This window comes from Phalangium opilio, unplaced genomic scaffold (assembly GCF_054372755.1).
Source record: "Phalangium opilio isolate 3A_F unplaced genomic scaffold, DU_Popi_V2 ptg000204l_1, whole genome shotgun sequence".
Lineage (NCBI taxonomy): Eukaryota > Metazoa > Arthropoda > Arachnida > Opiliones > Phalangiidae > Phalangium > Phalangium opilio.
The window spans coordinates 833,737-905,825 of NW_028324215.1; the positions used below are offsets into that span (position 1 = coordinate 833,737).

General features: G+C 36.5%; 5 protein-coding genes and 1 long non-coding RNA gene across 8 annotated transcripts; all 6 read left to right on the forward strand.

Moving 5' to 3' along the window:
- The first annotated feature begins 7,646 nt into the window (after positions 1-7,646).
- Positions 7,647-11,768, forward strand: LOC149621462 (uncharacterized). Of its 3 annotated transcripts, XM_089853684.1 has the most exons (5): positions 7,647-8,790; positions 8,902-8,978; positions 9,042-9,108; positions 9,599-9,763; positions 10,033-10,575. In XM_089853684.1, the coding sequence occupies exons 1-5, from the start codon at positions 8,761-8,763 to the stop codon at positions 10,087-10,089; spliced, it is 396 nt and encodes a 131-aa protein (XP_089709810.1). In that variant the 5' UTR covers positions 7,647-8,760; the 3' UTR covers positions 10,090-10,575. The 3 variants fall into 3 exon arrangements, with proteins under 3 accessions (XP_089709810.1, XP_089709808.1, XP_089709809.1); XM_089853682.1 differs by having other exon boundaries at positions 9,599-10,575; XM_089853683.1 differs by lacking the exons at positions 7,647-8,790; positions 8,902-8,978; positions 9,042-9,108 and adding an exon at positions 10,832-11,768 and having other exon boundaries at positions 9,411-9,763; positions 10,033-10,253; positions 10,492-10,772.
- Positions 11,769-14,103: 2,335 nt separating this feature from the next.
- On the forward strand, positions 14,104-14,834 carry LOC149621463 (uncharacterized). Its single transcript, XM_089853685.1, has 2 exons — positions 14,104-14,264; positions 14,335-14,834. Exons 1-2 carry the CDS (start codon positions 14,174-14,176, stop codon positions 14,619-14,621), a joined length of 378 nt encoding a protein of 125 aa, XP_089709811.1. The 5' UTR covers positions 14,104-14,173; the 3' UTR covers positions 14,622-14,834.
- On the forward strand, positions 14,783-15,550 carry LOC149621464 (uncharacterized). Its single transcript, XM_089853711.1, has 3 exons — positions 14,783-14,811; positions 14,885-15,247; positions 15,307-15,550. Exons 1-3 carry the CDS (start codon positions 14,783-14,785, stop codon positions 15,548-15,550), a joined length of 636 nt encoding a protein of 211 aa, XP_089709837.1.
- A 9,757-nt stretch (positions 15,551-25,307) lies between these two features.
- Positions 25,308-25,639, forward strand: LOC149621465 (uncharacterized). The gene is made up of 3 exons (XR_016375086.1): positions 25,308-25,345; positions 25,420-25,499; positions 25,593-25,639. It is a non-coding gene; the product is annotated as an uncharacterized LOC149621465 (long non-coding RNA).
- Positions 25,640-27,631: 1,992 nt separating this feature from the next.
- LOC149621466 (uncharacterized) lies at positions 27,632-33,945 on the forward strand. The gene is made up of 7 exons (XM_089853712.1): positions 27,632-30,076; positions 30,211-30,725; positions 31,559-33,228; positions 33,296-33,364; positions 33,431-33,541; positions 33,616-33,780; positions 33,860-33,945. Exons 3-7 carry the CDS (start codon positions 32,952-32,954, stop codon positions 33,943-33,945), a joined length of 708 nt encoding a protein of 235 aa, XP_089709838.1. The 5' UTR covers positions 27,632-30,076; positions 30,211-30,725; positions 31,559-32,951.
- Positions 33,946-57,937: 23,992 nt separating this feature from the next.
- Positions 57,938-59,216, forward strand: LOC149621467 (uncharacterized protein F54H12.2-like). The gene is made up of 2 exons (XM_089853713.1): positions 57,938-58,917; positions 59,042-59,216. The coding sequence occupies exons 1-2, from the start codon at positions 57,938-57,940 to the stop codon at positions 59,214-59,216; spliced, it is 1,155 nt and encodes a 384-aa protein (XP_089709839.1).
- Positions 59,217-72,089: the final 12,873 nt, after the last annotated feature.

A 72,089-nucleotide genomic window follows, 5' to 3' on the forward strand; every position in this document is an offset into this window, starting at 1 on the left:
ATTCTCCTTTGCCTTTAGCGGTTCGGCAGGATTATCCTTTGCCTTTAGCGGTTCGGCAGAATTCTCCTTAGCCTTTAGGGGTTTGGCAGAATTTTCCTTAGCCTTTAGGGGTTCGGCAGAATTCTCCTTAGCCTTTAGGGGTTCGGCAGAATTCTCCTTAGCCTTTAGGGGTTCGGCAGAATTCTCCTTAGCCTTTAAGGGTTCGGCAGAATTCTCCTTAGCCTTTAAGGGTTCGGCAGAATTCTCCTTAGCCTTTAAGGGTTCGGCAGAATTCTCCTTAGCCTTTAAGGGTTCGGCAGAATTCTCCTTAGCCTTTAAGGGTTCGGCAGAATTCTCCTTAGCTTTTAAGGGTTCGGCAGAATTCTCCTTAGCCTTTAAGGGTTCGGCAGAATTCTCCTTAGCCTTTAGGGGTTCGGCAGAGCTCTCCTTCGCCTTGGTGTTTTCATTTAGGTTAACTGTCAGATTGTCGGTTAACACAATTGGTTCATTCTCAAGAGGTTAAATCGATTGGTAATCATCTGATTGAACAGTTCTTTAACTCCTCTTAATGTTTGTTTTTCCAATTGCGATTGAACTCCAGCATGACGGTAAACCGATTGGTCAACGCAAGGATGAACCGTTGGACCTACAGGGATTGATTCATCCACAAGGGTGGTACCATCTTGGCTCATAATCAAGGCATTGAAATACGCTTTAAATCCTTTCAAATCTTTAGTGTACCTCATATAGAAGCAATTAGATGCATTCCGAAAACTCTTTGACTTCATGTCAATACTTCTAACGCAACCCAAAGTTTGCACCACATCGAGCCATACTTTTCCCAGTTTACGCTTAAACTCACCTACCCTCTTTAAATTGTGGCCAATTACTGCAAGCATTGCATTTCCTAGTTCTTCATTGGTCACATTTCTGTAACTTACGCTAAAACGACCCTTATCCCTTACTTGCCCCTTCTCAAAGGTTCGTCCTTCCATTGTAGTGTCAAAAGACTAGCGACAATTAAGATCTATAAAAAGTTACTAATAATAATTTTCGGCTTGCAAAATCGCTTAAAAACACAATTTACACTTTCCATAGAAAAAATTTTAAATGTACAACCTAACTATATGCATAGGGGAAAAAAATTTAAATATTTTTGTTTCATTCAAGGAATAAATAAAAATAGATATAATAATAAAAAGTTATCTTCAAGAGATAGTGGGGTCTTTGAGCAGCTTCGAACATACAAAATTTAAAATTTCAAAGAGTTACTTCTGGATTATTGTATCACCTAATTTCTCTTACTTATTCCATTACCGAATGAAAAATTTATATGGTAAGCCGACTCATAGGGGCAAAATTTAATATTAAGTTTCCGTAGAACGCCTGTAGAGATGTTTACCCTGCGGTACACCGGGGTTAACATTTTCCAAATTCCAAAAATTTTGTAATTTCCCTATTATTGAAAGGGCCACATTTCGTTAATGTTAAAAATAGTTATGAAAACCATAGTTTATATACTTCTGGTTGTAAAACCCTATTTTTTTTTCTTTATATAATTCTAAAGAAAGATTCACGCGGAGATGCTACGGGTGGTACGAGGTCAAGGGTTGTGTATAGAAATTCCCTTGACTCGCTCCTATCTCTCTATCATTCACGTGTTCATCAATGGATTAGTTAGCGAGTTAACATAAAATCTAAGGAAGGATTTGGCAGCGCTTTTATTTTTATTCTAAGCACGTAGTTTAATTGCAAAATTATTTTAAACGCGCGAAATTAAAAAGCTAAATAACTATCTGTCAGTTTCTCACTTCAATTTAAGGGGTCGTCCATAGGTAATAAAGACAAGGATCAGAATGCAGGAGGAGAGCTCGCTGAGCTTTAAACTGGGTAGGTTCTACTTCCGGAAATCTGTCTACTTCGTCCCGTGCATAAGCGGAAGTCAACTGCAGAAGTTTGGCGTGCGAAGTCCTACCTTCCGATCCTTCTCTTTATTATCTATGGGTCGTCCGTTAAACACCTAGAAATTAGCACTGTCAAGGGTAAAGTTCCCCTAATCTATAGGTGTAATCGCCAAGGAAAGCAGCAGCAGGTGGGTGAAATACGGCAGAGGCAGGTGACCTTTGTTCGTTTTACTTCTAAAATAAGCATTTTGGAGAATTGGCGCTACAATCTCGCGAAAACATGGACTAATTGTTCACTGTTCAGTCCTACTTCATACCGACTGCCGAGTTTTTGGATCTTGGCGTAATGTGGTGTCTGCGACGTATTTCAAATAATTTTACTCACCGGCCGCTGACTCCTCTAGAGTCCCTATAATTAACTAAAGTGAAAATTACACCGACTTTTAAGAGTGGCTGATCCCTCGGTAATGGCTCAGATTATTTCTAAACACGCTGCATATTGAACTATACCTCGACACAGGCATTTTAAATGCCGTGCTGAAATATATAGCCGTAAAATACTAATCATAACTCGGTGGATCTTTTGGCAAAATTTCATTTACATTTCCATAGAATGCAGCGTCCTTCGGTACTTAATTGGTATAGTACCCTTGGTTTAGAAATAACCTGCCTCCTTTTATCCCCTTAATATGCTCACTACTTTCCCCAAAATCAACAAAACGAAAGAAGAAGAAAAAAAAGAATTATAACGTAAAACGTACCTTAATTTTTAAGCTATTTCATGTGGGGAAACGGCTTACAGTCAAGCGATTGCTTGTTAACTTTTGACTTATTCTCTGTTCGAGATTTTAATTGAACTCCAAACCGACTATAACCAAATACCTATTTAAGATATTAACTAAACTCCAAAGCAACTAATAACAAAATATCTATTAAAGATATTAATTAAACTCCAAGCCTCCAAAGCAACTAAAAACAAAATATCTATTAACGATATTAATTAAACTCTAAGCCGACTAAAAATCAAGTAGCTTTTCAAGATATAAATTAAACTCCAAAACAAGAATCAATTATTTCTTCGAGATACAAAAAAACTCAAAAACGTATTGGTCGCAACTCGCAAATCACAGAGAAAAAAAAGTGGACTTATTGCCAAAACAAATTGTCACTTTATGGAAAAAGGGTCCAACATACATCACCCGATCATTTTAGAGGTAGGGCAAAAAAAGGTCAAACGACAACTGTCAATCTAAATTCTACCTATTGGGGAGCAGAGAAACAAGTACTGGAATAGAAGGTCCTTGTTACTTATTTTTCTTTATATATTTCTAAAGATAGATACACGTGGAGATGCTAGGGTTGGTACGAGGTCAAGGGTTGTGTATAGAAATTCCTTTGACTCGTTCCTATCTCTCTATCATCCACGTGTTCATCAATGGATTAGTCATGGGGCAGGGGAGTGGAGCGAGCTGATGACCTGTATTTGGATAAACCCAGCTCGTTTCCATTCCTTACAGTACATAATAGTGCGTTTTTAGGGAAATGGTTTAAATGAAACATAAGCCGCAAATTATTTATGCAAAAATATCACATAAAAATATATGTTTAACTCATGACTTCAAATATAATACTTCTGATAATTTGATTTTATGTAACCAGAATTGATAAAAATCAGTTGATTTTCCACTTCACCCTCCCTTTAAGGAACACTCTTATTATGACGGTTCATACGAAATTAGCAAAAAAAATCCAGGTTTTATAGAGTATGTCTCTTAAAGGGGCTGACCGACCCCCTCTCCTTTTCTACCCACCCGCTATGCTAAGCTCTATGTGGAAGATCGTCGTTTGTCCCATGGTCTGAACACCCCCTTTAAATTTAAAGTTGTATAATTTTACATTGAAGGGGTCTTTGTAATCTAAAACAGGTGTACTCTCAACTGATGGGATGTTTAAATTTATAGGCACGGCGTACCTCAATTCATCTGTAATAAAATTCGGCTATGGATCTAGATTTTTTTTTAAATATTTAGGAATTTCTCTCATATTTTCCTCTATGGATGGTCATTTATGAAAAACCAGGGTTTGAACGGTACCAGGACGCTACCTAGCAATCTAGGTAATTCCTCATGACTATGGAATTGTGAAGCTTTTAGTGTTGGGTACCTTCTACTCCAGAATTCTCTCTGATTACTATCGTCGTTTTTCATGGTAAAAAGGGGGTAGGCAACGGTATTGAAAAGGTCCTTAGAAAAGCCCTACTCCTGACACGAGCTTACAATCACTTACTCAAATTGCTTCAGCTAGAGAAGTTCTTTTTTTATCAAACTACGGCGTTACGTTTTCGAAAATGTAAGTTATTTTATATTTTGTATAAGTGTTGCTAAGTGTGGGTTTTTTATAGTCTCCTTTCGGAATGTGCTATAGGGATTTTGAATAAAATTCAAGGCGTTTTGTGACATTTTTAAGTAATTTAAAAATTTAAATGGCGTTCAACAATTTTTCATTGAAAATTGTTGGCTTTATTCAAAATTTTAATTGTAAATTCCAAATTTCAAAGTATAAGATTTCTCTCGAAATTCGGAAATGAGTAAATAAGTGCTATAATATTCCTGCGGAAAGCATATTGGGTTTTGGGCGATATTTGTGAAATTTTGGAATCTCTTAAAAATAAAATGCTAATGAAAATGACCACCATTTTAATTTGTTATTCATTATTTTTGTTAAGGGCTTTTCAAATCCAAGTCGGTATGTTCTGGACAAAAGCCAAAATAGGCACATATAACGAAGTGTCCCTGGGATTTTGGAAATCGCAAAAAATAAACGATTTGAAACATTTTCCGATATCTGAAGATATTACCCACATCGGAAATTCCGATTTTCCGGTGCTATATCCGGGTGGGAGTCACATTTGGGCCAATTTTATGGTAAACCATAATTTGGAAATGGAACCTTTAACCATAAGTACGTGAGACGCAATTTTTCTCCAGTTTGAACTGACGGGTTTTGCATACACATAATATTACTTTCATTAATTATAAAAATAATTCCAACAGCTGCGGAGTTATATGATGCCGCTAAAGGGTCTATTTTTGCGCCACCAATTATCCAGTCTGTGGAACACGTGTCCCGGGAAACTTACGACAATTACGAAAATCCCGGTAAACAAATTAGCCGAGGCAGCAGAAGCCAACGAAACAGAATAACACAACCGTACGCCAAATCAGAGTCATATCAACGAAAAGAAGGTAAAAATCATACAATTTTAGCAAGCAATAATTCCAGCTTTAAACCAAACATTCCTGAATAATTCTACCCTTACATTCCCTAATTTTTCAGTTCTCATTTTTGAAATCTATTTATTTTCTAACCAATTCTATGAGTAATTTAAAATTGTTTTAATATGTTGCAGAATATGATCCTCAAACCATTACTATGGGGAAAAATATCCTTGGCCGAGGTGCAACCGTTGAGTTTTACCCAGGTTTCCACCCAAACGTCAATTTTGAAAAACTCAGGCAGACATTGGAGCCACTGTTAGAAAAATAAAAAAAAATGAATAGGAAAGTCCTATATATTTGTACCAATGCAGATTTTGAAGAATACCATTACGGAAGAGGCGTGACTCACGAAGCGCTCAATGAGTGGCCAAGAGAGTTACTCGAAATGAAAGTAAAGGTGGAACAAGAAACGAAGTTCCAATTCAACGCGGCGGTGATAAATCTGTACAGAAATGGTAATGACTGTGTTGGGTGGCACTCTGACGATGAAAAGGGGGTTCATTCCGTCATAGCTTCTTTATCTTTTGGAGCAACTAGAAAGTTTCAGATGAAGCCAATTGGGGCAAAGCACGCAGTTAAGTCAGTTGACCTAAAAGATGGGTCCTTGCTTTTGATGAAAGGGACCTGCCAGCGTACTTGGTTGCACCGCATCCCAGTGCAAGCAGATCCCGATCATTCAGAAGCAAGGATCAATATCACCTTCCGTTATATGGGGGATATGGGTAATTTTAAAGTTAAAAACAATCCTCCTTGTTATTTCAAATGAAATTTTCTAGTCGCGAAAAAAGATAAAGAAGAGGTGACTGAATGAACACTTTTTTCATCTGATCTGCCATAAAATATTGTTATTATCATTTCTGTACAGATCTACGCTTGTATTTTGTTATTAATGCGAAAAAAATAAGCTTAAAACTAGTAAAGTTGAAATAAATTAATTCTAGTAAAACCCAAACAAAATTTAAAACTTGAAAAACCAAAATAAAAAAAAATTTAAAACTTGAAAAACCAAAATAAAAAAAATTTAAAACTTGAAAAAACCAAAAAAAAAAAAATTTAAAACTTGAAAAAACCAAAAAAAATTTAAAACTTGAAAAACCAAAACCAAAAAAAATTAAAACTTGAAAAACCAAAATAAAAATGTAAAACTTGTAAAACCAAAATGAATTTAAAACTTGTAAAACCAAAATGAATTTAAAACTTGTAAAACCAAAATGAATTTAAAACTTGTAAAACCAAAATGAATTTAAAACTTGTAAAACCAAAATGAATTTAAAACTTGTAAAACCAAAATGAATTTAAAACTTGTAAAACCAAAATGAATTTAAAACTTGTAAAACCAAAATGAATTTAAAACTTGTAAAACCAAAATGAATTTAAAACTTGTAAAACCAAAATGAATTTAAAACTTGTAAAACCAAAATGAATTTAAAACTTGTAAAACCAAAATGAATTTAAAACTTGTAAAACCAAAATGAATTTAAAACTTGTAAGTTCAATTAGAATCTGAATGCTTAATTTCATGAAAATTCACCGTTCGGGGGTGAAGATACAACGTTTTCCCCCCAAAAACTTCTGTTTTTCGTTAATTTCAATTAGAATGACCGAGTTGCAATTAACGAGACCGGGTGCATTCGATAGAGGAGTTCAATTAGAATGTGTATGCTTAATTTCATGAAAATTCACCGTTCGGGGGGAAGATACAACGTTTTCCCCCCGAAAACTTCCGTTTTTCGTTAATTTCAATTAGAATGACCGAGTTGCAATTAACGAGACCGGGTTTTTTCAATAGAGGAGTTCAATTAGAATGTGTATGCTTAGTTTCATGAAAATTCACCGTTCGGGGAGGAAGATACAACGTTTTACCCCCGAAAACTTCCGTTTTTCGTTAATTTCAATTAGAATGACCGAGTTGCAATTAACGAGACCGGGTTCTTTAAATAGAGGAGTTCAATTAGAATGTGTATGCTTAATTTCATGAAAATTCACCGTTCGGGGAGGAAGATACAACGTTTCCCCCCCGAAAACCTCCGTTTTTCGTTAATTTCAATTAGAATGACCGAGTTGCAATTAACGAGACCGGGTGCATTCGATAGAGGAGTTCAATTAGAATGTGTATGCTTAATTTCATGAAAATTCACCGTTCGGGGGGGAAGATACAACGTTTTTCCCCCGAAAACTTCCGTTTTTCGTTAATTTCAATTAGAATGACCGAGTTGCAATTAACGAGACCGGGTGCATTCGATAGAGGAGTTCAATTAGAATGTGTATGCTTAATTTCATGAGAATTCACCGTTCGTGGGGGAAGATACAACGTTTTCCCCCCAAAAACTTCTGTTTTTCGTTAATTTCAATTAGAATGACCGAGTTGCAATTAACGAGACCGGGTGCATTCGATAGAGGAGTTCAATTAGAATCTGTATGACTAGTTTCATGAAAATTCACCGTTCGTGGGGGAAGATACAAGTCTTTTTAATTTTAGTTTAAATTGGCCTGAAAATGGTTATAGGTATTTTTTGCTTTTTTGGTTTGGCAGAATTTCCGACACGTTCCCGACTTGATTCTGCCAGAACCATTCTGGCAAATTGACGGCGATTTCTTTTAAACCTAGTACGCCTTCTGAGTTAAGCCTTGGCGTTGTTTACAAATCAAGCCAAGCACGAAATGTTAACGTTGGAGGCAGAATTAAATTTAAAAACTTTGAAGAAAGCTTAGTCAAAGTTCCAACCGAAGGTAAGTAGGCCAGTACATTGCGATTTGGTGTGAAATGAAACTTAATTAACTAACTACAGTAAATAATTTTACTTCCATTGCAATACCGATCTCAGCTGTTTAGCAGACGATATAATTTCAAATTTGTAACAGGATCTATGATGGCCTATTATCCCGGAGCCTACCCCCGCCCCTAACGCTAGGTGTCGCTTTTCGCGCTTTAAATCACATTCCTATGGTAGTATTTGATTCTCCCACTAGAGAGCGTAAAGGTATCGCGGAAACGTCACGCGTCGGTAAATGCGCGCCACTATTAGAGCTCATTTCATCACTCCGGTATGAACTCCTGATGTTAATAATATTGTTTGAAATAAATGAAACAAACATGGAAATAAAATTGTGGATATAAATGCTTTACTTTAATTAAACTAAATTTTGAATATATATCTTTTTTTTTGCTTAAAAGTAGATCTCTTTGACATTGTTCTAACGATTTAGGAACATTTCGAAAACATTTTCTTATTCACTTCCTTATGGTGCAGTTTCAAATATTTACTTAACAAAGTTAACTCAGAACGGCAATGAGTAAGATAAAGTCAATATTATTCCTTAACGACAGAGAAAACCAAAGTCAACACTGAATTTGGAATGAAGGAAATAACCTGTTGCCTGTTGAAAGTATTGTAAACTGTTAATCCCTCTCGTTTCCCGAGAGTTCTTGATTTCCTTATCTGCCCACCAGTACTTTGTGCTAGCGCACTGACTTTGGTCATAAACAGAAATCGTCTCAGAATTTTCTTTTTTCAGCTGAATAGTCTAACTAAAATCCAAGGCAAAAATCCCTTTTGCACCACGCCGTTTTCAACAGTCTGAATTACGAGTCATTCAACATGGTTGATATTCGACTGGGAATAATAGAGGTAAGAATATTTAAGCAACATTAATCTCAGATTATCTTTCAACGCGATTCGATATCGAGAAACTGAGATTAATCACGAAAGTTTCATTGGGCAATTTTTTTTTTCTAATAGGAAACTCAGGGTTTTGGTATTGCCGACAATCTTTACGCTTCGATATCGGAGTTTTACAGTAAAAGGTTTAACATGAGGTAGAATTCTGTCACACTCGATCATATCGCGTTGTCTAATTAATATTTATTCTTTATTCCAAGCATCGGTTTTGTGCCCATTCCTTCGGATGAGCTTAACACTATTCGAAACAGGAGTGACTTACCACAGGTAATATTAAAAATAGCACAAGCGGGTTTTTCTGGGTCCCTCAGATAAGGCACAGCGAATCTAAATGACAATCGCTCTAAAAATAAGTCTCCGCACGCAAACTATAGGACACTGTACCAATAGAAAATAGACGAGAAAGTAAAACTTTACTTTACCTCCACCTTTTTTTGAGGGTTGTCCTGCTTTTAACCCCCCCCCCACCCCAAAACTTCAAAGTAGCCAATCAGGAGGCCTGCGGTTGGATATTGTGTTTTTAGAAAGTAGCGCTGCTCAAGGGATTCTGGGGGAGGGAGCAGCTCCCCGTCCGCAGCTTCTGAGCGCATAGTCTCTCTCTCTGAAAGCTGTAAGGAGGCTATCCTAGGAGAAGGGGTCGCGAACCTAGAGCACAGTACGCGGATACAGGAGTTTTACTCTCTTCTTTATTCTCCTACTACACTCGAAAAGGCATAATAAATATATTTCTTCATTTTTAAACGTATCCATTTTGCAGACGATGGACGTGATGTTTTTTAATATACAAGTCGAAAGTTTTTTTACACCTGAGATGAAATTTCGAATGACGAGCGTTTATGACTCAGTGTCGACCTTCATCATCTCTTCAGTCCCGAAAATGACCAAGACACCGTCTCTGTCTTTCCTCAACATGGAACGACAAGTAACGAGAACTTTTCCCATAGGTTCCCAAGGAATGCAAAAACAATTTCTTTCAACATTAACTGTAGTTCTCCATAACTTGGGTAGTGAGTCTGTTGGCAGTTTCGATCATTTTGTCTCTGACCACGCTCAAAAATGGCCGAGCATTCGTCATAACTTTTGTCGAAATGATCTGGAAGAATTTCCTAATTTTTTTTACGAACGTGAACGGATTTCGACAATAAATGGTGTAATAAAACCATACTCTAAATGCGAGCCGTTTCTTTACAGCGTACAGCCGTGTCGAGAAAGCGATCACGTGGCGTGTGGCGGCCATGTCCTGGTTGATCGCGACCACTTTCATTTACTTCGAAATATCAGGCAACCTTAAGTCGGATTTCGCAGAAAAGGTTTATGATACGGTGGACACCGTCGACCAACTCGTCAAACAGGGTTTTCACAATGTCTGGTTCTGGGATGACACTGACGAATTGGTATCTTTTCGCAAAAAGGTCAGTACAGAAATAGACCAACCTATCTGTAATTGAACACGAGCTACTAAACAGTTTTTTCTGATATGTTAGATAAAACCAATGTCGACCATTTTGGTACAGGCTTGACTTCAACAGAACTTTTACATAACATGATAATTAATTGCTTACACGCAAATTATGCGAATAAATTGGCCTTGCATTACTTGCTTCTATAATTACTGGATGAGTTAAACAGAAACGTAAATTTCAATTTTAGGTCAACGTGTCCATCCCAAAGACCTCAACACTTCCGGTTGTGAATGGGGTTTTCGGAGACGAGTTCGTCAACGTCGCGCAAAACGTCGGTGACAAGAGAAAGTTCATGGTCGTAGGGACATTGATAATTCAATTTCTATTGCTTGAAAATCTAAAAATGGAAAATAAAATAAAATACGAGAGCAAATACTACTTTTCACCGTCCATAGACGATCACCTTTTGGGTTTTGTCGTTTCCTATCATTTCTCGCAATCAGAACTCATGGAAAAAGTCAACCTGATGTAAGAATAAAGAAACCAAGCTGCTTCTGTAATTGCGTAATTCATTAATCTTCATTTAGGGTTCGAGTTAGTCGCAGAAAACGACCTTTTATTCCATCACTTCTACAAAGCGCGATACTCGATCGATCTCATCGAATGGAAACAACCAGAGGACGATTTTTCAACGATATCCGTGAAGGAAATCCAAAGCGTTCTCTCTCTGTATTACGTGGGAAACGTCATCGCTTTATTGACTTTAATTCTGGAAATTGTTGTTTCCCTTTGTCTGTATTTCAAGAAGTCGAGAACCTCAAAGCGGCTCCGTCGTAGAGTTAATCTTTATAATCTGTTTTATGGCCTTTAACGATAAGTTAAAAAAATACTACATTTGGAGTTAGTATGTTTTGAGTACACGTGTGTAAATGATATTGCTTGAAACGAAATCAAACAAAAGTGTGGATACAAATGCTTTGAATTGAATCAAGAAAAAAATTCTGAATATATTCAGAAATGATGTTTGGAGCTTAGCTAGAGAATAATTATAAATTTCATTTTGATGTGAGAGAAGTCCATTTCAGATTTCCGTCGTCAGTACACCAAATTATATTACTCAAAATAAGTGTCACTCTGATCTGTTCCACCCTATTTTGGTTAAGAGTTCTATTTAAGTTTAAAAGTACTTCAGCGTTGTGTAGCTTCACCGTTTTCTTGGCAAGAAATCGGGTCGATTCTCGCGGACGTTAGTTCAGGCGGAAGTTGAAGGAAGAAAAGTTTTAATTACCTTAAAAATGTTGGAAGTAAAATCTCGTGAAAAATACGGTAATTAAATAAGAAAACTGTCGAGAGTTGGGTATATTTCAATTTGCATTAATGACTTACCTCACGAATGTTTCTCTCAGCCGCAATGCGGCATAACTTTAAGTTATAACTACTTTAAGGACGCTCCAACAGTACGCCTCGAAAATTTTTATTTCAGATAAAGGTTTTTTTGTTTGGAAATTAAGATGTCGTACAAAGTTTTATTTACCTACAATAAAAATACACTGCTTCGAACGATTGAGCTCTTATTTGTTCAAAGATGGCACCACAAAAATAACCAGTTTTAAATGGATATGAAGAAACTGATTTCCTACAGAAATTTTACGTTTCATTGAATATTTACTTGTTAAAAGTATTTAAACATGTCGGACTGTTACCTCTTTTTGCATCGGACACTAAGACCGAATGGCACTATAGTAAACGAGTGATCAACTTCTTAACTTATTATTGTTTCACGCGGCTGCAGTCAACATTTCCTTAACATGTAAGAGCGAAAAACGGCTTAAAATTACGGTACTTTTAAAACTCTGGGACGCGGAAATAGAGTCATAATTCCTTTAATTATAATACAAAAGAACCCGAACAGTCCTTAAATATGAACTTTGCGAAAACAGACTTCAACTACTGGCCGTTCTCGAAAGAAATCATTCATTATAATAACACCACTTATTTCGATACGAAACCACCTTTCTATAGCTGAAGCGTCCACTTGGTGAACTCGAAGTGCAGCGAGCTGTAAGAAGCACACCACCCGTCTTTTTCTCTAATTTAACAAAAGTCGACATGAACACTATCCGGGTAGCAATAGTCGAGGTAAGAATGTTACTTTTTACTGTTCAATAATTTCAATCTGTCGTGCAACGCCATTCAACACTGAGACAAGTCACGTAAATAAAATTTACTAATTAGCTAGGTGTGGTTGGGGTGGGGAGGGCCTGTTAGTTTCGAATGTGCTAATGCAGTACAGTTTTCCCGTTTTCTAAATCGCAAAGGTAATATTCGAGATGACATAAAAGTTGGGGTACATTAAGTTCTTACCAAGCCTAGCAAAAAAGGTCATTTCGTCTATCCAACACCCACACAAAAACCACAAAAAAGGTCATAATCGAAAAGTCTTTCAAACTCGTAGCTAAAAAGTAAAAACCGATTACAATATGGGTCAGGAGAATTTTTCAACGACAACTATAATAATAATAATAATAATAATCTAGGCTTTGTCAATGAAGGGATTTCCACACTAAGCCTGTGGCTTATTTACAGGTTGGTCCCTTTACAGTGCATAGAGGGGTGATGGCTAGCCCCTATGCCACAGCTAACCTACAGCGCCCTATACTAACTATTACCGTTAACAAATAACCGTTAATAAATAACAGCAATCCAGCCTTTATAAATAGCGCCCTTCCGCCTGAAACTGAATCTTTTATTCTAGCTACCCGCCTGCAATTGCTTTCGCTAACCCCAAAAACCGGAGTTAAGAGAAAATATTTCAGTAATAAACGCTTTCAACAAATGGGCTCCGCTACAGTTGTCCATCAAATTAAACCTAAACTTGAGGGTTGCCGCAATATAACGGGATGAATTCTTTGACGATGCCAATATTGTTTCTTTCCCAATACTTCCAAGAGCCGAAAGAGGATCTTTTCTTAACAAGGGTCCCGATTAACTTGCTTTACGCCAGTCCGAAATCAGGAAAACTGCTGTAAACTCATACCATAGCGCAATGTGCATTCATTCTCTCACATTACGATCACCATTGTGGTAGCGGTTTTTGCCTTAATCTGTTTCTAGCCTCGCTTGTTCATGGTGTACCCCAGGCATCAAACAAGCACACACACACTCCCACATACAAAACATCAGAGCAATGCTAGGTCTAGTTACTTGACCACACCTAGCAAAACCCGAGATTCTTCATTAATTTCGCTTGCCTAAATTGTCTTTATTCTGAAAGGAAATGCAGGGTTTTGAGATCGTTGAAAGTCTCTTCAATTCTTTGTCGACGTTCATGAAAAAAAGGTTCAACATAAGGTAAAATTCCGTGACAATTCCTCTGAAACTGATGTCTGAATAGTATATACACTTAATTTTATTCGTAGCATCCATAACGTTCCCATACCTTTGGGAGAGATAAATGAAATGAGGAACAGGGGTGCTTTGTCAGAGGTACTTTTTAAATTGCATTTTCGCGCAGCACGTGAGACATTGCTTTCACATGCCAGTTGTTAATATTTGCCTCTCTTATGGCGTTAATGAAATGGGACTATACATCATATAAAGAACCGAGGTGTGGTTTTGTATCCTTATAGGAGATAATAGACTTGTTACTTTACCCTCTACAATTGGATAATTTGTATTTGCCCGAGATGAAATGGCGAATGACGAGCGTCTTAGATTCAGTGTCGACCATTATAGTTTCTTCAATCCCAAAAATGACCAAGAAACCATCTCTATCTTTCCTCAACATGGAAGGACAAGTAACATTAACTTAACCCGTAAATTCCAAAGCCAAAAAATAATTATTTCAAACGAACGGTTTCTATTAACATTAACTCTAGTTCACGATATTTTGGGTGGTGAGTCTCTCGACTGTGTCGATCCTCTTGGCTATGGCCACGCCCAAAAATCAAAATAGCAGACCATTCGTCCTAACTTTCTTTGATCTGATCTGGAAGAATTTCCTCATATTTTTCTACGAACGTAAGTGCTTTACATTTCAAACGGTTCAGCATTTCACGCTCTATAACCGACTGGTATTTGTGGTCCACAGCGTACAGCCGTGTGGAGAAAAGGATCACGTGGCGCGTGGCGGCCATGTCCTGGTTAATCGCGACCACTTTCATTTTCTTCGAAATATCAGGCAAACTTAAGTCAGATTTCACCGAGAAGGAATACGATACTGTGGACACAGTCGACGAACTCGTCAAAAAGAGTTTCAAAAATGTCTGGTTCTGGGACGGCACTGATGAATTAAAATCTTTTCACAGAAAGGTAAGAGATCATTCCCGTAATTCCATAGAAAAAGCGAACAGCACAGGGGCCCGTTCGCCATATTAGTCTGGTTCCCTCGCGCCAAGAAGAACCGCAAGCGGAAGTGTGCGTCGACTAGCCTCCTGCGTGTAGCGAACGTGAAGACTATCTGGCGTTTTCTCTTGGCGCGAGGGAACTAGCCTAATAAGACGACCCCCCCTGTGTGCTGGTTTCTCATCAAGTATTTAATGGAAAGGTCTAGTGCAGAAACCTACTGGTAAATTCCTTCTTTCTGTTGAACACGAGCATTATTTTTGACAACGTTAAGATAAAACCTACGTCGACCATAGCTTCTCTGGAAATAAGCTTACGAATAAAATTGCTTCTAAAATTGCTGGTGGATTTCAACAGGACTATAAATTTCTTTTCCAGGTCAAAGTGTCCATCCCGGAAAGCTCAATACTTCCGATTGCGAACGGAGTTATTGGAGACGAGTTTGTCAACGTCTCGCAACACGTCGGGGACAACAGAAAGTTCATGGTCGTAGGGACACTGATAATGCAATTCCTTCTGCTTGAAAATCAACAAATGGAAAATAAAATACAATACGCCAACAAATACTACTTTTCGCCGTCCATAGACAATCAGCTTTTGGGTGTGGTCGTTTCCTACAATTTCTCGCAATCAGACCTCATGGAGAAAGCCAACCTGATGTAAGACTAAAGAAACAACGTGGCTCGTGTCACTTTTGACACATTAATCTACATTTCAGGATGGAGTTGGCCGCAGAAAACGACCTCTTTTTCCTTCACTTCTACAAAGCGCGATACTCTCTCGATCTCATAAAATGGAAAGATCCAGTGGACGATTTTTCAACGATATCCGTGAAGGAAATTGAAAGCCTTCTTTCTTTGTACTTCGTGGGAAACGTCATCGCGTTATTGGCTTTAATTTTGGAATATGCTTTATTCCTTCTGCTGGCTTTAAAGAAGTCGAGAACCGCAGCAATTGTCTGAAGACGACGTTTACATCGAATTAACCGTCATAAAATATTGGCATGGAAATATATAAAAACTAACGTATAATGGATTTCCATCTCTTACCTCAATCAAGGAATTTCGCTTAGACACCCGCTGAGCAGAGAAAAAAATATAAATTGCAAACCCCCTCCCCAAATCATGTGAGTGAGAAATAAATTCGTAATAAAACATTTTTTGCGCATGGGCGAAATTTCAAACGCACCACTCAGGATTCTCTGGAGAGATATCCCTTTTCTCCTCGTGACCTAGCACCTTCCGTCTCGATTAACGGGCACGGTCGTGTAAGGCATAATTTGTGGCCGGCCATTGTTTTTGGGAATACCAGAAATATATGACTTTACTTTATGTATCATATATTTCTGGGAATACTTAATACGTTAGTATTTATACCAACGGACTATTTATGAAAAACGCTGTATTTACAGCCATGGTTTTTTTAATTTAGGTAAATGATATTGCTTCAAAAAAGTGAATGTAAATTGTATTAATGTTTAAGCTAAAAAAGAAATATAAATAACTGAAAATATATGCGTCTGCTTAGAAAGTTATATAATTTCTGAATAAAAACACTTCAAATTTCAAAACAAATATTTCTGCTTAAATTTATATAAAATGGATGTTCTTTATCTCATATCTAAATAGAGTAGATGTTCTTTATCTCATATCTAAATAGAGTAGATGTTCTTTATCTCATATCTAAATAGAGTAGATGTTCTTTATCTCATATCTAAATAGAGTAGATGTTCTTTATTTCATATCTAAATAGAGTAGATGTTCTTTATCTCATATCTAAATAGAGTAGATGTTCTTTATCTCATATCTAAATAAAGTAGCTGTTCTTTTTCTCATATCTAAATGAAGTAGCTGTTCTTTTTTCTTATATCTAAATAAAGTAGCTGTTATTTATCTCATATCTAAATAAAGTAGATGTTATTTATCTCATATCCAAATAAAGTGGATGTTCTTTATCTCGTATCTAAATAAAGTGGATGTTCTTTATCTCATATCTAAATAAAAATAGGTTTTTTAATTTAATTTCTGGCCGCCATTTAAAAAGATGGCAACAAAAAGAACCCGAAAGACCATTCAGCCCGTCTATAGGTTATAGGAAACCTGTACAAAATATTTGCGAAATCGGTTGAAACGCGCGGACTCTATTGCATAGAGAAGATTTTTTACATTTTTGGGCGCCATTTTTAAGATGGCGGCGGATTTAAACAATCTTTCTTAGTACGCGTCTACTACTTACGAGTAACGTTCCTGCAAATTTTCAGCCTTCTAGGGCAAGCGGTTTGGGCTGGGCGTTGATTATCAGTCTGTCAGTCAGTCAGGACTTTGATTTATATAGATATAGACAAAAACGGTATTATGGGATAAGAACGTCGGATCGTAGCTTTAGCCTCTAGTACCTTCCTCACATACTTTATTGAGAAACTTCGTCTGCTTATATTTTGACTCCACCCACAAATTCGATCTCTAGAAGTAGCTATATACAGAATTTGTGGGAGGAGTCAAAATATAAGCAGACGAAGTTTCTCAATAAAGTATGCGAGGATGGGGAGTGAATTCGCTAACTCCGACGTTCTTATCCCATAAATCCGTTTTTGATATAGATCTAAATAAAGTAGATGTTCTTTTTCTTAGGTCTGCTTATGGTTTTCTACTTTAGGTGTTTGGGTCCCATATTTATCGACGGATTTACTATATCCTCGCTAATCTTATATCTTCGCCTTTCTTCTAACGATGTACAAACATTTCGAAAACCCCTTTCTTAGCATGTAGTCGGATCGATTTACTTAACTCCGAACGACCTTGCGTGACATACAGTCAATATTTTTCCATGAATAAAAGAAACCAAAGTCAACACTAAACTTTTACCGTATGAAATATAACCTTCTGGATGAAGCAAACGTAAATAAATATTAACTTTGTGAAAACTGGTATAGTTTATTGATTAACTTTTATGCCTACCCGTACTTTATGCACGTGCACCGACGCCGGCCATAACGACCGAGTCGCAAAAATCGCCTGAAAGTTTTTTTAGGTCTGCTGAATGGTCAAAGAGAAAAAAATCGCTTCTGTGCCACGCCGTCTTCAACAGTCTGAATTATAAATACATTGAACATGGTTGATATTCGAATGGGAGTAATCGAGGTAATAATATTTATTTACGCAGCAATAATCTCAAATGTTTCTTTCAACGCGACTCGATATCGAAAAACTGATATATGCAACAATTATTGGCCAATTTCTAATGTCTAAATTGTCGTATTTTTTCAAATAGGAAATTCAGGATTTTGATATCGCCATAAATCTCCAAAATTCGACATCGGAGTTTTTCAGAAAAAGGTTTAACATTAGGTAAAATTCTGTCTCACATCTTCTTATCGTGTTGCCTGTATAACCTTTTTTTCTTTATTTAAGCCCTGGTTTTATGCCCGTACCTTTGGATGAAATTAAAGCTATTCGAAACCAGAGTGACTTATCACAAGTAAAATTAAAAATTTCACAAGCGGTTCCTCGGGATCCCAAAGATAAAGCACAGCTAATCTAAATAGAAATCGTTCTTAAAAGGAATGAGAAGCTTTTTTTTGAAGAACCTCTGATTTATATATAGCAAAAGATACAATTAATTTCTGTGAATTCAAAAATATCAAGCTTTTAATTCTCCCTCCGATTTCTGGTTATTTGGCAATATGCATTTTAAAATATTTCATATGAAATTGTTTGAAATCCCCTTTTTAAGAAAGGCTAAAACCTTTCCTGTAGTCCGACGTCATAGAAATATTTTTTAACGTGAGATGGTGCCTCTCTCTCCCTCTGTTATCAGAGTCAGACCCAGAGTTTAGACTGGCGAGAAGCTCGAGACGCCAATACTTCGCGCGTATAGGATTCCCGCGCATTTTTTCCTCACGTCATAGTGATGTCATAAAACAGGCAAACAAGCTTGACAAGACAAAATTGTTGTTATATCGAAACTTAGTTTTCGTGATTTTTCAATGGATTTCAAAAATAGAAACTTTGGTTCAATTATATTAAAAACTTGATGTTTTGAAAATAGAGACTTAAAAGTGTAACATAATACCATTTTCATGGTAAAATATGATAAGAAATTGTAAATTCTCATACCCTTTAATATTTCTCTGCGCCAAAACACTAGAACACAATAGAAAAAAAGCAATACTCGAACAGACTTAGTAATTATACTTAAATTGCTTCATTTTTCAAAATTTCTTTTGGCAGACAATGGACGTGCTATATTTTCCTGCAAAAGTTGATAGTTTCTTTACATCTGAGATGAAATGTCGAATGACGAGCGTTTATGACTCTGCGTCGACCTTCATCATCTCTCAAATTACCAAGACACCATCCATGTCTTTCCTCAACATGGAAGGACAAGTAACTTGAACCTTTTCCATACGTTCGAAGGAATATAATAACAATTTCTTTCAACATTAACTGTAGTTCTCGATATTTTGGATGGTGAGCATTTTGGCGGTGTCAATGCTCTTGGCGTTGGCCACGCCCAAAAATCAAAATGGCCGACCATTCGTTCATATTTTCGTCGAAATGATGTGGAAGAATTTCCTCATTTTTTTCTACGAACGTAAGCGCTTTCAATTTAAATGGTGTAATAAATCCATATTTGAAAACTGACTGGTATTTGTGGTCACAGCGTATATCCGTGTGGAGAAAGCGATCACGTGGCGCGTAGCGGCTGTGTCCTGGTTGTTCGCGATCATTTTCATTTTCTTCGAAATATCTGGCAACCTGAAGTCGGATTTCACCAAGAAGGAATACGATGCTGTGGACACCGTCGACCAACTCGTCAAACAAGGTTTTCAAAACGTCTGGTTCTGGGATAATAGTGAGGAATTAACTTCTTTTCGCAGAAAGGTAAGTGCAGATTCGATAGCTACACTCTTGCCTTTTCAAGTGAGTAAAACATTTCAGAGAAATATTAGATGACACCAGCGCCGAGTTGTTGGTGCTTAGTTGATCCGAACTTTTTTTTTATCTATTCTGGAACAATTATTCTTCCATATTGATTCTTTTTATAATAATTGGATGATTGTAACTAGGTCAAAGTGCCAATCCTCCACACTTCAATACTCCCAACTGAAGACGGGGTTTTTTGCCACCAGTTGGTCAACGTCGCGCAAAACGTCGGAGACAACAGGAAGTTCATGGTCGTGGGGACACTGATAATGCAACTTATTCTGCTTGAAAATCAACAAATGGAAAATAAAATAGAGTACGCGAATAAATTCTACTTTTCGCCGTCTATAGAAAATGCGCTTTTGGCTTTTGCCGTTTCCTACAACTTCTCGCAATCAGAGTTAATGGAGAAAGCCAACCTGTTGTAAGACCAACGTAACAACGTCGTTTGTGTCAATTTTAACACGTGATCTTTGTTTCAGGGTTGAATAATTAGCAGAAAATGATCTAGCATTCCCATACTTCTACAAAGCGCGATACTCGCTCGATCTCATCCAATGGAATCGGCCTGAGGACGATTTTTCTCCGATATCCGTGAAGGAAATCGACAGCCTTATTTCTCTGTACTACATGGGAAAGATCATCGCGGTATTGGCATTAATATTGGAATATGCTTTATTCCTTCTGCTGGCTTTGAAGAAGTCGAGATCCGCAGCAAAGGTCTCGAGACGACGTTTACATCGAGTTAACCGTCATAAAATATTATCATGAAAATATATGAATACTAACGTATTCCCACCTCTTACCATAAACAAGGGATTTCTCTTAGACGCTCGTTCAGCAGATGATAAAATATGACTCGCAACCCCTAACCCTCCCCCCGTTAAATTTTGTGAGTAAGAGGAAAAGGAGTATTCCGAGGGGTTAGCCACTTACGAAATATGTTGTACAAGCCTTAAGAAATATATTTCAATATTTCGAGAAATTTCGTAATATTGAGAAATTTCGGAAATTTCGGAAATATTGAGAAATATCGAGAAATTTCGGAAATATTGAGAAATATCGAGAAATTTCGGAAATATTGAGAAATATCGGGAAATTTCGAGAAATATCGGGAAATTTCGGAAATATCGGAAAATTTCGTAATATTGAGAAATTTTGGAAATTTTGGAAGAATTGAGAAATATCGAGAAATTTCGGAAATATTGAGAAATATTGGGAAATTTCGGAAATATTGAGAAATATCGAGAAATTTTGAAAATATTGAGAAATATCGGGAAATATTGAGAAATATTTGAAATCTGTGGAAATATCGGCAAATATCGGAAATATTGGGAAATAGTGCAAATCTGTGGAAATATTAGAAATATTCGGAAATAATACTAACCAATGGAAATCTCTATAAATAACTGAAATGACGTCAGTCAGAGAGCCGTTTCATCAGCCAATGAAATAAAATCGAAGGGGAAATGACGTCAGTCAGAGAGCCGTTTCATCAGCCAATGAAATAAAATCGAAGGGGAAATACTCGGATTGAGGCAACCGCTTATGCTCAGCTCAGCACCGCGCTGTAGTAGAGGGCGGTAAGGGTACAGACAAACTCAAACAAGAACTAAACTCGTGATATTTTCCGGTAAATTGTGGCGTGATTTCTCCTGTTTGGTTGTTAGCAAGGATAGCAGTGACAGCTTTGAGGAACAAGGGTCAAGATAGTATACACCTTTTTAGGCTTCGTTAAGGGATTTAATTCAATGGATCGAGATAGAGTTAACGATGATTCTAAAGGTCAAGGTATTCAGGACGATAAATTGGAAAAAGAAAAATATACTGTAAGTACAAATGTTTTTTGAGGAATATATGGAACCTGCCATCTTCAGGCCTATACATACGATCCACGTTTTTCGCAGATAAATATGTGTTAAAGATTTGGACACATATGAGTGTTCATAAATAAAATTTCGGCAACTTAGCCTACTTGATATGTTTAAGTGAGGAAAAAGTGTAATTTATGGAACACTTCGCTAAATTTTGGTGTTCAACTTACAATTTTTCTAAATACAAACAAAAATTAGAACTGTTGAACACTAAATCTTAACACTTTCACAATGAACGCGTTCAAAATTTAGGAACACGGAATGCGATCATTTGTTTTCTTGTTCTGTAGCCATGCAGTTGCAGGCATACATCGAGAAATGTTGTTAAATTTTAGGATTAGCATAGTTGTATTTCGCACATAGACACGGTTTTTCCATAAAGAATGCGCATGAGGAAATTTGGTTTCTTGCAATAGGATAGTCAACTCCCTATCTCCGACAGGAGCTTATTCAATATGTACTCTGTTCCAGCTTCGGTTGTCAGCACGCTCAAAGCTAGATCTCTATGTAACGTAGCTTTGTGCGTGCTGACGACCGGAGCTGGAACAGAGTATATATCGAATAAGATCCCTCCGGAGATATGAAATTGCCTATCCTTTAGCGTGAAAACAAATTACCTAGCGCGTTGAGATGTGGAACCCAGCGTCTTGATATTTATATTCTTCCCATAATTTTAGAAATACTCCTCCAACGATGAGATTTGGAACATAATTGCTTAAACCTAAAAAAAGACATACTTTTGCTTTACTCTAAAGAAAATAGATGTCGATTCATCTAAAAGACTTGTCTGTATTGGAAATTAAATTTGGGGGTTGAAGAATTTTACATTTTGTCGAAATTTGAGAAGTCCAACTAGATGTTACAAGCTATCTCGCATTAAGCAAGAATTGAACATAAAGTAAACGGATGCTGTACCTATCTCTAACTAAAACCATTCAAGCTGGTAAGACGAAATGTAAACAGTTTCGGGGAGACGTATTCATCCGCGAGTTCTTACCAAAAACTAGATTCTTGGAAGGCGAAAAAAAATCATAACTCGACGCTTCGCGAAACCCTCTTTGATACGTACTTCACGCTTTTTACTTCTGGTACGATCAAATTCAATGAGATTTGCCAAAGCGTCAATCAATCAGCATTTTCGTTCTAATGAATAGTCCCTGAAGAAATATGATAAGTAATAAATTTAAGCCACATACGATTTTGCATAAATTGAAAATAATTTTTCATTTTTTTTTGAAGTTTGGTTAATTAGAGTTCTATTTTAAAAGTCTAAAATTACTGGGAAATGCCGTAGGTTTACCCTTTTCACATTCGCCTCGGCACAAAGCCGGGTCGATTGATTTACGGAAGAAAATGAGGGAAGTAAAGTTAAAAATGCCAGAGCAATTATCTTTTGAAAGTTAAGTTTATTTAGCACGAACTTTGAGAGAAGGTTTTAAGAGCCGCTTTTAAAGTCGGGTCGATTTAATTTAACGGTTTAACTCACGAATGTTTCACTCGCCTGCAATGCTAAACATAAAGTTAATTTTACCAGAAGCACGCAGGAACTAGAATCTGGTGGAATAAGAAAGTTTGCGAATGATTTAAGCTAGATTAACGTCTTTACCCGCAATGCAGTAAACCACGTCCCAATTACAATACGAACACGCAAATTAAAATGTGCAATAGCTGGCGGAGGTTAAATATCAACTTTGAGAAAATAAGTTGACTCGAAGCCTTTAAACACTGTTAGACGGTTCCAGGCTGTTAGCGAGTCTCCTGGTTTATGGTGAAATGTAGAACACCAAATATAACCAAATTTTTACCTCTCCGAGTGACGTATGTCACGGAGAGGTTCTAATTTCGACATGTCTGTCTGTCTGTCTGTCTGTCTGTCTGTCTGTCTGTCTGTCTGTCTGTCTGTCTGTCCGTTGTTACACCCACGTGACCGCGTTCGCAGTTTGCAAATCGGAGCAAACGTATATTCAATTTCCAGACCGCATTTACAGTCCCGGAAATTGTATTCGACTTACAGGCTATTACTCCATTGCCTGTTTAACAACTCTGTTCATTTGTCCACCCCACATGGACACTAGTCTGAACTTATTGGCTTCTAAACACCACCATCTTCTAGTTTTTCGCCCATTCCACATGGACGGACACCAGTCTGTACTTACTGGCTTCTAAACACCACCACCTTCTCGTCTTTGTCCATTCCACATGGACACCAGTCTGTACTTACTGGCTTCTAAACACCACCATCTTCTATTCTTTGTCCATCCCACATGGACACCAGTCTGTACTTACTGGCTTCTAAACACCACCATCTTCTATTCTTTGTCCATCCCACATGGACACCAGTCTGCACACCTGGCTTCTAACACCACCATCATCCTTAAGGTTAAGACATACGCGGCGATCGGCTAGGGTTACGAGAAACGTCTAGCCTTCCATTGACGGGGTCTTCCGCCAAGGTTCACGCAATTGCGATGTTCTTATCCATAGCTGCGATTCGAAACCCTTATATACTACCTATTTGAGTAAGGCGACGCAACGGGCGTATGCTTCATTTCAAACGCCAATATTAGTCAGGTCTCTCAAGAATGTTTAATTGTTCTTTTTTAAAACGATGTAACGTTCAATAAAGCGAATAACTAACGAAGAAAATATTAAATATTAATTATATTTATTTTAATATTTAAGATAATCTTGTTTCTCAATTCAAAATTAATACGGAAATGGTTAAAAAGCAGTCTATGTTATTGTCTGTGTGTGTCCGTCCGTTATTACACTAGTGCCGCAGTGCGCTGCGTTAGAAGTTCGTTTTGTTTTGATGTGTAAAGAAATCCTACAGAACCATAATATTCCCTTTATCCTTAATATAAAGTGAATATGATGAAATATTTTTCGTAATTATGATGCATTTAGTGCTTTTGTAGCTTTAAAGCTCTGTTTCATTTTGATATTCCAAAGATTTTTACTAATATTATTATTTGAAATGGCTGTTTATAAATTACTAAAGCTATACTACATCTGTATATAGAATAATCCTTGGTTTAGTAATTTTATGAAGAAAGCTAAGAACTAGACTCCGGCGGGTATATCTAGTACTACTTGCAATAAGCTTAGTGAAATATAGAGTAAATAATTGAGGCCTGAGGTGATGTAAACTTTGGGTTTTGATTTTCGTGTCTGAAATGAAGAGACATGAACGGTTCAGAGTGAGCCGAAAGTTAAATACACTCTTAAATAATCAGGTTAAGATTTTATAATAGAAGAAAAGATCATGTTGGCAATTAGATTAGTAGGGCTAAGCTACAGAGTTTTTATTCTCTTTGTGGTGCGCATTGACTATCAGTGCGTCTAGCTACAATTTAGCTTTGGTATTATCATAAGTTAATTATTTAACGTTAACACTCATGTTGGCAAACTAAGAATATTGTTTAGGTGAGACGAGACGATAGTGTTTACACTGCTAACCAGTTGTGAATGTAGCTATCAGAATATAGGGTAAACAGCTGAAGCGTAGACTTCATTTCCTGTTCTTTTTGCCATTAACTGATTTCCATGGGTCCAAGATTTATCCTTATTGGATGTAAAATGTCGTCTGCTTTACTGTATATTCGCTATGCTTGGAATACTGCTTCAATATTTCGAAAATTTTTACTTCAAAAAAGAGAAATAATTCCATATCTAGGTAAATAACTTTGTAGTAGTAGACCTCTTGACTCGGAGAGGTAATATTTTGGTTTTCCCAACTTGTTGTTTCCCATGTTAAATAGCTTTAAAGAAATTTCACGCTTGAATTATACTTTAGTAATCAGTCAACATGATGGGAATAATTAAGGTAAAAATATTTACTCTATCATAATCTCAAAATGCACATTTCAGTGATAGAGTTCCAACACTCATTAAGAAATATTTTTCCAATTCGGGATTCCGTGGTCATCTTAGAAAATCGTAGCCAGTAATATTTAAAGTATTTAACATTTAGTACAATTGTTCACTAACTCTATTAACGAAAAATTCCTCACTTGCTGATTAATTTCTCAGTCTCATCAAAAAATTGGCTTTTTGGATAGCTGCAAACAGCCTTCACAGACATGTACGATATAAGGTTTGGGTTCATAGAGGTAATTGCAAAATTATCAGTATTATTTTTACTTGACACGTATTTTTTATCGACAGCCATTTCCATTAGTGACTGAAATATTATTCTGTCCTAGGAAACTGATTTTATGGAATCTGGCATTCAATTATACGATATGTTGAAAGAGAGTTACAGGAAAAGGTTCAATTTAAGGTAAAGTCTAGTTGAAGTTAATTAAAATCCTGAATATAAATTATTTTCTGATTCTACGAAGCCTTGGTCTTATTCCTTTTCAACAAGAGGACATTAAGACATTTCGGGAAGAAGGCGACTTACCAGAGGTGAAAACCATCTTCAAACGCAGTAGCACCTTGTTCCCATTTTAATCTAAATTAACCCAAGAAGTGAAAGATTTATCATTTAAACTGCGATTGTGCAATAACAGCATTATGCTGATTATCAGAGATCTTAAAATACTGCAAATGCTATGATTGCAATTAAATATTACAATACGCGATAGAGCAGATAAAAATCAGTTTTCTCTAAACATAAATTTCAAGTATAAGAACGGAGAAAGACAAGTGCTCGTTAATGGACTACAACTTGTCATTTTACAGACGATGGACTTGGTGATGTTTCCTATCCAAGCAGAGAATTTCGTTTCCCCTCAAATGAAAGCAAGAATGACGGCCGTCTATGACTCGCTGGCCACCTTCATCGTATCTTCAGTCCCAGAAATGACAAAGAAACCATCTCTGTCTTTTCTCAGCATGGAAAGACAGGTAAATATTCGCTATGTAAAAAATAGCGCACAACTATAGTTTTAATAATGCGTGATGTTGTCTCATGGCCCTTGCTATGATATGCAGTTCACCTTAGCTTGGATGACGAGTCTATTGGCTGTGTCAATTATCTTGGCTGTGGCCAATCACAGGAAACAAAATGGCCGCGTGTTATTCCATACTATAGTTGAAAAACTATGGCAAAACTTTCTGATATTCTTCTACGAACGTAAGTTATTTCGTCTTTAAATGGTGTAGTAAATCCATACTTGAAAACGGACTTGTACTTGTGGTTGCAGCGTACAGCCGTGTCGAGAAAACGATGACTTGGAGAGTGGCGGCCATGTCCTGGTTGATCGCGACCACTTTCATTTTCTTCGAAATATCAGGCAAGTTGAAGTCGGATTTCACAGAGAAAGTCTACGATACGGTGGACACCATCGACCAACTCGTCAAACAGGATTTCCATAACGTCTTCTTCTGGGAGGGTTCTGACAAGTTCACGTCCTTAATCAGAAAGGTATGTGTCGTTGCATGAATGACCAATTATCTGTTAGGCATTGCAGCAATAATTTTCATATCCAGGCAAGGTCGAACGAGAAGAAGTACGGGATTCCTCCCTCATCCATGCTCTCTGTAGAGAGGGAAGTTTTGGGAGAAGAGTTTGCGCACACCGCGGGATTCAAAGGATTTGACAGAAAGTTCATGGTCATATCGACAATGCTGTTCCAATTTATTGTCTTGGAAAACCTAGCGCTCCCAGGTAGCAATCACACGTGTAAATATGGTAGATTTGTCGTGATTTTGGTGTAGGACACGTGTTACATCAATTCTACACGTGTTTAAACACGTGTATTTGCGGTCTTTAAAACACGAAAAGATTTTTCGGTGCATAAACCCGTAAAATATACGTGTAGAATACGTGTTGGTAACACTAACTCTTTTCCCGTGTTTCTTTTCCAATTAAACACGTGTTTTGAACACTGTATATCAACTGAAGTTAAAATTGGTTAAAATAATCAAGTCCCAGCGATAAACATACTTTTAAACTATAAGTTATACATTTTTAATAATGGTGTTAAAGGTCTAATCGAAATTAAAAAATACTTAATTTTCTGCCCTTAGTTCATAGTAATTTAGGCCTATTCGGGTTTAATTTTCATACCATACCATATCAAAATAGTACATTAAATATATATATAATATTTATCATAAAATAACTTTTTTTTAGAAAAAACCACAAAATAGCCTTCGCCCCCCTCCCTCGTATAACCAAGGGGGAGTAAACGCGACATAGCCTGAAGCTCCACCGTGAAAAATTACCATTTACGTGAATTATATGAAGCGTTCAATAAATAGAACCAACGGGTACCTTACCTATGAAACCGGTTCATTCCATAGATATATATACGGGTCTAGATACACTTCCCCTCTGTTAGGCCCTTTAAAAAATGCGGAGGTGAGAACTAGCAGTCGACGCTTTACGGCGGGGGAATTAGATCCAAACGCCATCTATTGAGAGTTTCAAGAAACAAAAAAACGAAAAATTCGAATATGGAAAGCGCGGGAAATTCAAATTAGGCTTAACTTTTCAAATAGCTTTACGTATTTCTGATCTCCTTTATACGTGTAATTATGTTCTTAAGTGAAATAAATAGTTTTTATTTTGTCGCCATCTATGATGGAGAAAAAATATTACGGAGACATAAAAGACATAAAAACGGAAGATTAGCTCCGCCTTCGTCGTCAGCTCCGCCTTCGTCGTCGTCTCGCCTTCGCTCTCTTTAAACTACTCCAGAGCAATGAGATAGAATATATATATGAAACCTAGAGTCACAACGTGAGATCTCGAGATCGACGTTTCGCAATACACCTTTTATCGAGCATGAATCTTTATCAAATACGGGTGGCGCCACCCTAAGAACTTTTTTATTAACGTCTGCTGCTATAATCTGTGTAACAAGCTGTCAAGATAGTTTTTAAACGTGTTAAATAAAATACGCATACGCGAGTATTTGAATTGTAACTCTATCTATCTCATAGAGATCTAACTCATTGCTCCAGAGCCGCATTGTAGCCGTAACAGGCTGAGAAATAAGGATTTTTTTTGCTGAGCGCGTGATCGAGTTGGCTTCGTTTGATTTTTGCACATAACGACTTCTAAAGCCTTCCGTTAACGGTAATCAAACTTAATTTTCAGTGATTTAAACTATTTTTCGTGTTATCGCCGTCTTTTGGTTTTATCTACTGGCAGCGTTTTGCCATAGGTCTTGGAAAAGCTCGTATTGTTTGTTCCTCGGGACTCATGACGGGGCTTTTCTATAACTGTGTTTGAGACCTTACTAAAAATACCTCCACTATCATGTTTTCGCTGTTATTCTTTGAATTTCGGTAATTAAACGTGCGGACTCGACATTTTTTGTTGCTCACTGCATTCCGCTAACGGTGTTTAATTTTTTAATTCGGTTTCATCGTTATTTGGCTCATTTTCGCCGAAAGTGACGCTGTAACGCCGACGTGGATATTGCCTAGTCCTTGTCTCAGACCGTCCTAAAAAGTTTAAAATTCATTATGCCGTCTGCTAAACACTATGATCTCATTTAAATTGTGCGGAAACGTGTTTTAAACTAATATGGGTCATTCCAAGGACACGTGTCTTTTGTGTGACCTCTTTATGTTCGGCTCCCTGTCATTGTAGCCGTAACAGGCTGAGAAATAAGGATTTTTTGGGGTTTGTTGTATCTCGGCTTTTGTTGAGGAGATATTCTTTATACGATTTCAATATTAATTAGCAATGTTACTGTATATAAGTAAGGCATTAATTATACAGTGCCTAAATATAGTTTTTGTAATAATTATCCTTTGCTATTAAATCAATATGGAGTTCATTATACATTGCTAAAATACATTAGAAAGCGCGACAAAATTGTAAGGGTTTACTTGTAACCTCTTGTTATGTAAAAGAAGTAGTGTTTTAATGAAATGTTAGTGAAATAAGGCATTAAAGATGGTTAACAGTTGTTCTTATTTACAAAATGATTTGCTTACGAACAGAATAAGAGGACCTCCCCTTCAGATTAGGAAATAGTTTTACTTTGAACAAACATTCGCTTAAATCTCTTTAAATATCAGCTGTTATTGCAAAGCATCAGCACGCCCGCTGGCAAAAGTTATTTATCGAATTTTTTAGCTTTCAAAATTCAGCGATAGATGGCGCACTAGGTATCTTCCCCCGGGAAAATCGCGTCGACTGCTAGCTGTCATCTCCGTATTTTCCCCGATTCAGTAGGGTATCTAGACCCGTATATATATCTATGGTTCATTCCGTACAGTGCACGGAACGCATTCTTTTTCTAAAAAAAGGCAACGTGTTAACCCTCGTGGTTTACCGGCCCCAGCGAGAGATAGCGAGAGATAACAAAGCGCTAAGCGTGGCTCGCGGAGAGGCAGTTCAATTCTTCGTAATTCCCCAACCGAAGTTGGCTCTCTTAGTCTCTTCTCCTCGCCATAGAGATAGGAACATATATACCTCTAGAGTCACAACATGGAAGCGTCCCCATAGACTTTAACCTTATCATTAGTGAATATACAACGTTAAAAACAGTATACTTTATCAAATACACCCAGCGCCATCTGTGCAAAAACGGAAGAACTATTTTGATATATTTTCAACGGCGTAGTCTGCTACCGTGTCTTGTGCGTGTATTGTATTCTAGCAAATTCGAGGGAAGTGATAATGAATTAATTAAACAAATTGATGGTGATTTGACAAGTTAGTTAAACAAACATTATTTTTATTTGGAGTGAATGAACGAATCATGAATGCTGAATGTAAAATGTACGTATCAACTAATAAATAAATTCAAATTATAAATAGAATACTATTGTCCTTGGAATAAAATCAGTTTGGTCAGTCGTTTTCTAATATTCTCTTTTCATTCTCTCGTTCATATTCTTTGCTATTTTCCTCAGCCTGATATCTGTGTAGATGTTTATTGCCTTCTTAACAATGTGACTTAAATGGTGGTTCCATCCGAACTCTTGGTCATACATGTGCTCCGTTAGAGTGGGAAATATGTTTTCATGCATTAAGCATCGTCTAACAAACACTTAAATATACTTTGGAAACATTTATTTAGATAGTTAAGAACAAATAAAATAATATAAGGTCCGTCAACTGAAAAAAGTTTGAAAAAGTTACAGATTTACCGCGAAAAGTTCATTTTTCCCGCCAAAAAGTCGTTTTTAGCGCGAAAACCTTTTTTAGCAACGCCATCTATTTGTAGCTCGAATAATATTTTAGTTAAGAATATCGCCGATAGTGGCGCTGGTGTCGAATGATAAAGTTTACATGGTTTTAAAAAGTGCGGCCTGTCTCGGGATATACGTTGTGACTCTAGAGGTATATATGTTCCTATCTCTATGCTCCTCGCTTTTAAAACGTAGGCTTGGTGTAATTAATCAATTTGGGAATTTTAAAACTTGAGGTAAGTCGATTTTATTTTTATATTATAGTAATAAACCTAGTTTATCATATTTTGAATCAGGTCTATGATTAATAGCCAAGTACGCGTCTTTTTTAGGGTAAAAAAAGCAAATTAGCAATATTATTGAAAAAAACTTTTTTTGGGTTTTTTTTCCAACTGTGGGGGGATGTCGAGCTAGGGTTTTTGAGAAAAATTACGGGCAATGAATAAGGTAGCAATATTTTGGGGTTAAACATATCCAATTTAATAATATTTTGGAAAAGGGCGAAATTTATTCAGTTCATAAAACTTGATAATAAAGAAAACAGGTGCACATTTAGCCGCTAATTTTTACCTATTGGCCAAGGCCCAAAACCGAAATGTTTGGGTTTTTACAAAAGGGGGTCTTTCATCGCTCCCACAGTGTAGCAGTGTTGCCAGACCTTTGATGAGGCAGCGGACTTCAGAGAGAGAGAGACCAACTTTCCTCACCGAATTCCTGGCAACACTGCACAGAAGTTGCTGAGAGATGTGAGAGGAATTTTCTCTATCCCTGTTTTAACAGAAAGTATTTACATACATTTAAGGAGAAATTTTTACGTGTTTTTAATTTAAGAAGATATATTTACGTTCATTTGAGTTAAAATAAACTTTCGACTTGAATTAAAAAAAGCTTTCGACTTAAATTAAATTTCGACTTAAATTAAAAAAATTCTATTTACATTAAAAAAAATCTTTTTACATTAAAAAAAATTTCTATTTACATTAAAAAAACTTTCGACTTAAATTAAAATAAGTTTTAATACTATATGGCTCAAATTAAGATATACTAAAGTAGTCCTCTACCATATTAGAGGTATCTTGAAGAACTAAAGATCCGTTATGTATGACGTATCAAAGCGACAAAAACTCCGAAAAGTGACGGCCGCCGTACGATATCACATGGCTGATGTTCAGAACAATGTGAATTTGGATGGAATTAACAACCATGAAGAACAACGTCAAAATCCACTTTCTGAACACAATTATTATGAAACTGAAAATGACAATTGCTCTGACGACACCTCAAACGATTCTGAATCAAGCTTCAAAACAGTCTCGGGACACGAATACTTTTCTAGTTCTGAGTCGGACGGCGACGAATATTTATGGAGTTCTAGCTCGAGTGAAAATGATGATAGTTTAAGAGACGCGTTGAAAGGTTGGAGTTTAGAGTTTGGTATTAGCCATGCAGCATTCAATGGGTTACTGAAAATCTTGAAACCGTTTCACACTTCTCTGCCAATGGATTGCAGAACTGTACTAAATTTAAAAAGCCAGATAGCTATTAAGCTTGATACTCTAGAAAATTGAGAATATTTTCATATCGGAATAGCGGATGGGTTACTGGGGAAACTTAAGTCTGGGATGCAAAACCAAACTGTCTCTCTAACTTTGTCATTTAATATAGATGGGGTTCCAATATTTAAAAGTTCTAATAGTCAGCTTTGGCCCATTCTTGCACGTTGCTTGGAAACTGTAGACACAAAACCATTCGTAGTGGGATTGTTTTATGGCACTGGGAAGCCGAAACCTTTAAAAATATACCTAGATAAGTTTATAACTGAATCTTTAAATCTTTCAAATGAGGGTTTAACATGGAATAACATTTTGTACCATATCAAGCTAGGCCCCTTTGTGTGCGATGCTCCAGCTAAAGCTTATTTAAAATGCGTAAAAAACCATAATGGTTATTATGGATGTGACTACTGCGAGCAGAAAGAGGGTTACCAGGATAAAGTAATATTTAACGAACTGAAGTCTCGTCTTAGAACTGACAATAGTTTTAGAACAAAATCTCAAAAACAGCACCACGCAGAAGATACAAATACTCCCTTATTAGACCTGCCAATTAATATGATATCAGGGTTTCCTATAGATTACATGCACTTAGTTTGTTTGGGATGCACACGCCGAATAATTATGAGCTTAATGAAGCCCAAATCCATGGTGAAACAAAAGCCTTTTATTATTGATCAACTTTCAGCCAAATTATTGAAAATCTCTTGTGAAACTCCTGTAGAATTTTCACGCAAGCCTAGAAGTTTAAGCGAAATAGACAGATGGAGTTTAGGCAGTTTCTTTTGTATACAGGGTTTTATATTTTTCGGGGGATTTTGCCAGACAATTTAGTAGATCACTTTCAGTTGTTGCACTCTGCAATGTACTTATTGTGTAAAGAGAGCCCAGAAGAAGAAAAAATCAATTATGCCGAAACACTCCTCGAATTATTTGTCAGTAGCGCTAAGCAGTTGTATGGGAAGGGTATCTGAAGTGAAGTCACGTTTTATATTTTGTTTTCTTTTATTAGACAACTATAAATTAGCGGAGAAAAAGGCACAGGAAAGTGAATTTATATCGGATGTGGCCACTGATGTCACTGATAGTGAAATAAGAGATGGAGTCTTAAACAGGAAACGCAAAAGAGGAGTTAATCGAGGTCTGAAAGATAAAATAATCAACGATGATGATAGCAGCGAAGGTGGTATGATTTAAAAAATTAAGCCATATTGTTTATTAATATTCTAAATGCGTTGCTGTACTAATTCTAGAATCAACAATTTCAAACCCTAAAGGCCCAGTCCATCTTCCTAAAGCTCCACAATTCCCATCAGAAACTTGTAATGCCCTGGTTAAATTTTGAACAATTCTAATTAACATCAAATTAATTAAATCGTTCTTCACAGTTACGGAAAATCTGCCTAAAAGCAATTGCCCTGTTTCTCGTAGCTTGAACGAAAGAAAAGAATTGGATGAGAATTTGTTTGATAGCCCCGAATCCTCATTGCATGCAACTCGTATGTATACTATCCCATTAATGGCCAGTTTCATTTTGAATTAGAAAAAAATGACCTATTTCAAATTATATTAGGAACAGATGATCCAGCTAACGCAGCAAAGACTTCATCGTCACCGTCACTCTTTAGTCAGGAAGATAGAGTATCCTTTCCTTCGTCTGAAAACCGACATTCTACGCAAATATCTAACGATAGAAATGACGTAATAATATCTAGTCCTAACTTTAGTAGAAAAAATGGTATGCAATTTCGAGTTTTTGAATAGAATTGAATTCTATATTTATTCATCATTAATTTAAAACTAAGTGTTTAACCTAGGATCTCCAGGCTCATCGACATCTAGTCTAAACTCTGATAATAAAAATAATTTTTCTAAGACTGCTAATGCTCATTCTAATGCTTGATTCTAATCAAGACATTTTTGATTAATACATTTAGTAATTATTTATTTTCCCACAAATATATTTAGTAATTATTTATTTTCCCACGAATACATTTAGTAATTATTTATTTTACCACAAATACATTTAGTAATTGTTTATTTTCCCACAAATACATTTAGTAATTATTTATTTTCCCACAAATACATTTAGTAATTATTTATTTTCCCACAAATACATTTAGTTATTATTTATTTTCTCACAAATACATTTAGTAAATATTTATTTTCCCACAAATACATTTAGTAATTATTTATTTTCTCACAAAAACATTTAGTAATTATTTATTTTCCCACAAATAAATTTAGTAATTATTTATTTTACCACAAATAAATTTATAATTATTTATTTTGACACAAATAAATTTATAATTATTTATTTTCCCACAAATACATTTTGTAATTATTTATTTTCCATTTATTTCTTAGAGTACATCAATTAATATGTAATAGTTAATATATCTCGTTAACAAATTCATCCGCGTATATTCGATTTAAGAGTCATCGCGGTTTTACTAAAATATTAGTAATTCCCATATTCTAAGTAATTTTAGTAGTATATACTACTTTGGATTCTCTAAATGGAACGCACTATCACTAGGTCATGCTAATTTTTGAAAAAGACTGCTTTCATTCGCCGACAGAAGAATTTGTTTACGGTTACAATTATGGTAAGAACTTCTATCTTGTTTCACTTAGAACTTTGGTCAGTTGAGTATTTGTCTAAGATCGCGTTAGCTATTTACACGCCATTATAGTTACGCTAGCTTATGGTCATTTCCAAGTGTCACTTATTTAAATAAAGTTGGTTTCATCCGCGAACGGCAATAAAATGAAGTAGGCCCTAGCTTAGTATCACCAAAAGTGGATGAGGGGAAAGTTTGAAATGGCCAGAAGTCGCGAGGCATCAGAGTTACGCCATGATTGGCCGTTCAATCGGCTTAGCTCTATTAGGCTTATTCACTCCCTAAAAGTAGGCTTTGTGTTAGTTCGCGGTTACCGTCGGCCGCTATTGTGTATGCTAAATTGAATTCGGTCGAATGCGGCCTCGCTCCATGTCTTAAAATTTGTAATCTTTGCTCACGGGTGGTGTAAAATTTTGATGTGTGATTTAACCATGAAGATACCTATGCTTTGTGCAAATAAATACTAGTCTGAACCGACTCTTAGCCATGTTTTTGTTCGGATCGGAATCGTTTTAAATCAGTTTCCGGTTTAAAGTTCCGTTGCGAGGGTTTACATTCCCAACAATCCTCGTTTGATCCTAGTGATGTGCAGTGGTTCTCGAAACTGGAATCATGTCAGTAGCTCGACGGTGAAGGCGAAAGAAGCGACCAGTGGCGGCGCCAGGATACTCTTTGGTGTAGGGTAAAGGTTTTTCACAAATTTGGGCCCCCTTAATTATTGTTAAGAAAATTTAATAATACATTGTTTAAATTGTTTGTGAGTATTTAGTATCGTAACTCAAAGCCGGTAACTACGATGAAGACGAAATTGTTTACACCCACAATTTTGGGACCGTCCACAAACGCTGACCCCCGCCCCCCCCCCGATCACGCTTTTGTCACGATTTCTCAGAGCCCTCCCCTAAAAACCATGTCACATTTTTAGGCCACCTCCAACGAAATGTTATCTGTCTTAATTTACAAATTTAATTTGATCAATTTGAAAAGAGACCCTTTTTTCTTCAGTGATATCAAAAATAAATAGGATAAAAGTGAGGGACTCTAGGGAGAGAAAGCCTTCCGCAGCGTGTGTTATGATATTTACGAAGCAAATTCTCGTTTTCTCTCTGGCGCTTTTGGCCGACCAATCAGCGCTCTCCTTTATGACGTTATCTTTCTGCAAAATAGTTCAGCGTTCGAGGATCTCTGGGATGCTCTCCATGGTCGGCAGGCAAGGTATGAAGATACGAAAACGACTCGTTATCTTCTAATTCAGTAATCCATTGGTAAAAAGAGTACTGGAAGCCCGAATAGTTTCCTGAATCTTCGCGTTTAGAGTCTTGAAATTGATCCTTCAAAACGTGAAATTGTTCCCACATAGCCTTTAAAATAGGATCCAGTTTTTCATTTTTAACTATATATTGAATTATATCATTCCTTTTTCCAGATCTGTCTGTTGTGAAGAAAGTGTCGTTTTCATACTTGTCAATAATTGACGAAACGCTTAACCCTTGGCCTTGTATGGACATTTTATTGTTTTTCTAAACTACCCTAACACAAAACTTAAAAAACCGTCTCCCGACTCCCGTCCCGGGCTTAAGAGGCTAGCGGGCGGCTAGCTTACGACTTTACGCCGCGTGAACTATATTTACACTGCGCATTCGTATCCGTTACATGCAATTTGGTCGGGGCTTGTCGCTCGGTGCCAGTATTCATACGCGAGTCCCCCAGAATACCGCGGGGGGCAGGAAATATATTTCTCCGTGGCTCAGAGGCAACGAGAATAACACGTCGCCTACGTTTTCTATAGTCCTTCACTTTCTATCCTATTTATTTTTGGTGATATGACGTTCCCTTCAGAAATATTTTGGTCGGCTTGAAATTCAAAAGTTCTCTTCTACTTAGCCTCTGATTTAGCTTCAGAACTTTAATGTCTGGTTGTGCTTTTTTTTGTAAGCTTCAAAACATTTTCCATGAAGCTTAGTTAAAGGGGCACACTTTATAGGTTTCGACATTGATGGTCAAAAACCTTAGTCTAATAGAAGTGAGATGAGACTAGAAGTGAAGGGCTCTAGCATTGATAGTAGATCCTGGCACTAATGAACAAATTTGTGGATTTTATGCCGCTTCCCACGCGCTAAAACTAGAGAGAAAAAAATTGGTCGAGTTCCAAAAACATTTCCTACGCCCTTCCCTTAAACCTAAAGCGGCAGAACACGGACGCGGCTGCTTGAGTCTAGTTCGGCCGTCTACCGCCACGAGCGTTTCACGTTTCGGAGGGAAAATTCAGAAACCGCTACCAGAGGGCCAACCGTTGGTGTGTCATCAAGAATATTCACTTTCGCCGAGTGAAGAATTTGGTTAGCTCAGTACGTCTGGTCTCATCTCACTTCTGGTCTAATCGATCATGATATTCAGATTTCAAAAATGTGCGAAAGAAACGAAACCATTTCAATCCGAAAGGGGATCCGACTCATCCTAGCTAATGCTAGTGGCGAATAAACAGTTACATTGGAGAGTTTAAGCTGAAACTACGCGTACTCTATATTTAGCAGTCCTTAAGGCCGATTTCCATCAAGCTTTTCAAGAAGCTTTTGCTTCAAAAACTGAAGCAAAACACTAAAGCGAAATAAGAACCCGTTTTTAACCGCGCTTTTTTGGGCGCTTTTCAATCAGATTCGCGTGAAATAATCGAAAAGCTGATATCCTACATGGGTAGATATTTGCTTTCGCTTTTCTCCTAAAAAGGGCTTGGCCAGTTAGTCAAGTAGTTACGTTATTTCTCTCGACCAATAGAGTAGTGGCACTCCATGTTAATTTCTCATAGAGCGTAACATAGCCAAGGCATGCAGATGCCATTACTTTATAGATCATCAATATTTTCTAGCGTCATATTTATTGCGGTTTTTTTTCTCGAGAGCCGCCGGTTTTATAATAATAATAGTAATAATAACAATTACTTTATTACATGGATATCCCTATCAGTTTAAAACTGGTTTACGTAGGAGTCCGGTTCAAGTTAAAAATGTTAATTAAAATTAAACAATATCTTTGACATATTCCAGGATCTTTGTTTTAAAAACAGATATTGAATTAATTCTTTTTATGTCGTGTGGGATAGAGTTCCATAATTTTATTCCCCTGCTTTTTACGGAATAGAAGAATTTGGATTATGAAACATAGTCTTTATGTACTCGGGACACTTATTGTTAAAATCCTTTGGCGTCAAAATAGCTAAATGCAATGCATGGAGTTGGTTAAGTGTTAATCTCACTCGCATTTAATTACATTCAACTACACAACAGGCCTCCTTCTGACTTCGTATCAAAATGAATGTTAAATCTGACACCACCCCCCATTTGTCACGGACCGTCACAAATTTCGAAACCCCCTCCCCCCAATAAGAGTGTGACGTAGTTTATTTACGATCCCTTAGACATGTTTATTTTAACGTGAAATTTTTCACATCCTTTTTGGCAGTAGAAACAATGGGATTTAATAATTTCCATTATCAACGAAAGTGGGGCCAAAATATACTACATTGAATTCAGGGCGTCGCTGGGCCCCTAACGGCAATTATGGGCCCCCAAATTGAAACGAAAAGTAGGCTATAGCCTGTGTCGCCTACCCCTGGCGCCGCCACTGGAAGCGACTCCAAGCATTGCCGCCCACAATCGGAACTTCGCTTCAATGTCCTTGAACCCGAGTACGTGTACTTCATTCTCAGCCGTCGAATGTTGTGGTTCCAATTCGATGCACCAGTCTCTCTCCATCAAGCGGTGAAATTGGAAATTATAAAACAATTAAAATTATAGGTACCTAAAGTGCAGACAACAAATGTCGTTTTGCGGATCGTGCCAAAATTTCTTTGTTAACACAAGAGGCAACCCCATTAACGCCGCCAACGAGATATCAAGGTAATAATATAAAACATTAAATATTTTGATTTAGACATTACGACAGACTTAATATGGATATTGTATCTCTTGTTCTATTTTGAGCGTACTATACTAACCGCTAATTACGCTATCTTATATTGTAGATTTGAAGAACAATCAAATCTACCAAAAACAACAGCCACTCAGTGGAGAAAGGCTATTCAAACGGCTATGACGCGTAAAGACGCTACTGAACGAGAGATGGTGTCCGGGGTGATGGCCCATTCGGAAAGCACTGCAGCCAAGCACTACAGGGTCATTAATGTGGAGCAGATTTCCGCAAGAGTCAATAAACTGCGTAGTGTTCAGCAAGGTATTTTGAAAAATAATGTTATATTATTTCATTTTTTGCTCAATTTTTATATTAACAAAATCGAATGTAAATGATGGCGCTAGCACCAGCTCGTCAAAGCCAAAGGATTTTCCACCAAGTGAGACTAGCCCACCAAGTTAGATAAGCCCACCAAGAATGTCCAGTTTGAATCTAAATTCGACCCCCGAAGGTAATATAATTTAAATTAATTGTCAAGCATTAAAATATTTAGATGAGGTATTTCATTTTATTAAGATATTATTTCACAGACATTATAATTATGTTTCAATTATCCAACAGATGAAAATACGCGTTATAAGAAGTTGAAGATCATTTTGAATGATCTGGTTCTTCCGACACCACGCGCAAAATTTCCTATTAAAAGTGACTTCCAACGCCTTATTAAAGAAAATATGGACTGGAATTTGAATGAGAAAAAGTTCAAAAATATTCGAGATCTTTGGTATCAACGACAGGACAATGAAAGAGCGCTGGAAATTGGCCAACAGTAAGAATACTATAAATTATATTAATGAATTATGATATACTAATAACAATATTTCATTCAGACTACGATTTCTAAAAAGAGAACCAAACTGGATATCTATAGAAAAAAATTTGGAAGCCCTCTCCTGAAAAAAAAAGATATGCTAGCGAAAGTTCAAAATTTCTGGAAAGAAGGAGTAAGCATTTATTTTAATATTTGTTGCATGATGTGTCTCAAGAATTGAATAATATACAAATACCTGCTCGTATTAGTACTTTATATGTTTAACTACGCCCGAAAATACAAGTGATTTGTATTTTCAGAGGGTTCCAGCTCGACTTTCAAAGAATGCAAGAGAAAGCGAGCTAGATGAAAAGATATGAAACGAAGTTACGTATTCTGTTCGGGTCAAAGAAATTGAAAACAGTGATATAGGAAAAGGTGCTTTCGCCACGAGAGATATTGAAAAAGGTAAGCTTTTTATTTTAAAAAATTACCACTTAAAAATCAGCTAATATAACCTTCAAAAACTCAATATTTCCTTAAAATGTGTAATATTACTTATGATAATTATCAATAATAATTGAAAAAATCTACCAACATTACATCTTCATATACAATTTCTTAAATTTACTAATTTAATCCTCACAGGAGAATTTTTATGCGAATACGGGGGAGACCTTGTAGAAAAATCTTTGGTAGCAGAGAAGTATTTAAAAACAAAGGGACCGTGTTACTTTTTTGACGTCAAACACGAAGGGAAATCTATGACCTTCGATGCTACACATGGTTACCATATTGGAAGATTTATAAATCACTGGAGGAAGGACTTCACAGCCATTCCCAAAAATCGCGTTGTAGATGGACGTCTTCGAATAATTTTTTTCGCTGACCAAAAGATACCAGAAGTAAAGGAAATTACCTTCGACTACAACGCTCGATTTGAAAATCCAGAGGAAGTTTCACACTGGATGATAGTAGATGAACCGGAAGAAGATCCAGTATTTGGAACGGATAGCAGCGACAAAAACAAAAATTAAAAACAATCTAAATTTTTACTTTTCAATCAAATATTTTTGTTGTTTTTTTTCTAATTATTGTGATGAATTTGACGACATTTATTTAAAGAAACTAATTTCAAAATTATCTGAATGTAAATTTTATCATTTTAATACATCTTATTTATGATTTTAATGAATCTTTTTGCCCAATTAATTTGGCATTTAACTTATTCCTATTTATTACCTTTTTAACGTTTTAATTGTCAATGAACTAGACTACTTTGATTTTAAAAAAACAAATTTAATTATTATATGAATAAATGAAAAATTACGACTTTTTTAAACAAAATTGTTTTACTATTTATAATAATGTCCTCTAATCGCCTGCTTCTACTTACGAAATTGTAGGGTATCAGATGGCTAGTTGGATTTGGTGTGTTATGATAAAATTAGGTAATGATTTGAAAAATTCGGTAATGTTTGCTTTAACAAAGTATTTTCATGAAATAATTGGTTATTCCAAATATTTCCAAAGTTCTAAATAAAATTATTATTCTTCGAAGATCGGTTATTCTGTTTAAAAAACAATATAGGCAAGTGTTATAAATATAGATCTAATGGTTAAGTAATGATATATTGCAATTTTATCTCTTCCTCTCCCCCCCTCTCTCTCTCCCACTCTTTCTCTCTCCCTCTCCCTTTCTCCCTCTCCCTTTCTCTCTCCCTTTCTCCCCCTCTCTCCCTCTCATTCTCCCTCATCTCACCCTTTCTCCCCCTCTCTCTCTCATTCTCCCTCATCTCACCCTTTCTGTCTCCTCTATTTCCCTCTCTCCCTCTCATTCTCCCTCATCTCACCCTTTCTGTCTCCTCTATTTCCCTCTCTCCCTCTCATTCTCCCTCATCTCACCCTTTCTCCCCCTCTCTCTCTCATTCTCCCTCATCTCACCCTTTCTGTCTCCTCTATTTCCCTCTCTCCCTTTCTCAGTCCCCCTGTATCTCCCTCTATTTCTCCCTACTTCTCTCTCTCCCTCTCCCTCCCTTCATCTCTCCCTCCCTCTTTTTCCCCTCTCTCCCCCTCTTACCCTCTCTCCCTCTAAGTTTTCTTACTATTTTGGGATTTATTTGAGGAATTCATTTGAGAGAAAACGGACTCAGGTAGCCTTTGTTTCGCATTTACTGTCTTGGTTTTTTATTGTTTCAAAAATAAGAAATTTGTTGTGCATGACGTAGACTGCGAAACAAAGGTAAAATGTTTCTAATAGAAGAAAGCAGTCCGTTTTCTAGCTTACATCTGGTAAAACATGTCTGAAATTGATTTGTACAGTTTTGAGGATTACCTTGAAATGTTTTTCATTTACGGAGAGTGTCAGAGAAACGCAAGGTTAGCTGGGACGTTTGCAGAAACGTTTCCGAACCGACCACATCCGGGGCATCAAGTAATTTTAAACGCAATAACCCGATTTCTTGAAAGAGGCACGGTGATTCGACGTAATGCACCAGTGCGACATCAACATCATACGCCAGTTGTACAAGGAGGTGGAGACAGGGCGGGAAGACGAAACGAAGTAGTAAGGCGTATCCCCACACCAGTTCACGGGCAATCGGAGCGGAATTAAATTGTTCTCATACAACGGACTTAAAAATTCTTCGTGGTGAAGGATTTCACCCCTACAAAATTCATCTTCACCAACATCTTAAACCCCAAGACTTCGAACCACGCGTAGAGTTTTGCCGGTGGGTATTGGACCAAATTGAAGTTGATGGAAATTTCCTAAACCACGTACTTACGAGTGATGAGTGTACAGTCCCGGACAAAAGTTTCTGGACATTTTCATTTGGCTGCCAGTTTGGTTCTATTTGTGCTAGAGTAACACAATAGGACTTTCTAGATAGGTTGATGTCGCGAAATTATTTTAAAATTAAAAATGACACGGTGGCACTAATAGGGCGTTAGCCATAGAGCAAATAGTAAAGCCCCCCGATAATGACGTCACGAAATAATGCATCAAATGGATCAACAATGCTATCGTTGCACGCGCCTTGTCACGTAGAATTCAAAACTGTTTTCAAATTTTCAATCTGTTCAGAAAATCAAAAGTTATGACAAAAAACGTGACGTTCAAAACAATAGCAAATAAGCCTAACGATTATTAATTTTATCTATATCAACTTAGCTCAGTTGTAAAACATTACGATCAGAAAAACAAGATGTGCAAGCCATAGCATAGTTTTACTCTGAAATTATAGAAATGAGATTTCAAGAATTACGTTCAGTATTGTGGCGATTTATTAGTTAATTGACAGTAGGGTCTCGATTTTAAAAGGACAATAGGGTTCCAACTTAGAAATAATATTTTTGGAAGGCGCTTTGGAAAGTAGAAATTTTGGATTTGTGTGCAGGGTAGTGTTAAGTAAGTGAATTTGGAATAATAAGCAAGTTGTGATTGCTAAAGTGGAAGGATTTTCGACATTAAAAATTTTGCAAATATTCCATAATGCGCGAAGTTTGCGTTTTGGGTTGAATTCTTCTGTGGCTTTTCTGTAGTAAATGTTTTAAGCTCTTAAAGAAAAAATATTTTGTGGAGCTTCCGTGTGGGTGGCTTTTCGATGATTAATGGTTTTGTGTCTTGTCGTTAAATAATGTTTGGGTGTCTTTTCGGTATAAAAATGTTTGGTTGGATTTTGTTAGGAAATGTTTTGAGTGCTTGGAGAATGAATATCATGGCAGAACTCCAGTTTGCAAAATAGGTGACATGTCTACCATGGAAATGTAGCGGAGAATCGGGAATGAAGATTCACGATGACATGAATTAGAGATGAATGTAACAACGACAAATTCTTGAAGAAGGATGCGAATATTAAACCTCATTGTGAAATGGATGGTAATCTCCGAAGATAATGGTTTGAATTATTATATTATATAAATTAAAAAGACTATTCACTTGTTCTAATGACATGAAAATATTGATATTCGAATACTTCGCCTTTTGTCTGGAAGTTTAATTTTTCCACCATTTTGAAATTAGACAACTATCTCTTTAAATTTTAGAATGCCATATGCTTTTTTGTGAAATCTAAGGTTAATTAGAGAACGTTGTATTTAAAAAAGTAGTCTTCAAATACTGAATGAAATGGATTTTTAATGTGAATATAAAAAACTATGTAAGTATTTCACTGGAATTTAAACAGTCATCAACATCATAATAAAAGGGGCTGGGCTTCATAAAAACGAGAAAAAAATACCTTTTGTATTTTGTTTCCGAGGAGGTGGGCTGCCTTGTTTTTTAAGCTTGCAGCATGGCAATCACTTAATTCATCCGCCATTGATCAGACCCTTTAACCCTTGACAACGTGTATAATCACGGTAAACAAGTGGCTGCCGACATCCGGAAACGTTGGAGATGATGTTATGATTTACGTTTATGCACTAATGAAAATATTCAGGAATTTTATCATGAATATTTGGAAAAGTTTAATCATGAATATTTTTGAAAATGTGATCATAAACATTTTTAAGAATCTCATAAGGAATATTTTCAAGAATTTAATCATGAAAATTTAGAAAAATCAATCATGATAACTAAGAAAAAATCTGTCATGAATATTTAGAAAAATCCATCTTGAATATTAAAAGAAATGCTTCATGAATATATAGAGAAAAAATACATCATGAATATTTGAAAAAAAATACACCTTGAATATTTTCAAATTATAACGAATAGTTTTATAGATGTTAAGTATAAAAGTATCTGACCTTTCCTAGACGTCCTTAAGAGTTAAATTGAAATTCCCAATGTAAAAAAAACTCGATGTCTTAGATTAGTGGTGTCTTTGAAGTTTGAGTAACAAATGGTATATAGGGCATTGTAGAACATGGGCTTGATTTATTGGTCTTCCAGTACTAATTTCTGTATAAGTATACTTACAACGGTTTATTTACTTATGCAAAAACGCGATACAGGATTGATTGACGAATAGGTGAAAATATTTTTTCGTCGAGTGGAAGGTAAAAATTAGTTTTTGGTTGAAAATAGACCTTCTTAAAAACTTAGGGTTAACTGTGCATCGCTTAAAATTAGGCTTAACATGTTAGGGTTAACTGTGCATCGCTTAAAATTAGGCTTAACATGTTAGGGTTAACTGTGCATCGCTTAAAATTAGGCTTAACATGTTAGGGTTAACTGTGCATCGCTTAAAATTAGGCTTAACATGTTAGGGTTAACTGTGCATCGCTTAAAATTAGGCTTAACCTGTTAGGGTTAACTGTGCATCGCTTAAAATTAGGCTTAACATGTTAGGGTTAACTGTGCATCGCTTAAAATTAGGCTTAACATGATAGGGTTAACTGTGCATCGCTTAAAATTAGGCTTAACATGATAGGGTTATTTGTGCATCGCTTAAAATTAGGGTTAACTGTGCATCGCTTAAAATTAGGCTTAACATGTTAGGATTTTTATGGAATCCTACTCGAATTTGATTGGCTTCTTGAAGTTCTGGTCTTTCCTTGTGTAAATTCAAAATTTCACAACAGTAACGGTCTGTCTGGCGGGGATATTCCATCACTGTTAGTTATAGTTCGTTTAATATCGCGTTCTTCCGTGAGTTCCTGTTCTTTCCATTCAGTTTAATCTCCGGAGACAAACCCAAAATGGAATTTGACGAAGATATCAACCCATTTGAAACCGAATGCAATTTGGGCTCTCATCCCTATGTTTAAAATAACCAAAATATCATTGCAAAGACCAACTTTGAGAGTACCACCACCGCTGATTCGGAAATGTTGAACTCTATTTCGCCATGCCAAAACGCTTCGCCCTTACCCATCACAATGAAAGTGGGGAAGGTATTGAAAGACGAAGGAACTTGGAAGAAGATGAGGGTGTTACTTCGACAGTGAAAAAGAAAATTTCGTGTCCGTCGCTACACCTTTTGAAGATTATGGTGAAAATCTAGACTCTGGCAGTTGAGACCCTATTGAAACTTATTGTGTTGGGAAAACTCAAGTTGATGGGAGTAATGTTTTAAATTTTTGGTTGCTCTTCACGGGTTTTTTAATGTGGTTTTAGGCTGCTTAAAGGCTATTCAGTTAGTTTGGGTCCAGAAGGGATTTTAACTTGAATGCTCATGCGTTTTTAATGAGTTCTTTTAACTCCATCAATCTAATCAAAAGCCTTATATAAAAATATTAAAAACAAACTTACATTATAGTAGAAATGTCAATGTAGAGTTTTTATTAAAGATAAGAACTCAAGGACCCCATTTTATGTTTTGAACATTAGGTATTTTCTTCTCCTTTTACTTTGAATAAGTTTTCACATTCATTTTTTGCGTGGTTTGTTAGATATAGACCGCTCCCTCGGCTAATGAAAAAACATGAGCAAAACTAGTTTTTTACTCTAATAAAGATATTGGAATGAAAAAACTGTTTCAACAGAAGTACACACCCAAAACAATAGTGCGAATCTTTTATTAGGCGTGAAATTCATTTACATTACATGTTGAAAAAGGTTAAATAATCCCCCTTTTTATTTATAAGTAGGACCTTATCCATTGGGTGTTCCAACCGCCTACCTTATTGTTAGACCTAGTTTTGTTAAATAGTACTTAAAACTATGAGTAACACTGGCAATAATATAAAAGTAAGAAAACTTGCCCTTACAATATTTATATTATTACGTTATTTATATGGGTGTTTCGGTATTAGACAGTTTTCTTTTGAACTTTCACTTTGAGAGAGTTTGTGTTAAGGTTCTGGTGGTTGATTTTTCCCTGGCAAATGTGCGCTTTGGCTAGAAATCAAATTCTATTTACTGCTGCCAAAGATTTATTTGAAAAACCGTCGATATATTGAAAATTGGGTCTTTTATGTTACTCTATCAAGTATTTATTTTGAATAGCTAGTATTTTTAAAATTTGACGGAATATTTCTTTTGAGAGAGTGTGAAATGGGTCGTTTTTTTGTAGTGACTAAGTAAAAGGTCCTGACCGATCGCTATGTAAATTTTCTTCAAAAATACTAATTTTTGGATGAGCGTGAGAAAATTTGTTTTCACGCTATAGAATAGGCAACTCCTTATGTTTGACGGCAGTATATTCGATATATACTCTGCTCCAGCTTAGATTGTCAGAACGCGCAAACCTAGATCTCTGTGTAACATAGCTTTACGCGTGCTGACAAGAAACTAAAGAATTTCGAAGTGAATCGGGAGATTTGAAATCCTTAACTTCCATATTGCTTTCGTCTGTTGTCAGCACGCACAAAACTACGTGACATAGAGACCTTGGTTTGTGAGTGCTGACAACCGAAGCTGGGACAGAGTATAGATCGAATAATAAGCTGCCGTCGGAGATAGGGAGTTGCTTATCCTACAGCGTGAAAACAAAATTTCGTCACGCGCATTCTTTACCCATGGTAAAAACAAATGGAAGTAACAGAAAGTAAGACAGTTTATTATCACTACGAACTAAATATATTCTAATGTGCTGTCATACTGGCCACTACGGAAGTGTTCATTCGTCCCAGTTACCTAGTGCCTTTCTTTCTGTTCATTATATTGGCCTTTGATATAATAAAAGTCAGATAATTGCTACCTTCCTCTATGAAATAAAATATTTAACTTGTTTTTCTCGACTTTAATAAGTTATAGGATTTCAAGCTTGGCTGAATCTCTACTGAACGAAAACAATAGAATAGTTATTTCAGGCCAATATAATGGATTTATACGAATATATAATCTATAATAAAATGGCCTTGTGTATTGTTATTAAACACGCGAACTGCTTTTCTTCCGAGAAGAATATGAATTTCCCCTTTTTTTCTGTGTTAGGGTTGTGTGTACAGTTTTGACATAAGGTTGACTTCATTGCGTCAAGGCTTTTTCCCTTGTGGCGGCGCCTTAGATCTAGCTTTAGCCTATCTTGAGTGCCCGTTTCCATGGTTATCTCCAACTCCCAGGGATGGTAGGATAACGGGACTGTTACTGACGTTATAGAGAACCATATTAGTCATTTAACTTCATATTTCTTAAGAATTTATGAATAAAACTATCAGATTTATGACCCACATTATGACCCCTGAAGTTTCTTTAACTGGACATGAAAGGCTTCTTCGACGTTTTCCTAAGGTGTGATTATTCTATACTTCTAAATAGGGAAGCATTTGCCTCGCTTTATATGTTTTATTTAATCTAGTATGTTTTATTTAATCTAGTGTTATGTTACATAATAGGTCGGAGCTGCTAAAGTAAATCGACGTACTTTTAGAAAATCCACCCCTAGTCTTACCGTTGATTCATTGCCAGGTTGATCCTCCCACAACTTAATTCACGAAACCTTATCCGGTACTTCCAGCCCCGATTTGTTTTTTGGAGCTTCTGCTCCATTGATTAATCATAGTGAAGCTGGACCAGAAGTAGCTCAATTCACGGAAGATGAATTCCGTTCCGCCATATTTTATTTATATTTTTAAAATGTGGCACTATTTTATTTGCTTTTTTAAAATGTTACACTTTTTTATTTGCTTTTTTAAAATGTTACACTATTTTATTTGCTTTTTTAAAATGTTACACTTTTTTATTTGCTTTTTTAAAATGTTACACTATTTTATTTGCTTTTTTTAAATGTTACACTATTTTATTTGCTTTTTTAAAATGTTACACTATTTTATTTGCTTTTTTAAAATGTTACACTATTTTATTTGCTTTTTTAAATTGTTACACTATTTAATTTATATTTTTAAAATATGATACTATTTTAGTCCTATTTTTAAATTAATACACTATTTTATTTATATTTTTAAAATGTGATACTATTTTAGTCCTATTTTTTAAAATAATACACTATTTTAGTCCTATTTTTAAAATAATACACTATTTTATTTATATTTTTAATATGTGACGATATATTATTTATATTTTTAATATGTGACGCTATTTTATTTATATTTTTAATATGTGACGCTATTTTATTTATAGTTTTAATATATGACGCTATTTTATTTATAGTTTTAATATATGACGCTATTTTATTTATAGTTTTAATATATGACGCTATTTTATTCTTAGTTTTAATATGCGATAAAATATTCTAGGAGAGCGGTCGCTCTCTTAGATAAGACTTGATACTGCCTCTAATGCATAAGGAGGGTTTTTTTTATTGGCCGTAACTTTTTTCGTATTGTGTTTGCTGCTTTGAAATTTTGCCAGTGAACTAAAATTCGGACCCTTATTTTGTAGATAAAATTTCAAAAAGATCCATCTAATAGTTAATTCTTAAAAGAATAAAGTTGCTAAGGGTGGTTTTAGAATCCATAAAATGAATCCGACATTTCGCGAAAGATACAATTTTCTTCCTTAGACAAAACATCGGAATTATATAAAAAAGAAGATTATGTCAGCAGGTATAATAAAAAAAAACTATTAATTCGTTACGTTTGGGAACCATCTTAAATGAAAGATAACAGTAATCAATGTAGCGCCTTCCCTTAGTTTCATTAAGATCAATTAAATTTAAGTATTGATTTTAATCATTATAAACACATACTTTGGTTTACGTTGTTTTGGGTATTGAAGTTACGTTGTTTTACCACTGATAGAGACACGCAATTTACTCCTAAATTTTTATGTTGGACTTACCAGGAGTTGCGGCGTTTTTGTCGTGATTCACATCGTTAGGGGGACTTAAGCAAAAAAACACCCGCTTTAAGCGCTTAAAACCATAGTTTTTTTAATTGGAATTAAAATGAAGGCTAATTAGGTCTGATTTTTTTATTGCTTTCGTAACAAAAACATAATTGTAGTTTACTATAATTATATAAAATAATATCTTCGAGATTAAAGATTCCAAGTTGGATAAAATTGTTAGTTAGCTAAGTGAAGAAATATGTACTCTGAACAAAATAAATATCGTTAAAGATGAAAAGATTGAACAGTACAAAATTCAATTGGAACAGGAAGTTCAAGAAAAAACGTCTTGGTTCAATACTTATCATTCGTTGAAAAAAACTTCAGATTGCCTTACTGAAAGCGTTTAGAATGAAGAAGCCAAATTTAGGGACGAAATTCATTCTTTAAGACCAATTGTTGCCGAAAATGTCGAAAATATTGCGCAGTTAAAAGCGCAAGCCATCGAGACTGAGGTGCAGCTTCGAACAAAGCAGTCTTCGCTTCGTGATATTTTCTCTCCCTAAAAATGACTGAGGCTTGCAGCACGGGTTTCGATATTTTCGCTCCCCCTCCCCTTCAAACATCCATCGAAAATTCCAAATGGGTTCCTTATCAACCTTTGACCTCATTGAAAGGCGACCAACCTATTGAATTAGAAGTAATGTCTAGCGGTAGCGAATACGTGGATACAACCTTAACAATGCTGTACACCAGAACTAAAATTGTAAATGAAGATGGAACTGCTTTAACAGCTACTGACGAAGTTGGACCCGTAAATAATTTTCAGCATAGTCAATTTGAGCGTGTCGATTTGGAGTTGGGCGATTGCGCAACAACACCCGCTGCTAGTAACTACGCGTACACTGCTTTGCTTTCGGCCCTGACGTCATACGGTCCGGCAGCTAAAGAATCCCATTTGGGTGCCTCCTTGTTTTACAAGGATACAGGCGGAAGCATGGATTCGCTTACAGAAAATATGGGTTTTGTTAAACGCCAGAAACTCGCAGCATTATCCGAGGAAATTGAAATGTATTCCAGCCTTTACGTAGATATGTTCAATATCCCCCGATACCTGATAAACACAGCGTTTCTATGAAATTAAAATTTCATAGAAGCAAAGCTAGTTTTTGTCTTATGGGTAAACTTAACGCGTCAGGCAATGGTCATAAACCCGTAATCGTTGAAGCCGTATTATACGTCTTAAAGCTTCAATTAGCTCCTAAAATTCAATTTGCTCACGAACAAGCTTTAATCATTAAAGCCGCCCAATATAGTTACACTAGAACGGAAACTAAAATATTCACAATTGCGCCAAATATCTTAAACACATCAATCGGAAACATTTACCTAGGTACCCAGCCTTCACGGGTTACAATCGCTATTGTAAAACACACCTCTTACAATGGAACCTTAGATAGTAACCCCTTTGACTTTGGGCATCATTTTGTCAATCATCTAGCAGCATTCATCAATTCCGAACAATACCCATCCAAAGCCTTAAAACCCCACTACAGTAAAAAGCAATTTGTCCGAAGCTATTACACTTTATTTTCGGGGTCAAACAGTCACTACAACGACAAGGGGAACAATATCTCTATGTATGACTTTGCCTCGGGCTACGCCATATACTGTTTAGACTTGACACCTGACGGTAGCGCTAGTCATTCCGATCATTGGAGTCCTACGAAGCAGGGACAGTTAAGATTAGAATTGGGTTTTGAAAAACCCACTCCCACTACACTAAGCTGCATCGTACTATCCGAATTCCAGGCTTTGTTACAAATAGATAAAATAGAAACGTGTCAATCGTTTGTTAAGAGATATAATGAACGCCGATCAGATAACACGATTTCTACGATTCACTCCACATTTCCTAGGTGTTTACCCAAGTCATTTACTACCCGAAAAAATTGACAAGTTTCCTTCATCCATTATAATAAATTTCGACAATCACAATAAAGACGGATCCCACTGGGTATCCGTTTACTTTGATGGTAACAGAAGGGGTTATTACTTTGACTCCTTCGCTTTAGAGAACTTTCTCCCCTCGATTAAATAATTTGTTAAAAGAAATTCAAGAAAATGGTCCTTTAACAAAAGAAGACTTCAAAACTTGTCAAGTTCGACATGCGGACTATATTGTATTATGTATATAATACAAAGAACAAAAAGAAAGAGCCACAAATCATTCATGCGAAAGTTTGGACGAGATTGCTTGAAAAATGACGTCATTGTTACAAACATGTTGAAGTGCGCCCGTAAAGATTAACTTAATCCTTTTGTTAACAAATACTCATTGTAATCTCTTTTGTATTTTTGAAAAAATAAATGTGTCACCTTTTTTTTAATACTGTTTTCTTTTATTTCGTATATTAAGGAAGGGGGTAAGTAAAAAGGGGGGATAGTAAATTTAGGGGGTATATAACTCAGATAATCCTATCTTCATATTCATTCAGCATCATGAACTCTGAGCTGCAAAGATATCACTCTTTTTACTCCTGGCCTCAAGATGAAAACTATAAAAAAGCTTTAAGCAGAGCGGGGTTTTATTCGTTACATACCGATGATCTAGTACAATGTTTCAAATGCAACGGGATTTTGCTAGCCTGGAAACCGACCGATAATCCTTACGAAGAACATTTAAAACATTTCCCTAAATGTAATTTTATCAGAGGTGGGCCTACTAAAAACATACCCTTTACCATTGATGAAACAGAAACGTACACCAAAAATATAAAAGTCAAGACTGAAGAAAAAATGCTTGAAAAACCTCAAGAAAACACGGAAGAAACTTATCATACCTTTAAAGTCAAAACTAAAGATCTCGAAAGATTAGTTTTGGAACTCTACATTAGAAAACAACTTAACGCTTTGTATATCAAAGAAAAACTTAATGACTTACGTAAGATTTAAAAATAATATTAAAATTTATCTTCTTCCTTACGAAGATAGAAGGAATTATTTTAGAATAAATCAAATGCATTTTAAAATGAAAATTGAAAAAAAGTCATTTTTTATTAGAACCTATACTTTTAAAGAAAATAAATAGTTTTTTACTTTATATTATGGTCTTTATTCCTACAAAACCTCCTTTTGTTATAAGCATATACAATCAATCAATCAAATATTGACAGGTAAAGTGAGGAGATCGGGAAAACCCGACTCCTCCCACTTGAGTGGCCGCCATCTTGAATTACCGTATACGGGCGCTCTATTCTGTTGCTCATCACCCTTGCTCAGATTCTTTAGTCCATCTCCATCACCTGTCCCAAAGGTCAAGCGTATCAATTCAATAGTAGGTCAGGCACGGCCATTGCAGGTATTGCCAATAATGCTCAATCCATAGCTATTCAACCAGCAGAAAAACATGTAAATATTTAAAGGAAAAGTTATTAGTCTTTTCAGTAGCTGTTACATGGATTTCTAAGTACCGATTTATTTAAGGTGTCCTTTACAATTGATAAAAGTCCCGTTACAAAAGATCAAGTGTGTTCGAGCACGCAACAGTTAACTCCTGAAAATCGCGAATTTATCGAAGCTAAACATACTGCTTTGATAAAATTGTCAAAAGCCGATGACGAAATTTATAGGCTTATGGAACAACTTAAAGATTACGAACAATTGAAAGAAAAATTTGTGGTTTACGAAAAAGAAATGTTTGAAAAGGAACAAAAAAACCTGGAGTTAAGAACTGAACTCCAGGAAAGTCAGGCGTTTTTCAGTACGCTGAAAGAAAATTTCCAGGATCAAAATAATATCTTCGAGATTAAAGATTCCAAGTTGGATAAAATTGTTAGTTAGCTAAGTGAAGAAATATGTACTCTGAACAAAATAAATATCGTTAAAGATGAAAAGATTGAACAGTAGTAGATAGAAAATGTTGCTTCTGGCTCACTGGCGTCAGTCAGTGCCAGATGGCACCTGCAAATATGGCGTCAATGGGCACCCACATCATTTTTCTTCTTATGGCGCCAGTGAATCAAACATTTTTCCCCCAATCTTGTTGTGGCGTCAGTGAAACGTACACGACGTGTATGGCGTCAGTAAATCAATCATGGCGTCAATGTTAGGCTTAAGCGTCATATTCGGCAACGTGGTAAATAACCTTTGTCATACACGTGGCTTAAACGCCATGTTCACTATAAGAACATGATTGGTCTAAAAAGAGCGCCATGTTTACATGTCCAGAAAATCACGTGACATTAAAGTATAAAAGACGAGGACGGTTTAAAGATAAGGCATTCTACATCCTTCCTTGAAGTACCGATCCAGATCCGAAAAATGTAAGTATAAATTTCTTTAAATATAAGTTTGCGGTAGTTAATTCCTCCCGCATTTATCGATATGGATTTAAGTATGCAACACCCCTTTACCGGACTAGTGGCTGGAGTCACCGGCTGTGGGAAAAGTGTTTTCGTAGGAGAATTAATTAAGCATAAGGACATATGTATTTCACCCACCCCCCGAAAGAATAATTTGGTGTTATACGGAATATCAGTCGAATCTATACGGTGCTATACTATCCCATACTCCGAATGTAGAATTTCACGAGGGTTTATTAGATGTTAGCACCCTAGATGCTAGTGTGAGGAACTTCGTTATATTAGACGACTTACTATGTGAAATAGCGAATAATAAGGACGTGACGAATCTTTTCATTAGGGGTTCGCACCATAGGAACACCTCAGTTTTAATTTTAATGCAGAATCTTTATTATACCGGGAAGGAAATTCGTACCTTAAACTTAAACGCCCATTACTTGGTTATATTTAAAACACCACGTGATCAGTCTGCCATTATCCATCTTGCGAAACAAATTTCGCCGGGAAATAGTAAACACGTGGTAGACTCCTTTAGACAGGCGACTTTGGAACCTTACGGCTATCTATTTGTGGACCTTAAGGCTAACACCCTAGATAACCACCGTCTAAGAACAGGTATACTTCCAGGTCAACAAGCAGCACTGTTCATACCGAAATGACGGCCATCCTTGAAGCGAATCTTTTCCGGATTAAGGGGCAATGGATAATCAAGGAGCTGACGATGTACGTGAAGGAGACCGACGTCCACGAAGTCTGGATCTTCCAATCCCCGTGCAAGTTCTCAGAGTTATCCGTCAAGGATAAAAGGCAATGCAGGTGGCTCTCAAGGAACACTTGCGATCTAGCATTCGAGGAGGGAGACTACCCATACGAGACGACACAGGAGGCCGCCGACTATATTCGAGCTAGAGCATCGTCATACGTGACGAAAGGAGCGAAGAAGGCCGAAACCCTATCAAGGTTCTTAGGGTGCGAAGTTATCAACGCCGAAGACTACGGTTGCCCGAGATTATCAAGTATCGAGTGCGATACCCCCAGAGCTTGCACTTTTCATAGGGACAGCAACAACTGTACTTTGGTTAAGGCGTCCAAACTAGCGGAATGGCTCCGTCAAAACGAGTCGACGATAACTTAAATTTTTTAAAATATATTGCAAATTGTAACTCATGTCAAAGAAATGCCGCAATTAAATTGCCAATAAAGAAGCGATTAAATCTATTGTCGAGTGTTGTATAAATATCCAACGGGGCAATGTCCCTCTTTCAGTGGAGGAGAAGGAGCGGTTGAAGAAACATCGACACGTTATAAGAAAGGTTACGTCCAACATCCTCCCTTCAAAGAAAAGGAAACTATTAATTCAAAACGGAGGTTTCATCCCTTTACTTCTCGGACCGTTACTATCTATCATTAGTTCAGTAGCAGGTGCGGCTATAAGTCGAGCTATAAAGTAAAAATGGCGCGAAAAATGTTATTAATTTCCGAAGAAACGTATAATAGGTTAAATTCAAATAGCGGTTTAAAAGTCGACACTTCAATGGAGTTGGATAAGGAGGATAAGTTGAAATCCATCATAAACGATACTAAATTAAACGATACTGATAAACTATTAAACCACGTACTTTCGAGGGAAATTAATAAAACTGTGAAAAAGGCGAAAGTAAAACCAGCAAAAAACCGGAATTGGAGTCCTGAAATCGTCTCTTCGGTTCCTTCCTATAGCGCAGCTGATTGTTTGAACTTGTACAAATGGATTGACCGTATATCAAAAATAAGATGGACACACTCCGGAGAGTTAATATATGAGAACCGTAAAATCATCGGTTCAAATATAATTGATTTTTTAGCTTATACCGCGAAGAGTTCTAAAAAACAGTCGTCCGTCATTGGTGCCCCACAGTTTTACCAACTTTTGTATACGGTTAATGTACCAAGAACATTAATTAAAATTAGAAAAACAGACCCACCTCCGCCTGAAAAAAGTGAAGCGAAGAAAGAAAAAGTGGAGAAAGAAGAAGTGAAGGAGGAGGATTATTATTTGCCCGCTCAGACTGGTGAGGGTTTCGGAAATTGGATAAACTGTAGCATTTGTTTTTAATAAAATACGATTCATTCCACGTTTCATTCATTTTAAGTATTCCGATATGGAAGGTTGTGATAATCAGGTGGGTACTTTTGTGGTGTTAGCTAACCTAGTAGACACATTTTTTAAATCTCCTAAAATTTTAACTGTGGTTTTAGTAATTGCCATATTCCTAATTATAGAGGTTAGCGATTTTCTCTTCAGGCATTATCATAGTGTAACCAACTGCACCCTTAATGGATAGACTAAAAGAGATTTATTCTAATGTTTCTGACCCGGGTTCATATGGAAGTGTTCTCGGGCTATACCGAGCGGCTAAAGAGGCTGGGTTAAAGGTTACGGTAAAAGACGTGGAGACATTTTTAAAAACACAAGATACGTATACATTACACAGGAATGCTAGAAAAAACTTTAAGAGAAATAGGACAATAGTTTATGGGATCGATGAGCAGTGGCAGATTGATTTAGCCGATTTGAAGAACCTAACTCGTCACAATAAAGGGTTCAGATACCTCCTGTGCTGCATTGACGTTTTCAGTAAATACGCCTTTGTGGTGGCTACCAAGGACAAGAATGGACCAACCATCCTTAGGGCTTTTAAGGCTATTCTCGAGTCCGGTCGCTCGCCGAAGCGAGTGCAAAGTGACCACGGTAATGAGTTCATATGCAGGGATGTTCAGAGAGAGTTCAAAAGAAGGGGGATTGAGTTCTTTGCCCCGGATTCCGAACAGAAGGCTACGATCGTTGAAAGGTTCAACAGAACTCTAAAAAGTCGCATGTATCGGTATTTCACGGAAAACAATACCTATAAGTACATTGACGCTCTTAAAGACATGGTTCAAGCTTATAATAACAATTATCATCGATCCATAAAGTGTAAACCGGTTGAAGTCACATCGGAAACATCGAGACGTGTATGGGGAAACCTCTACGGCGATATAGACTTCTCCCCAACATTAAAGTATCCTTACGATATTGGTGACGTAGTCCGGATAAGCAAACATAAGAATATTTTCGAAAAGGGTTACTTGCCCACGTGGTCGGAAGAACTTTTCAAAGTGGTGGAGAGATTACCTCGTAGTCCACCGGTGTATAGGATCCAGGATTTGAATTCGGAACCGATTACTGGTACTTTTTACAAGGAACAATTACAGAAAGTGGGTAAAGACCTAAATTCTAGCGTGTTTAAAATAGAAAAGATATTGAGGAAACGTCGCAGACCCGACGGGACGCTAGAGAAGCTAGTACGTTGGAAAGGATACTCTCCGTCTTTTGACAGTTGGGTTCAGGAAATAGATATAGTATGAGCTTTTACATCACTTTACCTTCCGACTCGTCGATGAGGTATTTCCCCGACAATACGAGAAGTAAATTCAGGACGTACCTCCCCGAACCCGTAAAATTACAGGGATTTTACGAAGTAGGCTTAGCGGAAATTAGCTACCCGCACACTTGGGATAATTTGAGTAAGACATGCTCGCTTATACTCGTGAGTAATGGTAGAGTAGTATATTCTACAATTATAGAGTTACCCGCTGGATATTATGGTAATATCCAGGATCTTATCGAGCAACTTAACTACGTCGAGGATGACGTGGCGGGCGCTATTACGCGTGAACCTTCAATTCCCGCCCAGCTCAAGTATTCTTTTAGTTACATAAAACGCATACGACGAGTACAAATTTCTCGGATTTTCGAAAGATTCCACGGAATCAACGACTTTTTCCCAGTCTACCATAGCCACGTACCCCTTTGACCTCGACGCGGGACTTCATTCACTCTTTGTTTATAGCGATGTGGTCGAGTCTAGACCCGTGGGAGATGTGCACATACCTCTACTAAGAATCGTTAGCGTGCAGGGTAATGACGGAGAAACGGTAGACAAAGATTTCCCTAGACCGCACTACCTCCCCCTCGCCTGCAATACTTTCCAGTCAATTGAAATTAACATAATGAGTGAGCTTGGTACCCCCATAGATTTCGTGAGATGAAGAGTTCACGTTACTCTACACTTTAGACCCCGTAGAATGTGGTCACCATTATAAATTAAAAGGGAAAACAGGTCCTCGAGTCATTTACACTTGAAGTTTTAGATGAAGAACGTCGTCAAATCGAATATGTTCTTTAACAAATCGGACTACGATCAACACTTTCTAAACCAGATCGGACTTCATTTCATCGGCCTTCCGCCGGGATATACCTCTACTCAAAAGGGGTGCCAGTTACCTCGGTAAAAAGTTTTTGAACACAGGTGCGAAGGTCGTGACGGACGTAGCTAGCGGGATTCCCTTAAAAGCATCTGTAAAATCTCATGGAAAAGCCGCGGCTAAAGACGTCGCCCTTAATGCGGCAGAAGAAATCCGAAAAATGACGGGGAATGGTCATAAAAGGAGACGTAGGTCTAGCTCACTCGTCAGTTCAGTCTCGGCAAGAAAGAGGAAAGCAACATCCTTTAATCATCCAGATATTTTTACCTTAAAAAAATATAATGACACTTATCCATCCCGGTTCGCATGGGTCTATCAGTAGCGAAGTCGAACTTTTCGACGTACCTCTTACCAATACCAGTATTCTGAGTGGAGAATGGGTCGAATACAGCCCCATCTCTAACATTAACGAAAATTCGACAATCACGTTTACCGTAGCTGGTAGTTCCAACGCGTATTTGGACTTGTCCAAGACTTTACTACATATTCAAGTTAGGATTGTCAACCCGGCCGATGGGACCACAATTCCGGCCGCTGCTGATAAAGTTGGACCAGTAAATAATTTCCTGCATAGTCTTTTTAGCGAAGTACACCTTTCGGCTCAAGAGAGATCGGTCACACCATCGCCGCAAAACTACCCTTACAAGGCTATGTTTCAAACGGCGGTGACATTCGGGGGACCCGCCAAAACTAGTTTTCTTACTAGTTCCATGTTTTACAAAGACACGGCCGGAAAATTTGACGTTTTGGACGATAACGAAGGGTTTAAAACACGAGCGGCCTTTGCTAGAAAAGGAACAATAGATATGGTAGGAACTGTACACTTGGATCTTTGTCAACAACCTCGGACAAATTTAACGGATCTCAAATTCAAGTTTGTTAAAAGTCCAAACGAATTTTGCGTGCATGCAGACGGTGCAGTTAAATTGAAAGTGGTTTACGAGTTAGCATCCCTGTACGTTCGTAAAGTAAAATTCCCATCGGAAATGTTAATCGCCCACGCTAAATGTTTGGAACTGGCAACCATGAAATACCCGATTATTCGCACGGAATGTAACTCATTCTCAATTAACAGTGGTACTAAAATATGTGTTAGAGATAATTTATTCATGGGTCAACTACCCAAAAAATTTCTTTTCGCTCTTGTAGATCAAAATGCATATTTGGGTGATTACGGAAAGTCACCCTTCAATTTTCAACCTTATGATTTAAATCATATCGCCTTGTACCTTGACGGAGCTAGCGTTCCTCATAAACGGAGGTCAATATATGAGATCTAATACTAATCTTTTTACTCAAACCTCTCAATGGTTATTGGACGAGGGAAACTACATTTCACGGGAGGAATTCCCCAATGGGAATTGCATATTTGCTTTTGATTTAAGTGCCGACCTCAGTAGTTCAACTTCTCAATTTCAATTGATAAGGAATGGTAACTTGCGATTGGAATTAAAATTCGCCAAGGACTTGCCCAAGACTATCACAGTTTTATATTACTCTGAGTTTCAGAATTTGGTTGAGATTGATAAGAATAGAACTGTCATATACGATTACAACTAAAAGATTATGGACACTATGCAAATAACTAGAATTATGGAAAGGGATAAATTCACCAAAGATCTGTTTCGAGGTGTTTTTGAGGCTGACAGGTTGGGCGTGGACCGTTCTTCGGCCACTTCGCCCCCAGGAGGGTATGGGAGGGGATAGGGTTACAGAAAGTAATTATTTATACATTTGAAATTATTCCTTAATTTTAAAATGCCCATGCGCGTATGTAGACACCTCATCTGCGGAGGTTTTCCATCGTCTTCCCGAAAACAATGTTAAAAGATAAAATTTTGATTAATTCACGTGTCAAATAATAACTTAGCGTAGCGCAGATGCGTACCTATTGTTGGCCAACTTGAAAAAATCTTTCTCAAAGTCGTTCACCGCCTGCTTCCTTTTCTCCGTGTTGAACTCGATAAATGGTTTAAACCGTGCACCCTGCTCGAATGTGAGTATTCGATGGATTTTCCCTAATTTCATCCCCTTTGCGAGGTAAAACTTGAGGTTCCGGTAGTGAAGAACATGGGAGCTAACTTTGGAAGGCTATCCCGTACGTTAGTTTTCAGTTTGTTCAACTGTTCAATCGAATACGGTGAAAGCTCATTCGCGTTAATAACTCTACGTTCGGGTGCTAAGGGTAAACAGTTATGTTCTTTGTGCAAACTTTCCGGGTACTCAAGAATGATCTACCTCCAGGATAAAACCCTGGGAATCATCGTCTGGGTGAGTCATGATAATTTCACGAGTGAAATATTGACAGGGTTGAATCTATCGAAATCCTCTCATCGGCATGTGGTTACACATTACGGTGCCGTAAAGGTTATTACAGTCTAGGTAGGTATTGTAGGAGCTACGCTCTGCTGGGTGGAATGTTTCGGGAAGATCCTTATTATTTGCTATGGCTAGTCTATGCGTAATTAATGAAACACCCCCTCTTATACCCTTCTCAATAAAGAGATGTATATCAGGATCTTGGAGTAGTTCCAATTTCACTTGGGTCATGTGAAGTGCACTTTGCCAAGCGAAACCGGGACCTGTATATGCCTGCGCGTAATCTTACTTGTAATATTCTAGACACATAGCCCTGAAACTTTTGCTCGAACTATCATATGGGTTTTTCCGTTGACGCCATGTTTCGAAAACCGTGCCATGTTTCGAAATTCACTTCAAGTTTCGATCTAGTTTGTTTATTTACAAGTTTCCTAGCATAAACAAACATTGCGGCGTCGTCCATTTAATCTCTGCCTGAACTATCATATGGGTTTTCCCATTGACGTCACGATGAGAGCCGCGTCATGGGATTTCAACTTGCCAGGCGTAAACTGGACAACCTCAAATCTAGCTCAATGTGGTTATTACGTGAAAAATAAAGCAATACCTATTCTTGAATTACTGCACATAAACAACCTGGAGCAGCTAAATTCCAATATAAACTCTAGTGGTAATATTCTAGACCTTTGTTTATCTAATACACGAAACTGCACCATCAAGCATACTCCCAACCATTCACTGGTACCTATGGACAAATTTCATCCAACCTTTACGGTGGAATATAGACCCAACCAACCAATCGAACAAATAACCGCTAACAATCCCCGCGGCTTCAATTATAAAGGCGGCAACTACCTCAAACTGTATAACACAATCAAAAGTGTCGATTGGGCCCCAATCTTAGAATCGAAAGACCTCGATTTTTGTGTAAATTTCATTACTACGAATATTAAAACTGCAATGAAGGAAAATATCCCCTTGCATCCAAATCCAAACAAGATCCCCGTAGGCAAATATCCAAGCTGGTACTCTCGGGAATTGATCAAAACCATTAGGCAGAAGAACTACTTCCATAAAAAAACCAAAAGAACTAAAAACCCGATTGACCTATTGAAATACCGAGATGCTCGTAGGAAAGTAAAAACCTTGATCAAACGTGATAAGCGTGAACACGCCAAATCACTCTGCGATAGTATTAAAGATAATCCTAGAGTGTTTTGGTCACACGTTCGCAAGAAGTCAAAAGACCCAAGGCAAAGCATAATCCTCAAAAAAGGGGACCAAATTCTCGTAAACGAGGACGAAATAGCCAACGAATTTAGCCACGCCTTTTCAAAAATCGCAAGCGACAATTCCCATGCCTTTGATTTTTCACCCAATGATAAAATCTGCCGCGCATTCTTTGACTGCGAAATAACCGAGCTAGAGGTTCAGTCCACAATCAAATCAATTAAATCAAAACTATCATCCGGGGCCGATGGAATACCTAACTTTATAATTAAAGGCTGCAGAGACTTACTCACGCCCATTCTCACCTACGTCTTCAACTTATCCACATCACAGGGCACTTTTCCAAATTCATGGAAAGAGGCCCTAGTGTCCCCTATTCACAAGAAGGGTTTTAAAGGAGCCTCAGCAAATTACCGACCTATCTCCCTTTTAAATTGTCTTAGTATGATCCTTGATAAAATAATGAATAAGAAATTATATTCATGGTTCAAGGTTAATCTACCTGACAACCAACATGGATTCGTGTTTGGGAGAACAGTAGAAACAAATCTCCTAAGCACACTAGAATACATAGCACCTACCTTTGAAACGCGCGGGCAGGTCGACATTCTATACGTAGACCTGGCCAAAGCATTTGACAGGGTCTCACACCGAGTTCTAATCCAGAAACTGAACTACTACGGTCTATCGGGAAACCTTCTAAATTGGACTATAAGTTACCTCAATGGAAGGAGTAACACTTTAAAAATCAACGGCAGCGTAACGAACGTGACGTACAAGGTTACCTGTGGGGTCCCTCAAGGATCATCACTGGGGCCCCTATTATTTAATATCTATACCTCCGACCTACCTTCCCAAATTCGAGACTCCAAAACTCTCCTGTTCGCTGATGACAGTAAACTAGGACGCCACATAAGCTCCGATCATGACTGTCAGAAACTGGAAATAGATCTCAAACGACTCAATGAATGGTGCACCATTAACAACATTCCCATTAATGAAGATAAAACTTCTGTTGTATCCTTTTCGCGAAAGAAAAGCCGTGTCACCTACCATTATACTTTAAATGGAAAGCCTATCAAAAGGACTCCAGTCATAAGAGACCTGGGAGTTACATTCACCGATAATTTACTATTTAACAACCATGTTAAGAACACCTCCTCAGACTGTTTAAGAATTCTATATTTTAGCCTAAATATTGCAAAAAATATAAACTCGTCCTCGTGTTTCAAAAAATTATATTTATCACTAGTTAAACCGAAGATACTATTCGGAGCTGTTGTTTTTAGCGGAATTAGCAACCACCAGCTTTGTAAACTAGAAGGAGTTCAAAAGAAATTCGCGTACCTATATAATTATTACTTTATGCAAAAAATACCTTACAAATACAAAAATGTTCTAAAAATATTGAAACTAGACACAATTAAGGACACCTTTATTAAGTTAGACCTTATATTTATTCAAAAAATCATTTCTAACCAAATTGACTGTAAAGAACTGCTGGAAAAAATTAACTTCAATATTCCCTTTGCTAAAACCAGAATAAGAGGAAACCACACCTTTAAACCGGAATTGAGTTCAATACTACCGATGAGTAGAATCATGGAAAACTTCAACATTTATGGACACTGCCTTGACCCATACAACGCGGCTAAATTAAGCGCCAAGATAATAACCTTAGACAAACGAAACTAGAACCATGACTCCTATATTCCCACCCCAATTCTAATTTAATTTACCCTCATCCCTAACGATGTGTATTTACACTGATACCGAAGCAGTTGTGTAAAAACTTGTAGGTCATCTTTTTGTACTGTTTTTTTTTACACATTAAACACTATTTTATTATTATTATGTTTCGAAAACCGTGCCATGTTTCGAAATTCACGCCAAGTTTCAATCTAGTTTGTTTATTTACAAGTTTCCTAGCATAAACAAACATTGCAACCCCAACTATCATCCCATGTCGACACTCAGCGTTAGAGTTTCATACAAGCGCTTATCATGAATTCTAATTATTGACATAGGCCGTTTATTTACCATACGAGTTTCTCTATTCCAGTTCACCGACCTCGTTATTTACATTTCTTATCCTTGAAAATGCGAAATAGGTCTATCAATAAAGGGAAATTGGTTTAAGTTGAAATAATTTCTAAAGTTTATATTTAGAAGTATTAAATTTGGAATATGTCTATATATTTAGTTAAATAGTATTAAATTTGAATATAAATAACCCCTAAAATTTGAAATAGGCTTATATTTAGGTAAATAAATAAGTATTAAATTTGAATATTAATTATTTAAATTCATTTCAATGTATTAAATCTGAATATTTATTATTTAAATTCATTTCAATGTATTACAAGAATTTTTAGAGTTGCATACACTTAGAGAAACCATTTGCTTACAGAATTGAAAACTTAGGAAAGTGGAATTATTAAAAATATTAACTATCAGCTCGATATTTAAATTGGACACGGCATTAGAATAATGTTCATCTACACGTTCACTCCATTCCGTCATTATACAGTCATGCTGTAATTGTGAAGGATGGTCGATAATGCAGCCGTTGCACGAATTCTTTATTCCTTCAGTTAGTTGCTGTATTACTATCCCCTTAATCGCACTCTCCACACGTTTCTCTTCGGTAATGAATGTCGTCACCTGAATGTGTTTTTCCAATAACTTCTCCTTCGCTCCTTGTCCCTGGATCACTTGGCGGATATTTAACATCTTCCTATCCTGATAAGTTACAAGTTGAATTCGCTTGTCCATCGATCCCTCGAAAAAGCACGTGGTGGGTTGAGCGTCGTCCTTCTCGAAAAATCCGTTTATGATGTCCTTCATTCCGAAAAGTTGCATATATTCCTCCTCGCTTAATACGATCCCAGTTGAGCCATCGGTCATTCCTAGTCTAATCCTACAATCCGGCGTAAAGGCTCGTTTACATGTGCGCGAGAAATGGAAAAAGTCGAAGCGTAAAGCTGAGAGATGAGGCGTATTGGGGTTTGCGTTCCCTAGGCATACCGTTTACAAACAAGCGAAAGCTTTTTAAGTCGCGCTTGTTGCTCATAGATGAAGCGGGTGTTCGGAATAAGCTCCGATCTGCTGCAGTAGAATCTTCAGCTCGTGTTTGCTTCTCGCAAAGAGTCACGTGATTTTCCAAGCCAATAATATCCAAGGACCGAATATCGTTTGATATTTTGGCGTTTGTTTATCTCGCGAAATAGGCCTAGGCACCACCATTGAGAATGTCTTTAAAAGAACAAGATAAAATTTTTTAAATACGTGTAATCACATTAATTTGCCTCATCCTTTCAAGCTCGACAATTAAATCAAAATTTTTCTCAAGCTCAAGTAGAGAAAATATACGCATCTTGACAAATTATATCAAGTAACCTTCCAAAAGGCGAAAATAGCCTTCTTTGTTTCTATTTCTCCATATAGGATGTGCCCACCAACGACGTTCAGTTCTAATTTTCTGTTGTTTTTTGTTATAAATGTCGAATGTTTTTCAAAAGCAATAGTTTCCTTTTAAGCAGAAGTAAACTAACGACAGTCGACGCCATTTTAGTTGTTTACTTCCGACTGAAAGACAACTCTGCAATCTAGGCTCATGCTACTGCCCAGCTCGTATGTAAACGAAGGAGCAGGTGGAGTAGCGGGAAAAAACGCTTTTTTCAGACGCGATTTTTTTAGGCGCGAGAAAAAGATTCGACTTTCAACTTCTACTCTCCGCTTTAAGCTTAATTCTCGCTCACATGTAAACGAGCCTTTACACTGACTGATTTAGTTGAAGAAATCTCAAACACGTTGGAGTTATCCCTAAATATTCACATTAAATAGAAATATGGTAATCACATTAAATAGGATGCGGGCCAAGAATATGGTACTAAGATTTTATGGGGGAAATTATACTTACATTTTTCGGATCTGGATCGGTACTTCAGGGGAGGATGTAAAATGTCTTATCTTTAAACCGTCCTCGTCTTTTATACTTTAATGTCACGTGACTGTCTGACCATGTAAACATGGCGCTCTTTTTAGACCAATCATGTTCTTATAGTGAACATGGCGTTTAAACCGCGTGTATGACAATGGTTATTTACCACGTTGTCGAATATGACGCTTAAGCCTAATATTGACGCCATGATTGATTCACTGACGCCATGGGAGGACACGTCATTGACGTCATAGCAGGATTGTGAGAAAAATGTTTGATTCACTGGCGCCATAAGAAGAAAAAATGCGGTGGGCGCCATGTTTGATTCATTGACGCCATATTTACTGGTGGCATATCATGTGGCAGATCTGCCACATGACGCCATGACCCCAATTCGGTACTTTCTATCTACTATCGTCAAATTAAATTTTCATTTAACAGGTCTGGATGTTAAACGCGTTTTTATTAATTGCAATAATTTTAATCGTGAAACACCTAAGTTGGGCGAAAAGAAATAATTTATGGAACATAGTGGAAATAATATTACGTCAAGGTTCGAATGTCTTTAAAGATCAGTCTGAAAAAAAATTACGTCTCAATTTGTGATGTTTTCAAAAGGTTTTACATCAAACAATATTCCATCGACGGTGAACAATCTCGTTCTCGCTACTACGATTTTATTTTTTGGAACGATGGAAGCATTTTACGCCTGCTGTTTGACTTCGGTGACAAGTTTAGCTCCAGTCAATCTACCAATTGACACTTTCGAACAGATGGCACGGTTAATCAAATCAGAAGATTACGTTGTCAGTGCGAGGGAAGGACTCTCGACCCACCACAGTATTATGGTTCAGACCGACAAAACATTTTTCCTCTTAAATTCTAAAACTGTATTATAAAAGTATTTCTTTCCAGAATACTGATAACGAGTACTTGAAAATATTCGCCGATTCCATTAAGAAACCGGGTTTCCGGCTTCCGAAAACGGCAAAAGAAGCCCTGCATCGAGTTTTACATGAAAATTACGCCTACGTTTCAAGTAGAAAAACTTGGACATTTTTCATTACGTACTCGAAATTTTCAATCGACGCGTTTCATTTTTCCGAAGAGATTTTTTACATAGATTATGATTCCATAGCCTTTCACAAATCACTTCCTTGCAAAGAAGACATCAATAAATGGTAAATAAATATAAAAAAGTTTATTTTCAAAACGAAGTGTAAAATTTTCACGCTGCAAATATTCCACGTGACACCTTAAAGGGATAAAAAAATCATGGGATTTTTTTGTCGTTTCTTCTTATAAATATAAAACCAGTGTGCTTAACGAAATATCCAAGAATAGCCTCTGAGTGAATTTAAATTTAGTTTGAGATTTCATGGATAATTAGCACCTCCCCTTCTTCTTCACAAAATTTCTGTGATATGCTACATGTCGAATGTAATTTAGCTCGAGATTTGATAAAAATTGATTTGACAACTGCTGTGCGAGATGTAGAACGTGCCATGCAAAATGTTGCTGACAAGAAGGCCGGGCATTATAGAGTGCTTATTTAAAATTATCCGCGATATCTATTTTAAATTCATTTCAATTGCAGATTGGTCTTACAGTTAACAGAAGAATCGATAAAAAATCACTAGATTTTCCTATTCACCCTCCCTTCAAACCCTTTTCAGGTTGAACATTGTAATGAGTTCAGGACTAAATCTGAAATGGGAGTCGTATGAAACACGTGATTATATCACAAAGTACAATGAAACGTCCATCCAAGGAACTAATTATATCCAATTAGACGATCTCCAATTGATATTTTACGTCTTGATGTCGGGATGGCTCTTCTCATGCTCCCTTCTTGTTCTAATAATTGTAAAACAGCGACTTGCCATAAGATAAAGAAGACTAACTATAAACCGATCATCATAAAAAATATCGAATGTGACCACAACATTTGTTAGGCTGACAAACAATAAAAAATAATCACAATTTTGTTTATGATACTAAAATTTTTGGTGCTCGGAGTTTTTATAATATAAGCCATTTGAATAATGATGACTATCATGTCATTTTACATAATACGATATGCATTAATGGATTGTAACTGAAGTAGACGATGAATTTGTTTATATACAAATATCTATATACAAACAAAAGAAGTATATATTTATTCAATTTACTGTTATAAACAGTGATAATCGAAATACTTTATCAGTTTAATAATCGTAACTTTAGACTTGATAACAACCAACAAAATATAAACAAGGCGTATCTACAAATAAATGTCGGCGTTCATTCGTATATAGCGTTTTTTATAGATGAAAGAAAATAATTTCGTCATATACTTTATAATCCATTAAAATAATTGCAACTTATTACACATCTTTTTAATACTCATAAGAATTTTTTCAACTGATAGAAAATATAAATCAACAATATGTTATATTTTGAAGAAATATCTGCAGACCTCATTGACAGTTTAAAAACAGAGCTTTATAGACCGATACGAAGCCTTTTATAGAGAAAACTATTATTCTTATCACAAAGAAATATGTTTTGTCGAAAAAAAAAGAAGTTTAAAGCTGGCAAATCTTGGTGTCTAAAGATATATTTATCAAGCGACCAGTAGTAGATAAAAGTGGGTGGAGAGGGTGGCTGTATCTACTTGGCTTACCCGGGAGGCAACTTGCTAAATGGCTTGCAAAAACGCCCTTTAACTCTGGGGTTCCATTATTCAACTTGCTAAATGGCTTGCAAAAACGCCCTTTAACTCTGGGGTTCCATTAGCCAACTTGCTAAATGGCTTGCAAAAACGCCCTTTAACTCTGGGGTTCCATTAGCCAACTTGCTAAATGGCTTGCAAAAACGCCCTTTAACTCTGGGGTTCCATTAGCCAACTTGCTAAATGGCTTGCAAAAACGCCCTTTAACTCTGGGGTTCCATTAGCCAACTTGCTAAATGGCTTGCAAAAACGCCCTTTAACTCTGGGGTTCCATTAGCCAACTTGCTAAATGGCTTGCAAAAACGCCCTTTAACTCTGGGGTTCCATTAGCCAACTTGCTAAATGGCATGCAAAAACGCCCTTTAACTCTGGGGTTCCATTATTCAACTTGCTAAATGGCTTGCAAAAACGCCCTTTAACTCTGGGGTTCCATTAGCCAACTTGCTAAATGGCTTGCAAAAACGCCCTTTAACTCTGGGGTTCCATTAGCCAACTTGCTAAATGGCTTGCAAAAACACCCTTTAACTCTGGGGTTCCATTAGCCAACTTGCTAAATGGCTTGCAAAAACGCCCTTTAACTCTGGGGTTCCATTATTCAACTTGCTAAATGGCTTGCAAAAACGCCCTTTAACTCTGGGGTTCCATTAGCCAACTTGCTAATTCAAACAAGGACGATCCTTGATTCAAATTGCAATATTTCTGTGTAGAATAAGGAATTATATGTGAATTCAAACAAGAACGATCCTTGATTCAAATTTCAATATTCCTGTGTGGAATAAGGAATTCTGTGTTAATTCAAACAAGGACGATCCTTGATTCAAATTGCAATATTCCTGTGTGGAATAAGGAATTGTGTTAATTCAAACAAGGACGATCCTTGATTCAAATTGCAATATTCCTGTGTGGAATAAGGAATTCTGTGTTAATTCAAACAAGGACGATCCTTGATTCAAATTGCAATAATCCTGTGTGGAATAAGGAATTCTGTGTTAATTCAAACAAGGACGATCCTTGATTCAAATTGCAATATTCCTGTGTGGAATAAGGAATTGTGTTAATTCAAACAAGGACGATCCTTGATTCAAATTGCAATATTCCTGTGTGGAATAAGGAATTCTGTGTTAATTCAAACAAGGACGATCCTTGATTCAAATTGCAATATTCCTGTGTGGAATAAGGAATTCTGTGTTAATTCAAACAAGGACGATCCTTGATTCAAATTGCAATATTCCTGTGTGGAATAAGGAATTGTGTTAATTCAAACAAGGACGATCCTTGATTCAAATTGCAATATTTCTGTGTGGAATAAGGAATTATATGTGAATTCAAACAAGAACGATCCTTGATTCAAATTGCAATATTCCTGTGTAGAATAAGGAATTATATGTGAATTCAAACAAGAACGATCCTTGATTCAAATTGCAATATTCCTGTGTGAAATAAGGAATTATATGTGAATTCAAACAAGAACGATCCTTGATTCAAATTGCAACATTCCTGTGCGGAATAAATAGTTTTGGGGCTGAGCACGAATTACGTGTCATGAAAAGGGTTGGAGGAGGGGGGGGGGGTCCAGGCAATGTTACGTAACAAATCATAATTTGACCTAAAAACCTATTAGATAGTATATATTTATTATGGAAGACATTTTTTAATAGGATTACCACTAAAATGTCGACTTATTTCTTATGATTTAGAGAGAAATAGACCAGGAAGTTTTATAGTCTCAAAATACTACTAAACAGGGGTTAAAACAGTTTGTTACGTAATTAAGGGGGTGAACACTCCCGATTGTTACTTTTTGTTGTGGGGGCTGGGGGTGGTTATCTAAAGTTGCTATTCAATTGATTTCAGGTCTCATTTGGTTTCATGGCGCTACCTACTGGGAGTTCTGTATCAATGAACGTTGTTGTTGTCCATCAAGTTCTGTTGTCTAGATGTATGTTAATGTCAGGAATTTGAACTAATTGAGGATTTCTAGGCGACTGTTAGTGGATTCAAAATTGATAAATTGCGTTTAATTGAAAATAATTTACTGCTTTAGTCGATGTGCGACAAAATTTACGTTCACAACCATTTCCCAAACGATCCCGTTTTGTAAGTCTTGGTCAAAAACCGAGCTTCGGGCAAAGTCACTGGATGTGTGGTATAAAGTGACGTTCACAGCCATTTCCCAAACGATCCCGTTTAGTAAGCCTTGGCCAAAAACCGAGCATCGGGTGAGTCACTGGATGTGTGGCATAAATTCAAATCTGTTCCAAAAATGACGTTCACAGCCATTTCCCAAACGATCCCGTTTAGTACGTCTTGGCCAAAAACCGAGCTTCGGGCAAAGTCACTGGATGTATGGTATAAAGAGACGTTCACAGCCATTTCTCAAAAGATTGTGAGAGAGGAAATTATCTAAACGTAGTAACATTGGTGCGAGTGTAAAAGTGGCATTTTGTCTCCAGGAATGTGAGCCAATTCTGGGATATTTGCATGATAGATCCACTATTGCAGTAAATTACTTGTGACGTCCTTTTACGATATGAAAGTATCTTTATTCAGTTAATATTGGGTTGGAAATCCCTAAAGCACCAACATTCATTTCTCTAGAGAACAGAACCTATCAGGAAGCAACAATTATCACCATGGCTTCATTATTGGCTTCTTTAACATCTGAAGCCATGATATTAAATTTTGTTGTTGAATGTATGACTTTGTTACTAAATTATTGATGTTGCGCAATTAATGCCATTGTTACTAAATTATTGATGTTGCGCAATTAATGCCATTGTTACTAAATTATTGATGTTGCACAATTAATGCCATTGTTACTAAATTATTGATGTTGCACAATTAATGCCATTGTTATTAAATTATTGATGTTGCGCAATTAATGCCATTGTTACTAAATTATTGATGTTGCACAATTAATGAGTTTGTAGTATAATTGATAAGTTCGTTGTACTTGGTTCAGCTTAAATGGTTATGAAAAGAAAATATTAATATAAATAAATATAAATTGAAATATAAACTCATTGTCTTTCTATTGAGCTTTAAATGGTGGTACGAGTGGAATATTACAGCTTAATTTTGTGTGTCGGAAACTTGATTATATAATCTTCTCGACACGGAGAGGTTATATTTTGGTTTTCCCAACTTGTATTTATCAATTCCACTCTTTGTTTGTTAACATTTCCGTTTTATTTTAAACATTTTGTTTTTTATAGTGAGTAAGATATTCCTGTTTATTTCGAGTTTTATTTATAAATTCTATGCTTAGATCGTTAACAATTTCCGTTTTATTTTATCTTTAAACATTGTGTTTCTTTAATAGCCGGTAAGGTTTTTCTCTTTATTTTCATATAATTCTAGGTATGCCTTGTTTTATAACATATTATTTTTTATTTCATCTTTAAACATCTTGTTTTTCATAGGAAGTAAGAATTTTCTGTTTATTAAGATTAAATTGAATAATTCTATGCTTACCTAGTTTGATAACCTTTTCCGTTTTATTTTTTCTTTAAACGTTTTTTTTTGCATAGTGGGTAAGATTTTCATTTTTATTTCGTGGTCTTATTTATTCATAGAAGGTAAAATTTTCTGTTAATTTTTATACAATTCTATTCCTATGTAACATGTTCGGTTTTATTATATCGTTAACAAAATTGTTTTATCATAGGAAGTAAGAATTTTCTGTTTAGTTCGATTATATTTATTATTTCTATGCTTTACCGAGTTTGATAACATTTTCGTTTTATTTTTTTATTTTTAACATTTTGTTTTGCATAGTCCGTGAGATTTTTCTGTTTATTTCGAAAATATTTATTAATTATATGCTTAGTTTAATAACATTTTTTCGTGTTATTTTTTTCTTGAAACATTTTACTTTGCATAGTCCGTAAGTTTTGATTACATTTATTAATTTTATGCTTGGTTTAATAAAATTTTCTGATTTATTTAATTTTTTTCATTTTTGCTTCATAGCCCCTGGAAGTAAGATTTCTGTTTCTTACGATTAATGTTGTTTTAATGTATTTAGTTCAAAAAAAATATGGGTTCCTTTTCTAATCAAATATGGCGCTATGGTTTTGTATTTTGAGACGTGAAAATTCCGTAATACCAGATGTTTATGACTTCTTATCCTGGGAAGTATTGGACTCTAACCATATCCGGAACCATCTCTGTTAGCCAACTTATTATTAGGTCCGATCACCGCGCCACCTACAGCATTTCCCTC

Coding starts and splice junctions, on each gene's coding strand:
- LOC149621464 (XM_089853711.1), top strand. CDS start 14,783: ATGGAAAGGTCTAGTGCAGAAACCTACTG. Junction 14,812..14,884: donor TCTAGTGCAGAAACCTACTG/GTAAATTCCTTC, acceptor CGTCGACCATAG/CTTCTCTGGAAATAAGCTTA. Junction 15,248..15,306: donor ATGGAGAAAGCCAACCTGAT/GTAAGACTAAAG, acceptor TCTACATTTCAG/GATGGAGTTGGCCGCAGAAA.
- LOC149621467 (XM_089853713.1), top strand. CDS start 57,938: ATGACACTTATCCATCCCGGTTCGCATGGGTCTATCAGTAGCGAAGTC. Junction 58,918..59,041: donor AGCGTTCCTCATAAACGGAG/GTCAATATATGA, acceptor TTTTGATTTAAG/TGCCGACCTCAGTAGTTCAA.
- LOC149621462 (XM_089853682.1), top strand. CDS start 8,761: ATGGTTGATATTCGACTGGGAATAATAGAG. Junction 8,979..9,041: donor AGTAAAAGGTTTAACATGAG/GTAGAATTCTGT, acceptor CTTTATTCCAAG/CATCGGTTTTGTGCCCATTC. Junction 9,109..9,598: donor ACAGGAGTGACTTACCACAG/GTAATATTAAAA, acceptor TCCATTTTGCAG/ACGATGGACGTGATGTTTTT.
- LOC149621466 (XM_089853712.1), top strand. CDS start 32,952: ATGCCGAAACACTCCTCGAATTATTTGTCAGTAGCGCTAAGCAGTTGT. Junction 33,229..33,295: donor TGATGATAGCAGCGAAGGTG/GTATGATTTAAA, acceptor TACTAATTCTAG/AATCAACAATTTCAAACCCT. Junction 33,365..33,430: donor ACAATTCCCATCAGAAACTT/GTAATGCCCTGG, acceptor CGTTCTTCACAG/TTACGGAAAATCTGCCTAAA.
- LOC149621463 (XM_089853685.1), top strand. CDS start 14,174: ATGGCCACGCCCAAAAATCAAAATAGCAGACCATTCGTCCTAACTTTC. Junction 14,265..14,334: donor CCTCATATTTTTCTACGAAC/GTAAGTGCTTTA, acceptor TGTGGTCCACAG/CGTACAGCCGTGTGGAGAAA.